The sequence below is a fragment of the Calypte anna genome, chromosome 4A (genome assembly GCF_003957555.1).
Source record: "Calypte anna isolate BGI_N300 chromosome 4A, bCalAnn1_v1.p, whole genome shotgun sequence".
NCBI lineage: Eukaryota > Metazoa > Chordata > Aves > Apodiformes > Trochilidae > Calypte > Calypte anna.
In genome coordinates, this window is record NC_044248.1 from 4,425,847 (window position 1) to 4,496,822 (window position 70,976).

The 70,976-nt window shown below is 40.3% G+C and overlaps 4 protein-coding genes across 5 annotated transcripts; 3 read left to right on the forward strand and 1 right to left on the reverse strand.

The window, feature by feature from the left end:
- Positions 1-1,791: 1,791 nt before the first annotated feature.
- Positions 1,792-18,448, reverse strand: ZBTB49 (zinc finger and BTB domain containing 49). Its single transcript, XM_030450091.1, has 8 exons — positions 18,312-18,448; positions 16,746-16,919; positions 15,297-16,402; positions 10,094-10,140; positions 6,204-6,277; positions 5,388-5,470; positions 5,141-5,302; positions 1,792-3,146 (listed from the first exon to the last, which is right to left on the reverse strand). The coding sequence occupies exons 2-8, from the start codon at positions 16,895-16,897 to the stop codon at positions 2,470-2,472; spliced, it is 2,301 nt and encodes a 766-aa protein (XP_030305951.1). The 5' UTR covers positions 16,898-16,919; positions 18,312-18,448; the 3' UTR covers positions 1,792-2,469.
- A 10-nt stretch (positions 18,449-18,458) lies between these two features.
- Positions 18,459-28,918, forward strand: LYAR (Ly1 antibody reactive). The gene is given in 10 exon segments (XM_030450092.1): positions 18,459-18,532; positions 19,524-19,710; positions 20,582-20,696; positions 23,267-23,374; positions 24,734-24,817; positions 25,612-25,933; positions 26,202-26,300; positions 27,220-27,276; positions 27,279-27,304; positions 27,609-28,918. Coding segments are annotated over 9 exon segments (1,068 nt in total). The 5' UTR covers positions 18,459-18,532; positions 19,524-19,588; the 3' UTR covers positions 27,744-28,918.
- Positions 28,919-37,930: 9,012 nt separating this feature from the next.
- On the forward strand, positions 37,931-44,012 carry TMEM128 (transmembrane protein 128). 2 transcript variants are annotated; one of them, XM_030450258.1, is made up of 5 exons: positions 37,931-38,068; positions 39,619-39,760; positions 40,089-40,250; positions 40,745-40,853; positions 41,291-44,012. In XM_030450258.1, exons 1-4 carry the CDS (start codon positions 37,963-37,965, stop codon positions 40,842-40,844), a joined length of 510 nt encoding a protein of 169 aa, XP_030306118.1. In that variant the 5' UTR covers positions 37,931-37,962; the 3' UTR covers positions 40,845-40,853; positions 41,291-44,012. The 2 variants fall into 2 exon arrangements, with proteins under 2 accessions (XP_030306118.1, XP_030306119.1); XM_030450259.1 differs by having other exon boundaries at positions 37,931-38,056; positions 41,291-42,023.
- Positions 44,013-46,767: 2,755 nt separating this feature from the next.
- OTOP1 (otopetrin 1) lies at positions 46,768-63,141 on the forward strand. The gene is made up of 6 exons (XM_030450062.1): positions 46,768-47,053; positions 53,616-53,752; positions 55,781-55,839; positions 58,010-58,140; positions 61,433-62,379; positions 62,971-63,141. The coding sequence occupies exons 1-6, from the start codon at positions 46,768-46,770 to the stop codon at positions 63,139-63,141; spliced, it is 1,731 nt and encodes a 576-aa protein (XP_030305922.1).
- The last annotated feature ends 7,835 nt before the right edge of the window (positions 63,142-70,976 follow it).

Below are 70,976 nucleotides of genomic sequence, written 5' to 3' on the forward strand. Positions count from 1 at the left end.
GTGCTTCTTAGTGAGTTATGCTTCTTATACAGCTTTTTGTTTTCAGTTTTAACTAAAGTAAGTCTCAAGAAGAGGATTTTTGGGTTTGGATGGGAAGGTATCTGAGCTTTTTCTTAATGCTAATTTATACAACTTTTTATTTTCAGTTTTGACTAAAGTAAGTCTCAAGAAGAGGATTTTTGGGTTTGGATGGGGAGGTATCTGAGCTTTTTCTCAATGAAAATTTTCCTATGAAGACACAGAAAACATACCCACATACCAGTGACAGGTTACATTTTGTATAGCTTTAGTGCACTTAAAATCACTCCCCAAACAAAGTTTAAACACTACTATTTACGTTTTTTCAAATCTCTGCACTGACCAAACCCAAACCAAGCCCTGAGCAGCCAAAGAAAACTGATCTAAGTTTGCAAGACAAACTGAACAGCAGCTCTGCAGTGCAGGATAGTTATTCTGATAAATAACAACAAGCAGCCCTTCAAATTTTACTATGCCAAGTTACCATCCTCTTTACAAAAAAACCCATTATTTTTTTCAATGGCACACCATTTACACCAATTTTAATGGCACTTCTGAAGTGCCTGCTATGAGCCCATTGAGTGATGCTCATTCACACCCCCTCAGCACGTGTGCTATGGATATTTATGAGGAGCAGCCAGGGCTGAGTGTCTGCTGCTTGTGAGGAAACCATTGCCTCAATAATTGTGTCACGGTTTCCACCTGTTCTCCAGAGTCACGGGGTAGCTGCTGTTTGTCAGCTGGGCCAGCAAACTGGGCTTGATTTTGGAAACACAAAAGGAAAATACCTCTTCCTCCAGCCTGGCAGCAATATTCTCACTGCAAAGGGGCTGCAAGGGATGGGGTTTCCTCCACCTGCAGGATTTTCTCTGCTTCCTTCTCAAAGATGCTACATTGCAATGTCTGCATCCAGCTCCCCAAACTCCAAACAGCATTCACGGTCTGATACAAGGGTTGAAAACCTCCAGTTTTGGTGTGAAACACACTCACAAGCCAGAGAAATACTCCTTTATGCAAGGTCCTGGCACAGAGCTCTTGATGTGAGCAATCTGTATGTTTACAAGCATCTCAGGGTGACATTTTCACCCCAAGACAGTGTTCAGAGATAACACATGCCTCCAAAACGAAGTGTAAGGACTCCAGTACACTGCCAGAAGAGGAAAAAGGTTGCCACACAGCCTGTTTTAAATCTCTCCTCTACTAACTCCACCAAAAAATAACACAGAAAGCAAAACCCCTGCAGAAGCAGAGGCAAAAAAAGAAATTAGAGGGTTCACAAACTGCAGGTTGTCCTTTCCAAGCAACAGAATCTTTGTGGGCACAGAATTAAATTTCTATTTTCTCTTGGCAGAAGTAAATCCAAAAATCCTTTCTGACCAGGGGAATGCTACAGTTAATAGCAGATACCCACATTTTGCCTCAGGCACTACTGGCAGGAGAACACTGAGTGGGAGCACACATGGTCAGAGGCAGAGCCAAAATATGTGGATTGCTGAGCATCATGTGGATGACTTCCACTCTGCTTCTGTTCACCAGGAAATAATGTAAAAGAAAATGAGTGAGAAAAGAGCTAAGGGTTCATATACACAAAGCAGTCTTTGCTTAATCCTAGGTGGGACTGTGCTCTGTTAGCCTACATGTTCTTTTTAAAATCAGGCACTGCAATCAAAACAAAATCTTTGCTTTGATTTGACTAGGTGGAAAAAAAAACACCCATGTTTTGGAGTTTCCTAGTATAGGTGCACTACAAGAAAAGCAAGGTGGGAAAAAAAATGTAAACCAACTTCCCTTTATTTCCATTTCCTGATCTTCGTCTTCAATGTACAAATAATCTGCTGTGCAAAATAGTTTATAAAAGACTAAAAAAAAAAAGCTTTTATTGTAAAAAAATAAAGTTTCTAGATATACAGTTACTTTGCACTATCACAAATATTGTCCAGTATTTAACATTTAAATTTAATATCACAATACTCAAGTTATGTAAACCAATGATCCTACTGGTAAGGAAAGCCACTACTGAGACTGAAGCTCACTAGGGATCTGTTTTTTTCCTAATTTCATATCTACACCTTTACACAACTCTGAATTGCTTGGAATACACAACTTGGAATTCCACCCTTGCCCTGAAATCAGGCGTTGGGCCATCCCTCCTTCCATGGTCAGAAACACCACGCGGAACAGTAAATCCAGTAAATGGCAAATTTTAGTCAGTCATGGCAACACATGAGCTACACAGGGCAGGCAGAACAACAAAAGTCCCCCAAAATTAGATCTGAACTCTGTTGAGGAGCAGTTTTGAGGCAGCCTACACTGGGGGCTCTGGGCACACACATCTTGATTTCTACCAGCACGCCAGCTAAATGGCTTAAAAACTCGTGGTGATCTCTCCACGCTGCTGTCACTTGAGCATGAAAAGCCCTGAAGAAGTTTTGCTACAGTTCCCCCAAGTCCTCACTGTTCCATTTCACTTTCATTCTGCAAGGTTTTCATGGCTAAACCCCAGAGGGTCATGCTGGAGAAGAAGGGTCCCTCATTACTCTTGTAGGTGGCAGCTGATGCGCGGTTGCCCAGCGGGTCGGTGCAGTGACTGTTGTCCAGGCTGACCAGTGAGGAACGAATCATGGGCATCTGGTCAGGTTGTAAGGGTTCTTCTGCAGCAGACACATCTACATCAGTGTAAGCATAGGGGGGTGGTGCTGGAGTTTGCTGGGGCTGAGCTTTTGGGAGTTTAGCAGAGCCCACGTTCAGTTTCTGTGGGTTGGCCGCCTCGTGGTGCGGTACCGCGGAGCGCAGCTTGCAGTAAGAATCCACAGAGCTGTCAAATTCACCTGGATTTCCAGTTGGACGAAGGGGGAACTTAACAGACACTGGTAACAACGTGACAGACATTTCTTGGCCAAAAGAGTCAGAACTTTGAGATTTTTCAAGGTCGGAAGTTTCAGGCCCTTGGGTGAATTCGTCAAGCGCGTTTGGAGCTTCGTCGGCGGCTTTGCAGTGCATCTTCTTGTGCCTCCTCAGGACAGCAGAACGTGTGAAACACTTGTTACAAGTCTCACACGTGTAGGGCTTTTCCCCTGTATGAGTCCTCACGTGCCTACGGAGGTCACCAGAGCCTGCAAAACACTTCCCTGCAAGACAAAAGTCACAGATGAACCAGAAGCGCGTAAAACTCTTTTAATGACAGAAAATACCAAGTGATAAGGTAGGGTTTGTCCCAATTGTGGTGCTTTGTTTGCCTAGAACAATTATTTATTCATTATTCCTGTATTTATTATTCATTTATTCATTATTAATTTTTTGTATTTTCTTTAGAACTCAACGACCTGCTTCTTCTGGAGCTGATTTTATGACTCGTTTCCCCGTGCTCTGGTTTTCCTCTCTAGAGATGGGAATATCCATCAGTGGATGAAAGCTGGGAGTGCTCTCAGGTTGCATCAATCCTCATGGAGGAAAAAATTTTAAAAAGAATCGATTTAAATGATCTGTCTGGAAAAACCAGAACTCTGGTAAGCTTCCAATTATAATTTTTCAGTGAGAAATGCATTATAGAAAGTAGTGGTTTGTTCATTACCAAGGAATATTTTTAAAGTGCTGACAGTTAGCTTTTTTGTCAACTTTGAGCTAAACTAATGCAGCAGTCCATTTTTTTGTTATTTTCTAGCCAAAGAATGTAGCAAAACTGTAATTTTTTCATTGCTGTAAATATGGGGAATCAGCAAAATACTCAACTGTTTGCTAATTTTCAGATAAAAGAAGCTCACTTACCACACTGCAAAGAAAAAAAAGGCAAAGTGTAGAACAAGCAGAACCAGAGAACTTTAAATTCCAGCACCTGCTACATGATTCAGGCACCTCATATTCTTTATGATAGTAGAAATAAGCTGGTAACCATTTGTAATTTTATCTCATTTTACCTAGGTTAAAGATGATTCTAATGGGTGAAGAGATGCTGAGTAAAATATGTTATCTCAAAGCTCACTAAGCCCCATTTTTGGCATCATATTTTTCATCCTACTGCCCACATTTCTCTTCAGAAAAGCTACTGAACAGCAAGATTAGAAATTACTAGACAGATAATACAAATGGGTTTTTTGTGTAATTTAAATGGCTTCTTAACACTTGATATGATCATTGTGCAATTTTTGCCTTCTCAGTACAAGATGATCTTGCAAAAATGAGAAATAATCAAAAGACCACTACAAGACAAGAAGAAAGTAAGTATTTTAATGACTGCAACACAACTTTTTGTTTGCATTTTCATATCCTCCATGTCCCTACTTCCTCCCTCTGCTGCAAGCACCTGTGATAATATCAGCTGCTTGGTGCCTCAGGGCATTACAACTAAATCACACTGCAGTTAGACATTATCAAATGGAGTTACCCCTCCTCCAAGGCTGATTCCTCAGAAGAGGAATGAAATTATACCAAAATAGCAGTTAAGGGTAGAAAAGTAAGCAGCAGAATGTTAAGTAATATATGAGATAAGGACAGACTATGTAATTTCTGAGAACTGGAATATAAAAGGATGAATTGATCAAAGAGCCATTTTCTGATTGCCTGGAAGTATGACCTGTCTTGCAGATTTTGAAAACAGGTTTTCTCTGGTATGAAAGCATTGATCAAGTTTTGATTTTATTCCAGAGGTAGAAACAAAGTAGCACAAGGTTGTTATCATCAATTCTATGGCTGAATGTAGCTAAAGCCAAGCAGCATTCAATTGGAAAAAAGAAAATAAATTATTTCATCAAGAGCCAAGTGATGCCAAAACTTGTTTCCTTCAGAAAGGACCAAGTGCTATACTGAAAATAAATCAATTTTTGAAGCAGCACTATCAGTACATCTCTAGCAAACACAAACACATCTCCTGTTGATTCCTCTTACTCCCTTTCTCTGTTCTTCAACTGAAATTCCATTTTGAACTTCTTTACAACAGCAAAAGGAGTTCAAGGCACCAAATGACAGACTAGAAAGTATGTGAGGCAGAGTATTTTGGGGAAAAAAACTTTCACAAGGTGGTATTACGACTTAAAAATTTAATTTTGGCTAATTGTTATTCTGGTGAAATGGGAGCTTATTATTTAAAAAGCAAAGACACAACCAAGCTGTACACAGCAGATCTTACCACATGCTGAGCAGCTGTATGGTCTCTCCCCAGTATGCCTAATTCTGTGCTTCACTAATTTTCTTTGCATGTTGAATGATTTCCCACATTCATCACAGGTGAATACTTTATCTGCTGTATGGGTCTTCTTGTGCTCCTTTAAATTACTGAAGTTACTGAATCCTAGAAAAATATGACACATACTGAGATTAAAATGCCACGTTTTAAGCAAAACACCTGAGAGGCAGAAACTTCAGTTCTTACATACCTCTGCCACAAATGTCACACAGATGAGGCTTTTCCCCAGAGTGAATAATAATGTGACGCTGAACATCACCAGAGGCAGCAAATCTGCAGCAGAACAGGAAAACCAAATTACTGCATTTATAAGCCCCTTCTTCTCCTAAACTGAGCACCGTGTGGAAATCAACTATAATGAATGCCTGATGTCCTGACAAAAGATTAAAAATCTAAAACACAGACACCTAAATTGCATTTAAGAAAATTATTTTGAAGCTGGCAATGTCCGATTAAATTTACACCAGAAACCACCCCAAGAAATGTTTTCATTATTACTATTACTCATTTGGATTTGACTTAAATATGAATGCTACTCCTAAATTAGTATATTTTCTGTCACCTGTTAGCAAAACCCAGAAATATTTAATGCTTTCCTTAATTTCACCAAGCTTCAGATACTTCATAACTTCCATAAAATGTTACTAAAATGATATGGTGAAATAATGAGAAAAAAATTAGGGGAAGATACAAAACTGCATGATTCATTGTGACTCACACTGATACAAAAAACACAAAACAGGGTATCCCTAACTAAAGATAGCAATATTAAAAAAATTAAGACCATATATGAGGTAGAATATTTGTCTTAATATTGAGATTTGCCAGAAGGCACCTGCAGACACTTACATATTTTAATCCCATCAGTACACATTTAAACCCAATATTTTTAAAATAAAACAGAGTCGTGTGCTGCCTCAGCTCTTGGCTGTTTATCCTGAAGATTAAAGAAAAGAGGAATGAGGTTTTTTGGGTTACCTTTACTAGGATGAACAATTCTACTCACCTTTTCCCACAGATTTCACAGATGTATGGCTTTTCCCCAGAATGTCGACGTAAATGTGTCTGGAGATTACCTGCCTGAAGGGACAGGAATGTGAACATTTAAATTCAGGTGGCCTGTTGTATACAGACAGAAAGACAATGATGGGAAATATAAGACTGACTTTTGATCCCTACTTCTAAGGCAAAGCATCTGTAAACTCAACAATTCTTATCCAGGAAGGGCAGACTACCAGGTACTTCAAGATTAAATTGCTCATGTGTGCAATTACACATTGACAAGAACAGGGAAAATAATTAAAAAAGCAGCCTGGAATCAAATGCTAAGCAAGAAGAAAGACATGTAGTTGAAAACATCCAATTATTAATGAAAAGTACATTATTTAGATTGCAGGGAAGACAACTTATTAGTAATATGCCTCATATTAGTCTCGTTTCCCCTCTTCTACAAATAAAATACTCTTAACATCAGGATGTCTGAATTCATCCTACCAGGAGGTTAAAAAGGGTCAACATTTCTTTAATCCATTAAATACTCAGAGCCAAGTGCTCCAAATCTCTGAATATTTACTCAGATCAAAAGAAAACAGAAGAGGAAGTACTGAAATTAACAAATGGAGTAACTGGTAATTAATATTTATAACAGATCTTTCCTCTCCCAGCTCTGTAAAAATCACACAATTCTAGCAGACTGACCAGATAATGATGGGACAAAGTCATCTTACTCATTCCAAATTGATGTTTTATTTTATTGTTTTAAAGCCACTGATGCTTCTGAATGACTGAATCCATTGAGAGTACCATTCTCAAAGCACAAGGCAGGCTGGAAACTGTGCATAATTCCATGGTCAGTTTTCAGCCTTTCCATTGTCTTTGATGGGTAAGTGCCTGGTTTAACCCAAGTAAACTAAAGGAATGTTAAATCATTTCAATCACAGAAGAAAACTGGGGATGCCAAATTATTGTATCCTCCTGTGTAAGACAACCAAAATCTGAGCAGTCAGTAATTTCTTCCAGTGCCTTTAGATCACCTCTGTAATCAGAGCTTTCAATATACCAGAAGTAAAGCACTGCAGACACACACAGAGGACAAGAGAAAATAAATCAACATTTGAACCCTGAGAGAGCTTTCTTAAACTCCTTTCAAATTTTTAAGGCACGAGTATGACTGCACCAATCAGTCTTCTCTCAGGCCAAACTCTGTACTACTGAAATCCATTCACAGAGGCATTAGGCTCCTGGTTTTGAGGAAGGAAAAGACTGACCTGACTTCTCCATGGAGCAGTCTGTGCTTTGCAAAGACAAAGGATTTTATGCAGAGGTGCATTTGAGAGAAATATACAAAAGGCAGAACCTTTACTTCTATCCATGCAACAAAACAAACCATATCCCAGGCATTTTAAAGTTACTCTGGATAAAGACAGAGGGTGATTTCAAAGTGCAGCAATTACACTGAAACAGTTCCCAGAGAGGCATTTTTAGTCCAGAGTAAGAGCATTTTACAGAGAGCAGCAAGTAGATGCATTTCTTTATTACAAGCCTATATTCCTTCCCCAGAAGGAGGGCAAAAGCTTGCTACTAACTCTGCTGAGACAAAAGAAAGGGTAAAAATCCCAGTAACTTGTATTCTTCCTAAGCCAGTAAGGTGGCATACAGCCTTGGTTAAGGCATAACATGCCAAAAAAAGAAAAAAAAAAAAAAAAAAAAAAAAAGAAGAAAAAAAAAAAGAAAAGAAAAAAAAAAGTAAGAGAACTTTAGCTGGCATTTCAGTGAAAGGAAACAAAAAATCCTCAGAAGAATCCTCTTACTGATATGGTTGTATACTACTCCTCACAGATTTAAAGACAAGAGAGAGAGATGCTTCTAACTGTCATGCTTTTAAGGTGAAGGAACTAATGTATAGGGTTCCCTAAAAGAAGGAGGTAAAATATGATACCCTGGATCCCCAGGCATCAAAGGACCACATCACAACAGGCTGTGCACTAGTAGTAAGGAAAGATGCAGCCTTGGAAGGACAAAAGGAACCTTTTTCTTCAAAAATTGAAGACATGTATGGTAATCTGTTCCAGAGCATGAGTTGCTCTGTCAGTTTTCCCTGCTTTCCACATCTTCTGTTTGCATCCCAACACATGGAGCATCAGTCAGATTCAGCAGGAGCAGACATCCCACCAGGCACTGCTTAAAAGCAGAGAACCTGAAGGCTTAAGAAAAGTGTTGCTGTCCCTCTGCCTGCAGCTGGCCAAGTTCAAGAGCCAGATCAGAGATGGTTTTTAAGCAAAAAGCAGACAGTAATCATCCTGGCATCTTACTTTCTGGAACCTTACTTATTTGCAGAATTCAAAAGCATCCCTGAGATGCATCCAAGTTCCCTTTTCTGGCCAGAGGAAGAACCACAGCAGAGCAGCTGAACACTCCAGCTCATATTGGGGATGTGTAAGTGTTGTCCATCAAGATGCAGCTACCTGCACCTTCAGGCAAGTGAGGGAATTGGAAAAGGAGGAGAGCTGTTTAGGAGTGTTTTAATTAAAGGGTAGAAATTTCCAGTTTTGCTGCGGTTTTTGTTTGGTGGTTTTTAATTAAAGTGGAGCAATGTCTGTCATACACTCTCTGTATATGACTACATGAAGCTTTTTATTCCCTCTTCCCCCACAGTAATGGAGAGTACCACTCCACTTGCTAACAGTAGTGGCATTTCTGCCCTAGCTCAAACCAGAACAGTACTTTTAATGGAATTTAGAGTTATTAGAAGAAAAAAAAGTGGATATTTCCAAGTTCAGCCATCAAAATGAATAAAAATGCACTTTATTTGCCTAATAAAGCAAACCCAGTTTTGCTCACTGGCTTGATAAGCATGATGATGCTTACTGCTGACTGATGATGAAGTACTGCTCACTGAATTTAGTGTTATATTCACATTTATTCCTATATTCATTTCTAACAGGGGAGGATGCAACTGCAGCAGATTCATGGCTCAATGAAATCTCATGGTTGGACTTCAAAACTGGAGCAAGAGAAGAGCAAGCACTGGGGGATGAGCAGACACAGACCATGTAAGTCTAATCCTTAAACCATAAGATCAAAGTTATTTAACAATAATTATTATTTAATCAAAGTATAAGACTGTGCATTGCCTTCTGTATTTAGACCCATTGCCTTCTGTATTTAGGTGCACATATTCCAGGCCAAGACAAGAAACAGATATTTTGGAAACATGAGACAACTGAGGCACCAAATGTGTAGAAATGCAAATGAATTGTTGTACCCAGAGCAGTAAGCAAGCACAGGAGAGGAAATTAAGACAGCTGAAGTTTAGACCCTGTATTTAAGTAAAAAAAAAAAAAAAAAATCCTCTTGTGAAATTCCCTAATCATAGCAGAGTTCTGTCACTCCAGACAGACTGTGGTGTTGTTCCTCATAAAAGGAAACTGGCTCAAAAAAATCTGCTTAATAATTGATGCCACACAGGAAGATGTAACTGTATTGTGAGTTCATCATCATAGAAAATTCTAATTCTAATTTTATAGAAAATTCTAACTTGTATCTTTTTTCAGACACTGTAGAAACGTTGTTCACAACTTAGCCCTAAGCATAAGGGAAAAGCACATCCAAAGTGAATGCTCTCTGTATTTCAGACTTGTGACTCTAAATAGCTGAACATTCATTTGAATGCAAGATACATAACACATCCACTGAGAACAGATCAAAGGTACAAAACATTTTAGATATAAAACATTTAACATGTTATTTTCAAATAAGACATTTTAGTATTTTATCCCTGAAGTCAGGACTGGTTTTGAACAAAGAAAATATCTAATCTACAGACTTCAAACCAAGTTTATTTTCAGTATCAATACACAGATGCATTTCAAGTACCATAATATAAAATATTCCCACCTGTGAGAAGTGTTTCCCACAAATGTTACATTCAAAAGGTTTCTCACCTAAAAGGAGAAGAAACAGATCATAGAACTTCTAATAGTTGCAATGAAATACAAATGTATTAAAAAGGTACACTTCCTTTTCAAACATGTAATGTGAGAGTAAAAATATAACCCAAAGGCCACTTACCCAGAGATTTAAGGGGAAAATTCAAAAGGGAAGCATTTACCATTAAGCTCCTAAACTTATTTACTTTTCCAAACAAGTAGATCAAAGAGTTTCAATATGAATGGGATTGCTTGGCTTTGTTTTCTTTTTAAATACTTTTTTTTTTTTCCAGCTGAAAGGGGTACCATACCTCCAGGAAGAACAGAACAGACCACAAGGTTGTAGAACAGCAGCAGCTATAGGAAGTGCACTGTTTTTTCCACTTCTACACACACTAAAAACCAATAAGGAATGCAGGGAAGCTGATTTGGAAGGGTTCTGTTTTCTCTGTGATCAGCACACAGGGATTCACCTCCAGCAAACAGATACCTGTATTCAAATTCACATCCTAGGTAAGAATATCTGATCATTAACCTGAATGTTTTGCTCCAAAATTTTCAATTTATACATATAAAACTGGTATTCCTGGATCTCCAAAAACAAATGTGCAGCTTTAGTAAATAATTAGTGCAGCCTGCTTAAGCTTTTCAAAATAATTTTATTCTCAATCTAGAATGTGACTGCACAACACTTCAGTCCTCTAGCTGTCAATTTGAGACAAATACCTTTTTCTTGTCACTTTCTCTCCACTACAGTATTTCATAAAGGTAATGTTTTTCTGCTGTGTAGTTGTTGGTTCCCTACCTTTTATACTGTTGATAAAAATGGTTGCATCTTCTATAATTCTAAACAATAATACTCAAATACCACTGAATTTAGTAACAGTCAAGAGTTGTAATGGTATTTTCATGAGTATGACTGTACTTTAAAAGGGCATCTGTAATCTGTCCCACATGTAAAGGGAAGCATAAGAATGTGTAAATCATTGTGATTTTGAATGTAGATCTTTCCAGAAGAAAAAAGGAAAAAAAAAAAGGGTTTATACTGTTTCATCTTTGTGCTGATTTAAGATCTGTCTAAAGGTTTCCATTTACTTTTTAATCATAATTTTCCTGACTTTACAGACACCTCTTGGCTACTGGTAGCCTTCTCTTTCAGCAGGTATTCTCTGCATTATTATTCTTTCTCCATTTGGTAGTGTTATAAGCAACATGTACAATATCCAGGTGCTGAGGCTCCAGTTTCCTTCCCTGCTGCCAAACAGAGGGGATGTTCTTTCAGCACACTTCAGGATCAAGGACAAAATGCAATCCTCTTAGATTTTCAAGCACAGAGTAAAGAGACAGTTCTGTGGCTTCCCAGCTAGCAATCTTGCAGTTATTTTGACAACTTGAGCCTAAATCTCCTTTTTCTGCTTAATGAAGAATGGAAAACTTAACAGCAGTTTGAAGAAAGCTTTTATTCAATTAAGATAAAAATTGAGAAACCAGTAACTCAACTATAAAGAGCACTGAGGCTTGATTTCATTATGGCTCTGAACGTGCAAAACACTAAAAATTCTGGTACTGACAATGCAAATATAAATGAAACCAACAGGGAGCCAGATCTGCAGCAACTGGGAAGCCTTCTGACAGCTGTAAAAGCACCAAGGTAATTTGAAATGGAAGATAAAAACCACTAGTAGCAATTTCTGCAGAAATTACCTAGGAAAAAAAAAAAAAAAAAAGATTAAAACAGTAACTTTCTGTTGACACCAAGACAATTACCTCAACAGAAATTCAGCCTGAAATAACCAGAAGGGGAGGGAGGGACACTGGAAGCTCCAACTTCTCAATACTTTTGCAGCCTCATTACAGATATACTGATGTGCAAAGAGGGTAATTTTTCCCCCTCATGATAAAGATAAAACAAAAAGGTTTCATTTGCAAAAAACCTTCAAATTAGGTTTTGGAGAACAATTCTACCCCTGTATAAAACTCCAAACCACTGGGTGTACCACACAGCCTAATCCAAGAATGGATTTTAGCAGAAATTACTCAAGGTGCTGTAACATCCTGCAGGTAAAATGATGCCAATTGCTTCCTAAAGCCTTTGAGCAGCCAGCAAGGTGAGGGTGATTCCTCATGCCCATATCTGGAGCCTCAGGAAGAAATTTTAACTGCTGGAAATCTAACTGCAAGGAAATTTTAACTGCTGCCTCCATGTAATGGGCAGACAGATGCAACCAGGTTGTCCTCAGAGGTACGAAGAGGGAACAAACCAACACAAGTTAGATCATAAAAAATTTCTTTTAGATCTAAGGAAAGAATCTTTTACCCCATAAGGGTGGTAAAACACTGGAGCTGGTTCCCTGAAGAGGTTGTGGAATCTCTGTCCTTGGAGATATCCAAAAAATTAACTATACAAAGTCAGGAGCAAACCAATTCAAACCAATCTGACCTGCCTTAAGCAGAGGACTGGACTAGATGATCATTCTGATCTACATTACTATTTGATTCTATGACTGCCCTTAAATTCCAAACAAAAAACTTTATCCAAGAATAACTTTATCCATCTTCTCAAAGTCATGGCTGGATCAAGAACAAGAGAGAAAATCTGAGGGAAAGTAGCAACTGAACTACCATTAAGACAATGCTTAACCAGACATCCAGGGGACTTTACTTTTGAGCCCTTGGACTGCCTTGTGTTTTCTATCTTTTGTTGCATTCTTCTTGTTCAACACTCTGCAAGATGAGGAAACACAGAAGTGGGATCAAAACAGAGGACTGTCAGCTGCAGAGGAGAACAGCATGAAGGCAGAGCTGCTCTTCTTGAAGAGATGACAAAGGTGAGGAGCAAGACCTACTAAAGCATGGAACATGGGCAGCTGGCTCAAGCACAGCCCAGATTGAGAAGGTTGAGGATCAAGAGTGTATGACATGCCAGTGGGACTCTGCTCCTCTTGTACTGCATCCTTTCCACAGGAAAATTCCACAGTTGCAATTTTCCAAGTGCTCTTTCTGCACTAGTTGGGTATCTAAAAACAGCTCAACATGACACAAAAATAACAGGCAAGCAAACAGACCTCTCCAGTCCCATTCTTGCCTCACTTTTTGCATCCTTCTTTGATGTGCTTATTATTAAACTATTACACTTTGTCCATTTAGCACACCTACAGAAAAATGTGAATGCCACATCAAGTAGCACTCAAGTCTGGATTTTATTTTAAAAAACTACTGTATAGTGTATGAAAACTACTGTGTAGTGTATGAAAAGCAGCATGAAGCTTCTGAATCCAACGTGTGGCCAGACTAGAAGAGATGGACAGCAACAACCACAAAACCCCAGCCTAGGATCACTTTTCTTACACTTTTCTTACATAAATCTTGTTCAGATCAGGCAGGGTTGTGGAATGTCAAACAAGATCTTAAGTGGATCACCAAAGCTTAAGTGCAATGGAAGCAAGTGTAAACACACAGATCTCAAATAAAAACAAATAAATTAATTGTAACAGACACAACTCTGCAGTGTTACTGCAGCCTTCTTCCTCTTTTCCCATGTCTTACACTTGTAAGCATAAGCTGACCACACTGTGCCTAAAGAAAAAATAATAATAATAATTTGTCTCTTTCTTCTATAAAGCTTAATACCTAGTATATTTTTGTATTACAATACATTAGAAGAGATAAACTAAACTTTGAACTTTTAGATGGTTTAGCAGACTCAGAAACATTCAGTAATTAAATCTACTACTCTCAAACACTCTCAAAAAAAGAACTTTAATGGGCACCAGAACTCATAAAATCCAGATTGAGATAGCTAAGAAGGGGCAAATTCTAACAGGTTTCTCATAGTTGAGGGCCTCTCTTTCATACAGATTCTCTAGCACAAATTCAAGTTATTGACATCTCTCCCTCAGCTGGGACTTCCCTAGATGTTCTGTCTTCTCCCAGATCACTTATTTTCCTGAAATTTGTAAGACATTAAAATGCACCTTGTGATGTCAGCTCAAATAGGTTAATAGATTAAAAAAAAACAAGGCAAAGAGATGATCTAAGTAACATACATGCAACTTTTCCACAAGACCAATTAAATAAAAATAAAATAGTAATATTAATACTGAAGTATTCGAAGACACCAAGTTAGTTCAGGAAACTAATGCAAAATTCATATTTTCAGGTTCTGGAAAAAATCTTTCTAATAAGATGGAATAATCAATTCTTAACACTAAGGATCACTTAACAATAAAATATTAGTGTCTGCTAAGAGGCATTCATATTTACTGTCATAGTACCAAAACATGTATAATTATTTGCAAATTGATGTTTATTTGACAAGGCTGAGAGAGATGCATTTGTGTATTTAATATAGGGGAAATGAAAGGCAAAAATTATTCAACACCTTAATGAGGAATAATGCCAATTCAAGAACTTGGAATCAATACTATTACTTGACTGGCTAAGATAATTCTTAAAAACATTTTTAAAAGGTATCTAAACTTGTAGAAATGTAAAAGAATATGCTGGTTAAATCGATCAGACAAATTAGTTAATTCAAAGTAAGACTAGGCCTTGGTTTTCACTGAAATAAAAAAAATGCTTAGAAATAAATCTATCCTATGTTGAAAGTAATATTAGTTGTGAGTTTTTAAATTAAATTAATTGAAAATCCCCATTAATTTTGCAGCCTACTTGTCTGCAAGAGCAGTAATCTCCAGGTAAATGCAAAGAAAGTTGCTCACACTGGAAAAGTAGAAGTCTCACTTAACTATGTAGTGTGCTTCTACAGGTTAAAAAGAAATGAGCACCAAGGCCTAATCACTTGTATCTTACAATGAGAGTACGATCAGGGAGAACTGAGGCCACCTAGAATACTTGTAGTATGGTCTTTTATCCATTTACACTTTTCTTTGTTATCTGACGAGTTAGAAATGTCTCTTGTAAAGAAAATATTCTTTGAAATATCACACAGTGTTCTTAGGAAAAGAACCCTAAATACAAATATGAAGGAGAAAGCTTTCCTCCAGCTCTCAGCTAAACTCAGTCTTTATTCCTGTGTGATTACTCATTTCTTAGAAAAACCCCACACCAAAACCACATCCTTTTGAAAGCAGACCCTTAACCACCATCTCTTAATCAATCCTCTTTAACTGGAATATTTGGTCTGCAGACCAAGTTATAAATAACTGTACCTGTATGAGACCTTTTGTGGAGCTCCAAATTGCTTGGATGTTTGAAAGCCTTCCCACATAATTCACAAGTATATTGCCTCTGTGACTGGAGAGTCTGTGATTGCCCTTCTTGTTCCAAAGGGCCTTGAGATCTTTCTATTTCAACAGTTTGTTCAAAATTCTCAGGATTCACTAAATCTTCAGCTTCTTTTTCTTCAGCAACTCGAACATGTGCCACATCCAAGGTACTTCCATTTGCAATGACCCCTGTTACCCTACTGTCATCTCCTTTAGGCTCAGGGGGCTGCTCTGCAGATTTCTGAGACCTTAGAAAATTTAATTTTTTTAGGTGTATTGCCTTTTTCAGCCTCATCTGTTTGCTGGGCTGGGTAAGTGTGCTCTCTGCATCTTGGTCTGGGGCAGCTTCGTTCACAGACTGAACCAGAAAATTTGATGGTAAATGCTCAGAAGTTTCCAGAATACACTCTGAGGGGTTGACAGCACAAGAATTACTATTCTCCACTGCGTTGATTTCTGTGGGTGTGTTGTAAGAAAAGGACTGTTCAGCCACTCTCTCGTGGTTGGAGCAAGCATTCTGCTTATAGAACTGCTTGCTGTAAAAGTTACGTAGCTTGTAGTAGTAATTTGGTTGTTTAAATGGAATCTCTGGGCAGCTGCCATCTAAGGAGTCTTGTGGGGGTTTCTGTCCATCACCTGAGGGTGCTTGAAGGTTGGAAGATGGTGATGGGTGGGAATGGTGCTCAACCAAGGCTTTGTTAGCTGGTGTGTCAGATGATGAGCACTCAGGCAACAGGTTTGCTCCATAGCTGTCACTGGCACAGCTAGCACCTGCAGGCAAAGTATTCTGCAGAGAGAACACACCATTACAGGGCATGCTGGCTGGCTGCTCTGCTGCTGTGGAAGATTTTAGAAAAGTGTGGCAAATGTTCAGCACGTTTTGCACTTGGAGACACTGCGCAATATCCAGCATGGCTTGGACGTTGTCCTGGCTAAGGTCCAGGTGAGAGGTGTACATGAAGTCCAAGATCTGGCCAATCCCACCTACATTTTTAATGTCCAAGTGAAAGACATCATTCTTCTGTCCTGAAGAATTCTGGAAAAGGGTCCTGATGATAAAATGAGGCAAATACTTAAATATGAACACAAATCATTCACGAATGCTTTTTGCAAAGAAAAACAAAACAAAATCAAAACCCTCAAAGATGCCTGGTATGAATTTAAAATTTCCACCATGGCTGGATTGCTGTGTTTTAGCAGATAAATGCCTCAAAACTGCTTAATTACTTGTTTTATCTACAGTACTACACGACTACATTTAAAAGAATAAACCAAAGCGAGTAATATTTCATTTAACTTCGTTACATTTCTTAATGCTTTGAAATCACACCCTGTACCTCACCCAACAGCATTTCCTTCAGCTCTTTCAAAGAAGAATTTTCTCTCACCTACCTGAAATATTGACTGAAAGCAGCTAATACATTTTTGTGTGCTTTGAAGCAGACACCTTTTACCACCAGCATGCAGTCACAGAGAAGACCCTGAATGCGCTGCTCATGAAGCTGCTGGAGAAGATGACAGCTGTGGCTAGCAACAGTGTCCATGCTAGGTAGTCACTCAAATTACCTACAATTAAATAAAATGATAGGATTAATTTTAAATATTTAACTTCCAAAGTAATTCAGAGTAAGAACAGTATTTTTTTTAAAGCTGCTTCAGCTCCCAAAGGAAACAGACTTCAATTTACACCTGCAGTGTGAGCCCTAATGACATTTTTGTGATTGAAGATGAGTTGCAGTGTTGTTTCCAGGAGATACACAGCAATACACATAAGAAATACAGATTTTAATGAAGTTTTGCTTGCAAAAATGTGCTAATGGCACTGCCAATAAACTGAAGTCTTTAATGATTAAAAAAAAGCAACTTATACAACTTTTAAGAATTAGGTACTAAGGCAAAACCGTATCACACCTACAAAATCAACAGCATTTCTCAAGGAGAACCTCTGCTTCTTCAACCTCTTTCTTCACCCTCTAAACTGGAAAGGGAACACACTGTAGCAGCATTCTATTAGCAGTATTTAGACATGGAACTAAATGAATTGCTGTCATTTTTAAATGTAATACAAAGCAAAGTCTCTGTTACTGAATCGTTTCTTTGAACAGGAGGAAGGGAAAGCAGGATACATTCTCACACGTGTTCATACTCAATTCTATACTTTTCTTTGGAAGAAAGATGAAACTCTTCCCTTGCACACCTGTAACTAAGAAAGCAAAATCCCAAATATTAGGTCAGTGAGAAGCTCTGGTCTCCTGGTGAACACACGAAGCACAAAACACACCTGGGGTTAAAGATGAGAAGGGGCCATCCCCATTCTCAGTTCTCATGAGCACCAAAGCTTCCACCTTTTAAATTTATTGCTACTTTAATTTATTGCTGTTTTAATTTATTCACCGCCTCCTGCTGCTACCACATTGCACCTTCCCCCTGTATATTATCACAGGTTGTTGTTTGACTGTTTCTTTGGTTTTTTTTACCAGGTTTTAAATAAAGAAACCACAGATAACATCACCTCCTACCACCAAGCACTTCACCCACCCGTGACCTCGGGCTCTTTTAGCCATCAGCTCCCCGTTTCCCAGCCCCAAAGGCCGGGAACATCCCCGCACCGCCGGGAACATCCCCGCACCGCCGGGATTTCTGCTTCCAGCCCATTTTGAGCCCAAATCAGCCTCGCCTGGCCCAGACTCCGGGACATGGGGACAGAGGAAGGGTTTGCCTCGGAAGATCAGACCCAGCACCGAGGGGACGACGGGTTCTGCCCCGAGCAAGCGACACGGCGGAGATAATCCCGGAGAGGCCGCAGGAGAGCGAAATGGGAAGGGGTTCGGTAGCGGGGTTCGGGACTCAGAGCGGGCCGAGCTCCGGCCGCCACACAGCCCTGAGTGGGGGGGGAAAGGCGGCCCGGGGAGAAGCGGGGAAAGCGGCCGAGAGGGAAGAAGCCATCCCAGCGCTTACCAGCTCCGGCCACCTCCCAGCTCCATCCTCGCACAGCCGCCAAGCGGCAACCCCGACCGGACTGGACCCGGACCGGACCAAACCCGACCCTACCATCCGCCGCTTCCGCTGCTTCTCCTTCCGCTTCCCCGGCGGGGCGGGGCGGAGGCTGGGCAGGCGTGGAGCGGCGGGAGAGGCAGCGTGGGGAAGGTTGGAGGTGGAGGGGCTCGTAGTGGTGCCCGGTGAGGATCGGGGAGTGCCCGGTAAGGAGCCAGGATGCTCGGTAACGAGCGGGGGGTGCCCGGTGAGGATCGGGGGGTGCCCGGTGAGGATCGGGGGGTGCCCGGTAAGAATTGGGTGGTGTCCGGTAAGGAGCGTGAGTGCCCGGTAAGGATTGGGGGGTGTCCGGGAAGGAGCGGGAGTGCCGGTAGGGAGCCGGGGATGCTCAGTAAGGAGCCGAAGAGTGCCCGATGAAGAGCCGGGAGTGTCCAGTAAGGATCGGGGGGTGCCCGGTAAGGAGCTGGGGGTGCCCGGTAAGGAGCTGGGCAGCCGGTGGCCTTCCCGCCTTTCGCGTCCCGGCGTCCCCTCCCCTCTGGCGGCTCCTGCGCAGCGGCGCTGGGAAGCGGGGGGATGGGGAGGGACCGTGGCATGGAGGGTGAGAATGGGGGTATCGGGGCTTCCTCTTGTGCTGAAGGCTCAAGGGGCGAAGTGAGTTTGTAACCTTCTGAAGGGGGGAGTCAAAAGTCTTTCTGTTGGTGGGAGGAGAGATGCGGTGCTTCTCGGCCATCCAGGTGTTGCTTTGAAGCTGTAAATGTTGAGATGGTTGAATGACAGAATGTCAGGGGCTGGAAGGGACCTCCAGAAATGGTGTTGTCCAGTCCCTCTGTCAGAGCAGGAGAACCGGTGGCAGCCCCACAGGAACACATCCAGGTGGGTCAGGAAAACATCCAGAGATGGAGACTCCACAACCTCTCTGGGCAGCCTGGGCCAGGGCTCCCTCACCCTCACAATACAGAAGTTTCTCCTCAGAAACTTGCAAATCGGTATTAAGAAAAAAAAAAAAAATTGCACTGAAATGTTTTTCAGGCTCTGGGACAGGCTGGAGTCACCATCCCTGTAGGTATCTAAAACCTGTGGTGCTGAGGGGATGTGGTTTGATGGGGGGGCTTGGCATCATTGATGGTTGGACTTGATGATCTTAAAGAGCTTTTCTGCCATCTCTTCTATTTCCAGGGCTGTGCTTGTGTGGGGAAGGTTGGAGCCAGTTTCAGAGAAGCTGCTGAAGTCACTCACCCACCATGGTGGTTTTCACCTGCAACGCGTGCGGGGAATCGGTGAAGAAAGCACAGGTTGAAAAACATGTGAACATCTGCAGGAACTGCCAGTGCCTTTCTTGCATGGATTGTGGCAAGGATTTCTGGTAGGTAAAGGATGGGAAGCAGCCTTGCTCAGGCTGAGACAAATACAAGATGTTTCCTATGGTGTATCAGAATGAAATTGGGCATTTTCTGATGTTTGTGTGTAAAAATATATATGTATTCTTGTGTAATTTCAAGCTTAATCACCCAGATTTGAGCCTCAAGGACTACAGTAAACAGAATTGCAATTTCCTCTTTTATAGTTGTAAGTGATAGTGTTTTCAGCCTCTGATCATCAGCTGTAACTTTTTCTGCTGCTGCAGAAAGAGTGAGATTGGCAGTAATGTAAATTCTGAATTGTCAATTGTCAGAACTCACAAGAAAGCAGTGCTTTTGAAATATTAATGTCTGAATTTGCATGAGAAAATGGTGTTGTCCTCAAATAAGGATGATATTTCTCAATGCATTACTGACAAAAAATTAAGATTTATGTTAGTTACTCCTTTTTGTGATCACTTACAGACTGGACAGAACTACACTACCACATTGGTGTATCTATATGTAGGAATTAGGTTTTTGCAAGCATTTCTCACCTACTTTTCTAACTTTAAAATGCATCAGTGTGAGCATGTTAGTAGCTGAGCATACAAGTACAAACATGCATAAGTTATAGAGTCATTACCAACAGTAAAGACTCAGATCTGACCTTGCAAGTCAGGAATGGTCACTGTAGGCTGTAGCATGACAGAAATGTCAGCAATTTTATAACCAGGCATATTAAACTTTACTCGTGTCAAGTTTGCATGTACACAATATTAAGGTGTACATAATAGGTCCTGTAATCTGTTAATTCATGTTGTTGAATGCTTAAGTCTTGTGTGGTGTGAAGGACTGAAACTCTCCAGTGAACTTAAGTTAAAAATCTGTGTTCAGGGGTGAAGATTACAAGGAACATGTGAAGTGTGTAAGTGAGGACCAGAAGTATGGGGGAAAAGATTTTGAAGCCAAAACCACCAAAGGAGATGCTAAACAACAGGAGTGGATTCAGGTAAGATTTGTGCTCTGTAAAAATGTGATTAATAACCATTATTTGTAAGTAATTTAATTACAGACCCCCTGCATGCTCTGTTTTTACCAGTGTCCACAGCTTTCTTTTGGTAGTTCCTTGGTAGGTCTTTTGCTTATCCTGGTAAGAAATACACCTGTTGTTTTGAGTCTGTTTCCTCCTGGTTTGGCTGAATGTTCTCTAGCTCTTGTATACGAAGAGGCATTGATATTGTCCACCTTCTTCATGCCACATAGATGCTTTTGTAGCCCTCTTTCAGATGTCCCTCCCTCATTGTCTCAGTCTTTTCCAGTCTGAAAAGTCCTATACTGCTCAGTTGTTCTGTAAATTCAGTCCTTCCTCCTCTGAAGTCTTTCCAATTCTGCTTTCTCTTGGAGAATTGAGGTTACAAGAACTTGACACACTCCTCAAGATACAGGTGAACCATAGATATATTCTGTGTTGTAATGATGCTCTGTCCTTCTTCATCCTTTTTATTGCTTTTGGTAGATAATTTGCTTGTTTTTTTGACTGCTGCTGATCATTGTGCTGGCATTTTTATAGAACTGGCTGTTTTAACCCCAAGACATTGTGTCTCAGTTCCATTGATCAACTTAAAGGCCACCTTTATAGATGTGAAGTTAGGATTGCTTCTCCTGTGCATGGTTTGGGTTGGAAGGGACCTTAAAGCTCATCCAGTCCCAACCCCCTGCATGGGCAGGGACACCTCCCACCAGCCCAGGTTGCTCCAAGCCCCATCCAACCTGGACTTGGACACTGCCACAGCTTCCTTGGGCAACCTGGGCCAGGGGCTCAGCACCCTCAAAGTAAAGAAATTATTCCTAATGTCTGACCTAAATCTTCCCTCTTCAAATTTGAAACCATTTCACCTTGTCCTCTCATACAAATTATGTACACTGTTAATTATGTCCATTATTAATGTCAAGCATGCTGCTTTACATTAATTTATTTTTGACTTAATTCACCTTATTACCTAGTCACTCATTCTCTTAAAAACTTGCTGGAATTCTGCACAATCCTCATCTTGAAGAGGTTCACATCATTAGGAGAAATTTCCTGCCCTCTTAATGTCTGCAGTTCCCTTTCAAGTTTTAGGAAGAAACCATCAAAACGCATTTTTAAAACCAATTAGGTGTATCACAGAATCACAGAATTGGCTGGGCTGGAAGGGACCTCAGAGATCATCAAGTCCAACCCTTGATCCACTCCCGCTGCAGTTCCCAGCCCATGGCACTGAGTGCCACATCCAGGCTCTTTTGAAATATCTCCAGACACGGAGAATCCACTACTTCCCTGGGCAGCCCATTCCAATGCTTCATCACTCTCTCCGTAAAGAAATTCTTTCTAATCTCCAACCTAAACCTCCTCTGGCACAACTTGAGACCCTGCCCTCTTGTCTTGCTGAGAGTTGCCTGGGAAAAGAGCCCAACCCCCCCCCTGGCTCCAACCTCCTTTCAGGGAGTTGTAGAGAGTGATGAGGTCTCCCCTGAGCCTCCTCTTCTCCAGCCTCAACACCCCCAGCTCCCTCAGCCTCTCCTCATAGGGTTTGTGCTCGAGTCCCTTCACCAGCCTGGTTGCCCTCCTTTGGACCTGCTCCAGCACCTCGATATCCTTCCTGAGCTGAGGGGCCCAGGTCATCTTTATCCACAGATTTGTTGATTTCTATCTTGAATAGAAGACAGCCCAATAAGCTACCTGCATACTCAAGGGATATGAACAATCCGATTCAGCAGATGAATCTCATTGTTGAGATTCAACACTGGTTGAATACCTTGTTCTGAGGCAGTGTGATGTGAGTGCTGTTGCTTAGGAAAATGGTTTTCAGCACACAGAAAGGTGAGGGATTATTACAGACTGTTCTTCTCTGGTACATGAACAAAACCTTTCAGTAAACAAATTTTCAGAAGTACAGGAAGGCTTTCCAGTGACTACCTCTTTAAATAATGGGAAGCTCAGGGCATTTTTTTCCCCACAAGCAGCAGTGCTGTTCAATTAACTGCCCCAAGGCTCTTGCCCAACCTCCTCTGTTCTCTTGTGCTGGCACCTGGAGCATAGGATTATGCCTGAGCTCTTTTATGGACATTAATGATTGTTGGAACAGAAAAGAGATGTGTGTCAAACTGTGGCCTCAAACTTAGCTTGATTTTTCAGTTAGTGAAAACTCCAGAAGTTTGGAAGCTTTTCTTGATGGGGGTCTTTTTCATGCTGCAACAATCCCCTCTGTGATTGCTTCACTTCACAGTTGCTTCACAGTTGCTTCACTTTAAAAAAAAATCTATTACAGGTTGTAACTTGTACATGAAGAAGCACTGGTGAGCAGCCCTGCTTGCCTTTGTAGGTATAAGTATTTATAGATAACTTATCTCATGATCTACAATAAAACCAAAAATCAGTGTTTTGCCCACACATCCTGAGCCTTTTTTTTGAGCAGACTTTGCAGTTTATGGGTGCCAGGTGATTCTTGTCCATTGTGTTTCTGGTTTGCATACCTTGCTGCTGTTATTTGATGATTATGCTTCTCTGCTGAATTAATTCTGATTTTCTTCATTCAGAAAATTCATGAAGTGATGAAGAAGCCAAACATCAGCCCTAAAGTGCAGAACATTCTGGAGCAAATGCGTGTCTTTGATAACATTCCCAGAAAAAAAGTAAAGTTTCAGGTATGTTTTAACAGGGATTTGTACTCATCCATCCAGGCACTGAGCCTGAAAATAACCTTCCTTAGCTAGTGCCACTCTCTTTTAACCAAGCTGGCACAAATTGCTTATTTGGGCATTGGTAAAGGGATGGTGTGGCTGCTGAGTTTCTAACAGGCAATGGCTGCTTGCTTAAAAGAACTGTGTGCCATTTTCATTACCTCTTAAGTGATTCACTATGTTCTCTTTTAATACCTTTTTTAAAATTCTATTTGTAATTTCTATTGAATATCTAAATTCTTAGACATTTAAAGGGTTCTCACATCTGTGGCTTTGATGGTGAGATGGTGTTTTGAGAACTTGCCTGTTGCTCAGTGTTCTGACAGAATCTCCCTCACTGCATCCTTCACTACACATCATAGCCAAAGCCAATTCCAAATGTTTTATATGGGATCATTAACAGAGTTACTGACAGGCTGGACATCTTCTTCTTTTAAGTCTTTCTGTGCCTCCGATTGCAAGGCTGAGAGAAGATCATGATTGCTTCCAAAGCATTGTGATGGAATCTCATGGAGTGGCAGTCAAACTGGTGCTATCAAGTTGAGGATTAGAACACTTTTCCACAGCACTGATATTCTAAGCAGGGAAAGTGATATTGCCAAGAAGCCTCTTTCTTTCTTTTTGGTAGAATATGTTGCAGTAGGAGATAAAAAGTTTTAGCAGCTCATTCTTCCAGTTACTTTCCTGGGATTTTTGTTACAATGCAAGAATCTTCATGTCAGGTTTTACTTAGAATTCCACATTTTTGAAGGTTGATCTGTTGCTGATAGTTTGAGCATCTTACAAGTAGAAGGTTACTGCTTTGGTTTTTATTTAGAGCAGGAACTCCTGGAATAGCCCCAACAGCTTTCAAATGTTTCCATTGAGATACTTTGCTGAAATTTCACTTTTTTTTCTAATAAACCAAAGTATCCAACTAGGAGTGTGACCATCTATCTGTCCAGTGCAAACATAATACCAGGTGCTTATTTTTTTAACTCATGGGATCAGTCAGGAGGTTTGGTAGGACATGAACATAACCAGCTGCTTTTAAAAGGTTGAAAATTATATTTTCTATATATTTACCTCTTTTGGGTTGCTGTTGGTGAGGTGACTGAGGGGCAGGGCATAGCCCTGTGAGAGCACACAGGCAACTGTATGCAAAACAACTGAGCCTGGAGGCTGAAGAGATTCAGGCAGTGTGAAGTGCTCACCAATTCTTAACCAGAAGAACTTAATAGATTCTTAAATGACAAATTAAAAGAGAACCAAATATGTAGCAATCAAGAAAAAAAATCAGAGATGTGCTGTTTCAGTTACTGCTGGTTTTTTTTTCCTGCACAGAACTGGATGAAGAACAGTTTGAGAATTACTGACAGCACCTTGCAAGACCAGGTGTGGGATATTTTCTCTGAAGCAACCAGAAATGTAAGTTAAATTGGAGTTAAATTACAACATTGTACAACTGGAATGAAGCACAAAGGAAGTTCTGAAGCAGTGACATTACTCTTTACAAAAACACATTGGTATAAAGTTGCTTCTATAAACATGTTTTGTCTTTTTAAATAGCCACATCCCAAATTATTTTGTAATTTATGATTTAAATTTCAGTACTTGTATTTACCTTATAATTATTAAAACTAAAGTGTAATTTAAATATAAAAATGTTAATTGATACATTGTTTTTTCTGCCAGAAAATTACTGTAAGCCCAAGAACATTAAAAGAAAACCAGAAATGGTGAGAAAAGTACAATTAAAGGAACCAGCAGTGCCTCTGTTGGCACCATGCAGGAATAGTTTGTTGACCTGTATCCCAAGACAGGGAACTGAGGTTGTTACTCAAGGGCTGTAGGTTTTGTATCTTCCTGTAACGTGCTGTATTTTTGTCTGCAGAAATTGGACTTCTCTCTCCCTTAATTACATTTAGCAAACGTGTTAAAAAAAAAAGACATAGACAATTCAGAAATTCAAAGAGAAATTATATATGTGATGAGACAACATTTCTTCTGTGATAAGGAAAATAGCATTTAGGCTGTTGAGTTAAAAGAAAAAATAATTCACAGTATTTAGTGCTGTTTCTCAGGTAACTGATGGCACCACATGTGAACAATTTAATTGGATTCAGGGTATTAGTGTTGTTCATAAGTGGTGCAGCAGAGAATAGCTGCAATGTCAAAAAAGACATGTAAAAAAATATTAATAATCTGTCCTTCAACAGAAGGTTTCAAGTGAAAAAGAACAAAGCAAACCTCAGCAGCAGCAGCAAGAGGAGCAGTCAGCAGAAACTGGGGAGAATGGAATCACAGATGATAAAATTGAGAAGAAAAAGAATAAGAGGGAACGAAAAGAAGAGAGACAAAAGAATAAAAAGAAGGAGAAAAAAGACCTGAAACTGGAAGACCAGTCAGAAGTAAAAAAGGGTAAAAAGTCAAAAAAAGAAAAGGAGAGCTTGGAGAATGAATTTGAAGTAAATGGCAATGGCTACCAGAGTGAAAGAGAAGAGGAAGCAAAAGTGAAGAAACGCAAACAGAAACATGCAGAAGGTATCCACCCTACACCTGATATTCCTGTTTTCAAGATGCTTTTTCTCAGTGCTTTACAGGTCAATAATCTAAGTAGAATGTTTTAAATAGTAAGTTATCCATACAACTTAAATTATTTTTAACACTGTGGTTGCACAGTCCTCTTATAAAATCTTAACCTCTTAGCAGATACAAACTTGTGTTACAAGAAGAGGAATTTTCAGCCACATCAGAACTTTTCTTCTACTTTTAAACTTTTTTGTGTCTGTTTATCCAATTCCATCTCTAGAAGAACCTCATATCACAACGAAGAGAAGGAAAACTGAGAACATTTCAGAAGACATGGAAACAGAAAATACCAGTGGCAATGAAGAAAATGTGGGAGCAGGTAAAGGGATCCTTAAAATGGGGAATTTATTAGTTAATTAGAGGTCTCTCCCCTGCTGCTGGGCATGTGTCAGCACAGAGGAAAAAAAATAATAGTTCTCTTACATCTCTTTTTATCTTTAAATCCCCGTTTTTGCTTATTGAATCATATATTGGACTTTAGCTGTGTTTGGCCTAAGTTTATGCTTAGATAAACCTAATTGCTCCTATCATCCAACACTGTTACTGTTGGGGAATGTCTGTTTATCTACCTGGAATTGTCACTAACCAGTTAATAACCTCTGAATTGGTAATGTGAGAAATTCACTACCTGTGCTCTGAGGGTGAGGGTTAGGGGATCTTCCCAACAATTCCTGCTACCTAGATGAGTTGCTACTTCACAGCTGATGCCAAGTGAGTTACCTAAAAGCAATCCTGACCCTGGCACTTCAAGCAGGAAGTTGTTTCTTTCATCTCTACCCTGGCACAACCTTCACCAACAGCCTACCTGACCTTAGGCTGGAGACACTGTGCTCTTGTGGGGTCAGTGGGATAACCATGAGGTGTAGCTGAGCTGGTTCCAAAATTTGGAGGTGGAAGGCTGGTTCTTACTGGAGAGGACCACCTGGAAATACCAATTTTTTCAAATATTGTACAATTATTGTGTGATTATAATAAAATGTGTATAAAATAATATAATAAAATTTATTTAATAATAGAATAAAATGTATGTAATGATATAATAAAATGTATGTAATGATATAATGAAATTTATATAATAATATAATAAAATTTACATAATAATATAATAAAATTTATATAATAATATAATAAAATTTACATAACATAATAAAATTAATTATATATAGTAGATATAATGATTAGAATAAAATCTTACACAATAAAATTTATACAATAATGTACACCCGATTATTTTCTAGGTAAATTCAACTGGAAGGGAACCATCAAAGCAGTTCTGAAACAGGCTCCAGACAATGAAATTCAATTAAAAAATTAAGAAAAAAGGTACTGTACAACATGGGGTTTTTTTTTTCAGTCTCCTTTGATCTTGTGATTTTCTGGGTGTGATGTTAAAGGTCGTAAAATCCCAGCTCACATTAGCAAAAAGAGTTTGACATTTAGCAGAGTATGAATTGACAGAATGTCACCTCAAGGCCATGTTCTTTATTGCTTACTGGACTACAAAAGAAATCCAGAATAATTGCAGGATTGATTGCCTGCTGCTTTTAACAAGAGTTACATGAAGGGATTATTGCCCAAAGTGGAATCCTCTTTCCTAACTCAAAATTGTTCTCTTGTCTTTCTGTAGGTTATAGCCCAGTATTATGCAGTAGCTGGTGAAAATCACAGATCAGAAGAGGATATTAGAGTCATATTTAACAAGAAAGTGAATAACAACCCCAAATTTAAAGTTTTGAAGGACAAAGTTAAACTCCTGAAGTAAGAGTTTCTATGCTTTTCATAACCTGTGCATTTTAACCTTGCAGACTGAGTCAAATGCTTCATCAGCTGCATAAATATACATTGCTCTCCATTTAAATTGAGTATGGGAGAGCAGAATTTAACTTTTAAGAGTAGATTCCTCCTCCTTTTCTAGATTTATCAGAGGAAAAATTTCAGATATTTTATTTTTTTTGTTTTATGGAAAATTTATATTTTTTTGTACAAGCCTCCTGTAATAAAATTCTTGACTAAAGTTATGGGATAATTTTATTGTATATATTGTTTATATATAATTATATATCCTGCTATATATAATTATATATAATTTAAAGGCATGAATGTTTATCAGGACCTGGGTTGTGTGGCTTTTTGCAGAAGCTATTTTAAGAGCAAAATAGGATTTTAGTATTAAAAAACAACCATGGAATAAGTCTTTTATGCTAAAATTCAGAGTGGTGTGAGTGATACACCCTTTATGCAATATCCTTAGTGTGTGCATGCTTGAATAACCTGTTAATTTTGTGTTGTGAAATGCATAATTATCTGTCAGATTTATCTATGTAGTAATGCACATGCAGTGAAAATTCATGAAGATTACTGAGTTACTGATTTTTATTGAATGTTTTCATCAGTAATGCAACTGGCTTCTCTATCAGTGCTCACACGGGCTAAAAATAGATTAAATAAATTTCTTTAAAACACCACCTTAAAATTCTGTCCACTTGGATTGTGTAATAAAATCCACACAAATTATATAAAAATGGAGAGGCTGCTGCATTGCAGTCACCAAAACAGTTCAGGCAGGGCAGAAATCTTGCATGTAAGAGACAGAGTTGCCAGGGGAAAGTTGCTTGAAGTTTATAGGGTTTTAATAAAATGCAAACACTTTGAGACAGGAAGCTTCCTACCATGAAGTAATTTGTTAAAAACAATACTAGAAAGCCAGTGAAATTTTCTTGTAGTAGATAGAACAGTATTTTGGAAAACTGCATCATGATTTGGAGTAAACACACTTTTCTAGAACTGAATAATTAAAAAACCTGAATTCATAGAAATATTGAATGTATTAAAAGTATAAATGTGAAACAATTTGCTGTCTGATACACCAAGTCAAGTCTTTCTGAGTACATACTTGTTTATTATAAAAGTTGTTATAAAAATACTTAATAAATTTAAGATCTCTTCAGTAAGTGTTGTTAATATATGAAAATGGATTTGGAGACAGAAAAAAAATTATTTACAGACACGGACAAACAAAGAGAAGTTCTTTGAACATGTTTCAAAAGCTTGGATTTCTTTGGTTTTTAATTTAGGAAAGGACATAAAGAGTACATCCTTTCCACTGAAATTATTGTAATCTTTAGTTTCATTTATAGTGTTACAGTAAGATCCTAAATCATTTTCTTACACTTCACAGAAGTGTTGCAAGTTGCCTTTCACAGCTTGGAAGAAGTTTCTGCTCATGAAAACATCTGATCTGTAGAGAAAGAAGCTGATTTATATCAGGTGGATAGAATTTAAAAAAAAAAACACTTTGATATTACACAACATTTCCCTTTTTTTCAGGATGATAACCAGCTATTTAATTGGTTCATGTCACTGAAAAGTTTGAAGGGCTGATACTCAGAGTTTACTTCAGTGATTGCTGAGGATTAAAGCTGAAAATAAGGAATAGCAGTTGACCCTTTTTTTTTTTTTTTCCTTCACTGACTTGTGATTTTTAACAGTTCAAAACCACAACTTCCCCTGTGCAGTGCCATGGCTGCACTTACACATCTTATTCTTCCCCTCTCTATGTAGAGGGCAAAGCAGCACCAACTGCCATTCAATTTTTCCTAATAATTTGGCATAGAGTAAATAATAATTACTGAAAAATTAGTGCAAGAGAATGCTTGCAGACAGCTTTATTTAGCTTTAATACAAATTGACAAATAAATGCAGATTTTTTTATTTTCCACAAATGCTCTATTTAGCAGTCATTATTAATGTCACTGTGAGCTGCTGAGAAACCTTCAGATGTTTTCTTGATTTTTCTCAACAGCATAACAAATCTCCAATAATAATAATTATGCCTTATTGCTAAAATGAGAATTTCCCTTTCTAAAATAAGTGTCTTGGGAATCCAGTGTCTTGGTGGCACGGAGGGAGAGGGGGGCAGGAAGGAGTATTGTAAATTAGGAAGTTTTTCAGAGTTGGTGGCTTTCTTGAGAAGTACAGCACAAGCATTTAAGCATGGGGTTTAATTACTGAAAGAAAGAAAGCTTCAAAGGGCAGCTGCTGACTTGTTGTGCCCAGGCCTCCCCTGTACTGGTGCATGAGAGGAGTTTACTCTTTCTGCCAGTGAAAACCAATCCTCCCACTGATTGCATCAGAACAAGGGAGTCAGGCCCTGACATGAGGAAGGGGCTCAGTGCTGATGACCACAAGATACAGAGACCCAATGCATGGATTCATTCAGAAATTTTAAAGGAAATGAGAGGAAATTCATAGAATCCTAGAATTGGCTGGGTTGGAAGGGACCTCAGAGATCATCAAGTCCAACCCTTGATCCACTCCCGCTGCAGTTCCCAGCCCATGGCACTCAGTGCCACATCCAGGCTCTTTGGAAATATCTCCAGACACGGAGAATCCACTACTTCCCTGGGCAGCCCATTCCAATGCCTGATCACCCTCTCCAGAAAGAAATTCTTTCTCATCTCCAACCTAAACCTCCCCTGGCACAACTTGAGACCCTGCCCTCTTGTCTTGCTGAGAGTTGCCTGGGAAAAGAGCCCAACCCCCCCCTGGCTCCAACCTCCTTTCAGGGAGTTGTAGAGAGTGATGCGGTCTCCCCTGAGCCTCCTCTTCTCCAGCCTCAACACCCCCAGCTCCCTCAGCCCTTCCTCACAGGAATTCTGCTGAATCCCTTCACAGCCTCCTTGCTCTTCTCTGGACCTGCTCCAGCACCTCAATCTCCTGCCTGAGCTGAGGGGCCCAGAACTGGACACAGGACTCAAGCTGTGGCCTCACCAGGGCTGAGCACAGGGGCAGAATCCCTTCCCTGGACCTGCTGGCCACGCTGTTCCTGATCCAGCCCAGGATGCCATTGGCCTTCTTGGCCACCTGGGCACACTGCTGGCTCCTGTTCAGCTTCCTGTCAATCCAGACTCCCAGGTCCCTTTCTGCCTGGCTGCTCTCAAGCCACTCTGTCCCCAGCCTGTAGCGCTGCATGGGGTTGCTGTGGCCAAATTAATTTTTTTTCTGCAAGATAAGAAAAAAAAAAAAAAAAAAAGGCATTTTATTCTGTGCATTGAGCTGTGTTCACAGGATAGAAGATAGCCAATATATTCAGCGTTTATCCCCTTCTTCTTCAGTTTAGCTTTTATGAAAAAACCAAAAGGAAGTCCTCAAAGTTGTTTTTCTGCTCTGTCAGCTTAAAAGGCAGCAAATCAAGTTCTCATCAGTACTTTTATCAGAAGTGCTCTCTTATATTGGATTCTAAATCTCTCTTGGACTAGAGGGAAGTTTAGTAACAGCTGTTCTCTGCACTGGTTAAGACAAAACTCTCACACCTGTAACCTCCTGCTTTTCTTTGCACCTCCTAAGATCCAATTCCCTCGGGGTTGTGTCCTCATGTTTTCACCCTCTCACAGGTAAAGGGAGGAAAAACCTCCAACCTTTTTGCTTTGACTGGGCTTTTGTCCTGTAGGAGTACAATTACAGGCCTTAGTCTGTTCTCAAACACATCTTCATCTGATTTTTAACTTACCCTTCCTGCTTACATTTATTCTAGAAGACTTAAAATCATCCAGTCTCAACCAGACTGTGCTTTGTTCTCATTAGAACTTTTGGATAGAAACAGCCCTTGCTACTCTATATATATTGCAGCAGCATTAAATAACTTCCTACAGAAGCAGTTTTTCAGGTCCTGAAATGAACAGAAAAACAGAAATTGTGTCTCTGTGCCTACCCATCAAATTAATATTCTCAAGCTTTTAGGTGGAATGCATTACTACCAAATTAGTATCAAAATTCTAATTGGGGTTTAATCACAGAGTCAAGCTCAACCCTCACATCTATTTGTTTTATTAGAAAGTGCAACATATTGAGCTCTTTCACTCAGGCAGCATGAAATCTTTCTCAAAGTATTCAGGTCACTACATCTCATTTAAGTGACAAACAATGAAAAATAGCACCAGAATTTTGCCTGCATTGCTCAAAACATGAGTGTTCCACTCTTGTTCTGCTCTCTGCTGTAGCCTTGTAATGAACTCTTGTGATCCAGCCATTAATGTATAAATACAAAGTATACTTCCATACATTTGCTTTTCTGCCCTTCTGATGGCCTTTGATTTCCAGGAGTACACAGCTACTGACACTGGACAGTATCCCCCTGCATGACAAAACTTCATGGGTTTTTGTGGATGATACAGAACCAGCATTTTCTCCCAGACTTGTGTTTCTGACCCATAAAACAAGTGCTTCACTCACTTTATGCCTGCATCTCTGCCCTGCTCTTCTAAATCAATGGCCACTATAAAAACTTTTACTGAATTCTAGACATGAAGGATGCTGAGAGGGCTTTATTGATTTTTTTTTTCCATCTCTTCTTTCTACCATTTACTATAAGACATTTTATGGGCTGTTTGTTCCTACAATTTCCTTGTCTTACACCATAAATGTGTTTCCTCTTCTTGCTGCTACAGTTCTGTCTCACCTACTTTGGAAAGTTCAGCTTTTTTGGTCAGCTTTCAGAACTTAAGTTGTTTCTGAAGTTAGCACTGGACAAGTTTTCTATGAGAAGAAAAAAGATGATCTCAGACTGTGCTCTTAAAGGCTTGTTCATGTTAAGCAGATTAGCCAAAAGAGTAACAGGAACTGAACAATCATCCTACAGCTGAAATTTCAAATACAGGTATTCAGATTCCACACCAGCAAACACTTTTCCTCCCTCACTCTGAAAGTACAGCACTCTGACAGTGTTCCCTCTAACTCTGTCCAGTTACAAAACCAGATCAATATATATGAAAAATTGACCCTACAGGATACGTAAGTGGTAATGGACTGTGAAGAGTTATGGTAAAGAAAACCTGCTTATAAATGAAGAGCTGAATGAAGTCTTTAAGAAGTTTATTTTTTTCAAGAATCTACAGAAAAGTTATCCAGGCAAACAGCATGAGCTGAGTTCCACACTATACATATATAAATATATATATATATACATACATCAGGGAGATGTTGTGTGCTGAACACAATGAAAATTCCCTTTATTTTCCAATCCTGTAACAGTGAGGTCTCTGTGCCCAAGAAGCTTTGTCCCTGCAGTTAAATCACAGGCAGTAAGGACACCAGACCACTGCAATACTCCTGTAGAGCAAATGTTGGTGAACAATAAACTTGAGTGCCCATTCCCACAGTTGGTGCAGTTCCTGTGTGAATCATAGAATCATAGAATTGGCTGGGTTGGAAGGGACCTCAGAGATCATCAAGTCCAACCCTTGATCCACTCCCGCTGCAGTTCCCAGCCCATGGCACTCAGTGCCACATCCAGGCTCTTTGGAAATATCTCCAGACACGGAGAATCCACTACTTCCCTGGGCAGCCCATTCCAATGCCTGATCACCCTCTCCAGAAAGAAATTCTTTCTCATCTCCAACCTAAACCTCCCCTGGCACAACTTGAGACCCTGCCCTCTTGTCTTGCTGAGAGTTGCCTGGGAAAAGAGCCCAACCCCCCCCTGGCTCCAACCTCCTTTCAGGGAGTTGGAGAGAGTGATGAGGTCTCCCCTGAGCCTCCTCTTCTCCAGCCTCAACACCCCCAGCTCCCTCAGCCCTTCCTCACAGGAATTCTGCTGGATCCCTTCACAGCCTCCTTGCTCTTCTCTGGACCTGCTCCAGCACCTCAATCTCCTGCCTGAGCTGAGGGGCCCAGAACTGGACACAGGACTCAAGCTGTGGCCTCACCAGGGGCCAGATTTGTCATCAGATTTGTCATCTTCATTATTTGAAAAAAACCAAACAAAATAACAACCTTTAGGATGTTTCTTTCAAGATGAAATTCTTGTCATATTGTCACAGGTTGCATGGACTGTTTCCTCAGGGAGGAAATCAGTAATCCCCATGTTCCCCTGCTCCCCCTCTCACATCTGGACATTTGTTTTTGCCTTTCCTCCACCCGCCCCAGATTTTTGCAGGCTTTTAAAACCAGATCAAATCCACCAACTGAGAGGTATTATATACCACTGCTAAGGACTGAGTAGGTAAGAACAATTATAGCTGGAGTATTGCTGCCAAGTGCTTTGTGTCATTAAACTGTAGTCCTAGGAAAACATTTTGAGAGCCATTGTACTCCCTAAGAAAGTCTGCATAGTTAAGTGAAACCAAACTCAGTAAATTCTTTAGTGCAGGGAGTAGGAAGACTTACTTACCAACTTCAGGGAGAATGGTTTATCCAGATTTATTTCAAGGGGTTTCTTTTCATGTTTGAAGATCTAAGCTGGAATTAAGAATCTTCTCATTCTATATTCTTGATGCTGATTACAGCAAAAGACAAGAGGCAAAAATCAAAGCTACCTAACATTTTTTTATCAGGACAACTGAAATAATCTCCCATCAAATAGAAACTTCAGATTAAAGTTGTGTTCTGGACCAAGCTACCTTTTTTTGTTTTTTTTTTTTTTTTTAATTTGCAGACAACTTTCAAGGTGAAAAATAACATTCCTACATAAATCAGATGACAATACATGGTGCATACTTCTTTTATTCTTTTAGAAGCCTTCTTCACCTTTTTAACTGCCTTTATCTTACCTGCTTTCTTTTCCTTCATGAAGTTAAACCACTTGAATGCTTACATATAGTGCATTCTTGGTATCAAACACACTATTATATGTTTTGTCTCCTTCCCCAAGGGTCACCCCAGGGCTGCACTGCAATTTAATACTCACGTGAGAATTCACCTGGAGTTCAGTTGTTTGTATATGAATCCCATTCAGAGTTGATTCAGTTTTAACCTTCAGTTGTTTTTCAGATCTGCATTAAGTTATTCATAGCCAGTGCTTTTAAGTTCTTTGCTGATTCTGTCCATTGTACTGAATTTAAAGCAATTAAAAGAATGCCAGATGAAAGCAAGAGAACTGTAGTGTTATTGAAAGGCTTTGTTCTTACCTGGATGAGTTAGGCAATGTATTTATTTCTACATGTGGTGTACAGGAGGAGAGACAATGCTTTATTCCAAGAAAAACATTTAGAAAGGATTGGGAATCACTACCCCTCCAACCCCTTTACTCCTGATAGTAGAAGATAAGCAGCACATTACTACTCACTTTATTACTAGTTCAAGCACAGAGTATATTGCACAAAAATTCCTCAAGTTGAAGATAATGCCTATACCTTATCCAACTTAATTCAGCTAAAAGTGAACATATGGAGAGAGGAGCTGGCTCTACTTAGATAAGAAATGAAGAAAATTCCAATCAGATTTCTGTGAACAGATAACATTTGGGCTAATATAGATATTGACTTCTGTAATGGGGAAAAAAAGTTACAAGTGTTTGCTAGAATGCTAAAAAACTAGTTTTATTTCCTAAAAGTGAGAATTTAACTGGGAAGTCTAATTCTTGCAGTTCTATGTACCCAGTCAAGGAACATAAAAAGCTAGTACTTGCACATGTCATAAAGAATTACCTGCAAATAAACACAAAACCAACTAATCAGTAAACAGTAAATATTCAGCAAGCAACAAGAACATGTATTCCAAAATATCCAACTAGATTGCAAAACCTGAGTATTAAAAACATTCAAGTAACTTAAAAGGTGCTCAAGTCAGATTCTGAAAATGTGGGAAAATTCACATTACGTGAGAACCCAGGCATACAGTTAACAAAAAAAACACCCCAAAACATTGCAAACTCTACCTTTTCCTTCACAGAATCTTCAAGTTCACAAATTCCTTTCACAGACTGTTAGCTAAATTTATCAGATGAAACACCATATTTTAAAATACTTCTTAACATTTCTGCAGGAGTCTTAACATTAACTTGCAAGAATTACTTATCAGTAACAGGCCCCTTGTTCAGAGGCTTTGTTAATGATGTTGTTTTTGTTGTAACAGCCTCAGTTCAGCTCCTGATCCCTGTCTCCTCTTTAACAGATTAATAACTTCTGAATCAGAGAATTTCTGTAAAAAGATCCCAGCAAACATCTCAGCTCTACAAACACAGAACATGAGTGGACTCAGTTAAGGTCAATACAGAATCAGGGAAGGGAAGCTCTGGTTTCAGCTCTTAGCACAAGTTTACCCCTGTGAGTAAACAGAAGCATTCAGTTTAACAACACTAACAGATCTCAACCTTTTCAAGCATACATATTATTTATATTTCATTCAAAGGTATTTCCTGTCAATAGGTTTTGCAAAGAAAGCACACGGAGATTTCCTTTGTTTCTTATTTGAATCACTAGCATGAAAGTGAAGGCTGAGGTAATCATTTAACTGAAAGAAAATAAAACAAAGAAACCTCTATTTCATTGCTAAGAAAGCAGAGCTCAGAAGCTCCCATGAGCTGTTAACTTCAAAATATTCAACAGAAATAAATAAAAAATAGTCCCTGTAGCCACTAAATACTATCATGTGGTTGACCCTTATGTGAGACACGTTCTAAGGCTGGGAACACAATTTATTTTTTTTGCTTAAAAACAGTGGAGGTCAGAGCAAGTCTAGCTGGTACCCTAATGAGTTCCTACCAATTGGTTTCTCCCTATTATTTTTAAAGGTTTACTGATAAAATGCATAATTATTTATCCACACCCCACATTATCCACACCATACATTTTTGATTTTCCTCTTTTCTCAGCATGAGAGAACTCAGAGAAAATATCTGGAATCTTAGACATTGGAATAAGCTGTTTACGGTGTGTTTAAGGGTCACTTAGATGTGGTGTTTGGGTGTATGGTTTAGGGGAGAACTTCATAGAGTAGGGATGATGGTTGGACTCGATGATCCCAAGGATCTTATTCCAACTTGAAATATTTTATGATTCTATCTTCAAGGCTTTTATGTTGATGCTGCACAACATGAAAGCAATGCACATGTAAAGTTAGAATTTGACACATACACACAGCTTTCATGCAAAATAATTTGTCCTTTAAGAGGAAAAGTATAAGCAGGTTACTAAACATTGTTTTTAAATGTTCATGTATATACAGCTCAAAGGACTATAAATTTGTCTTTGGTAAGTAAAACCCACACACTGATTTTTAATTTTTTTTTTCCTCAAGCCACCTTAATAATGATCTGAGGTTTTATTGAATAATTCTGCATTTAATTACCTGCCTACAGACAGGTACTTCCATTCTGCACTCAGTGGGACTTTTCTCTTAAGGAATGTTATGCCACACAGGAGTTTGTCTAAGAAAGGATTTGCAAGTGCCACACGTATCATCTAAGTAGCCTAAAAAAAAAAAGTTAGAAAAAAAGATTCAATTTTAATAGCACTGTTATTTAAAGAACACACCCCAAAAGATTACAGGATTTGATTTCGATCAGACCCATGATAAACCTCACAATATCATTTAGTGGTTGAGTTTGCCCACATGAAGCGTTATAACCTATGACATTTCAGAAGAATTCAGCTATTGAACTTAGCCCATTTTACCATTTTATCACTTTATTTAACACCTAGTTTGTCTTGTAAATACGGTTTTTTTGTTATGAGCCGCAGTACCCAGTGTTACAGGACGTTTCTCCTCAGAGCTTTTATTTGACTCCTGTCCAAACCATTGCTCCGTGTCACAACAACTGAGCCTTTCCTCACAGCTCTCCTCAGGAGCATCCCACCTGCAAACCGTGAAGAGCAAAGCATCGAGATGGACGCCGTTTCCCTGTTTTTCTTCAACTATTATAACAAAACCGTCCACACTCCGCCATCTGGTTTTACATCACACTGGTCACTGTTTTAGGTGGGGGGGTCGGTACCGTTCACAGCCTCACCACTTGCTGCTGCGGAACCGCTTCGCCACCCGGGCACCGCGGCGGGAGACGAGCCGCTCAGACTCCCTTTTCCGACCCTCGGCAACTCGCTGGACATTGCTTAAAGCCGTCCCCATGCTCGTTCCCCTTTCCTTCCCCTCACACATGGCCGCCTCCCCTCACGGCAACCCCTGTAACAGCCATAGCTGCCGCCGCGCTGCCGCCCTCCCCGGTCCTTCCCGCCCCCGCCTCGGCGTCACTGCCGGAGCGGCCCAAGATGGAGGCGGGCGGTATCGGCAAGGAGGCGCTCCCCAGGCTCCGGCGACCTTTGCGGCGAGAAGCTGAGCCCCGCAACCTGCCTTCGGGGGACGGTGGGGCAGCGGGTGGGTGGTGGCGGAGCCGCCGGTGGGAGGGGAGCGGAGAGAAGGCTGGGTGAGGCGGGGGAGGGAGGGACAGAAATGCACGGGTTTGGGGAGGGGGACGGGTGCTGCTCAAGGAGGGAGTGAGAAGGGACCTGGGAGTGGGGGTAAAGGGGAATTGTGCAGCCGATGGGATACGGATTGCATGCAGCCCGCTGTGTGGGGCACAGGATGGGCACAGAGTGGCTGAAAGGGAGCTGGGAGCTGGGATTGACGGGAAGCTGAACATGAGCCAGCAGTGTGCCCAGGTGGCCAAGAAGGCCAATGGCATCCTGGGCTGGCTCAGGAACAGCGTGGCCAGCAGGTCCAGGGAAGGGATTCTGCCCCTGTGCTCAGCCCTGGGGAGGCCACAGCTTGAGTCCTGTGTCCAGTTCTGGGCCCCTCAGCTCAGGCAGGAGATTGAGGTGCTGGAGCAGGTCCAGAGAAGAGCAAGGAGGCTGTGAAGGGATCCAGCAGAATTCCTGTGAGGAAGGGCTGAGGGAGCTGGGGGTGTTGAGGCTGGAGAAGAGGAGGCTCAGGGGAGACCTCATCACTCTCTGCAACTCCCTGAAAGGAGGTTGGAGCCAGGGGGGGGTCGGGCTCTTCTCCACCAGTCAGACAAGAGGTCATGGGCTTAAGCTCTGCCGGGGGGGGTTAGGTTGGATATGAGGAAGAAATTCCTTACAGAGAGGGTGATCAGGCATTGGAATGGGCTGCCCAGGGAAGTAGTGGATTCTCCGTGTCTGGAGATATTTCAGAAGAGCCTGGATGTGGCACTGAGTGCCATGGGCTGGGAACTGCAGTGGGAGTGGATCAAGGGTTGGACTTGGTGATCTCAGAGGCCCTTTCCAACCCATCTGATTCTGTTATTCTATTGAGCAACCTGGTTACCATGTACTTGGTTACACACACAAAAAAGCTTTCTAATCTGCTCTGTCTGTTGTCTTGCTTTCTCATATGGTGGTGAGGAAAAAAAAAAATTTTCTGCATAATGAAAGTTTTAGTTTACCTGCTGAAGGTGTGCAGTGTGAATCAAGCTAGCTCCTGAAACTGCAGTTGCAAATCTCCTGCAGTTTGGTGAAAGACAACTATTTATGCCTGAAATCAGTTTGCAAATATCAACATTAACATAAAAGGATACAAAGAAATCAGTAGGTGGAAAAGGATACAAAGAAATTAGTAACTGGAAATACCAAGCTGATTTTCTGTATGCTAGGTTAATGAAAGTGCTTTGATGACAGCAGGAGGTTTTAATCAGTAAAATAACCCTTAAAAATCTACTCAGTTCTTAATTTCCTAGAAGTGTACACAGTCACATTATGTGCTGATTGTTACTGCTTTATTTTTTTATCAAAGGGTACCTTGCTCAGTCTGTTTTATCTCAGGAACTGTGTAGTGCTTTTTAGAATACTCCCTCTGTGATATTGTGTATCTCCAAAGGTAAATAATTAAAAGAATAAAGCATCATGCTATACATAGAATCATACTCCATGTATTGTTTGGATTTAGTGCTAGAATTATTTTCTTATTTGCAGAAGAGTCTACAGCTGTAGAGAAGAAGAAAAAGCCTCTTAACAGACTCAATGTGCACTCAGCCTTCTGGATTTTGTCATCAATTGCTGTGACATACTACTTTGATTTTTTCAAAACTGTTAAAGAAACTATTCAAGCAGATAGGTAAGGTACCTGTTCTTACAAATGAAGCTGTATTTCCATCTTGCAATGCTATTCAGTTTGTTACATCTGAACACTGTATTTTAAATCTTGGATAAACGAGATCTGCAGTAGGAACAGAGTAAGCATTGCAACATTAAACTTAAGTAATTATGCTTATTAGACAGCTTTAGAAGGGCAAAAGCGTTTTTAAAAGTAATTTAAGCAAAAAGCTTCAGGATCTCTAGGCTGATACAGATAATTTTTTTGGAAATACTGTTTGCTTTGTCTGTAGACTAGAATAATGTTCAAAATGCAGTATGATTTGGCTTAACATGATTTCTCCCCACAGCTGGTGGTTTGCCTCTGGCAGTTGTTTATTTGCTGCATGTTTATCTGTGGCCTTTTACTGCATTCTGTATCTTGAGTGGTATTGTGGAATTGAGGACTATGATGCCCAGTATCCAGCTCTGATTCCTATCACAACAGCTACATTTATTGCAGCAGCAATCTGGTAAGTCTGAACACCTTACACAAACTTCTGCCAAACCTCTGCAAGTCTAGCTGTGTTGTTTGGCTCATTTTATAATTTCTGTAATACTTCTAATTATATTTATTGGTAACAGTATCAGATTTTTACTTTGTATGCCCCTGGTAAAATCAAGAGTAGTTAATTTTCAGCTGCTTCATAAACAGAGATTCTGAAAGTAAGAAGTACCTTTATCCCTGATGGGACATGAGTGGCCTTGCTCAGTGTAAAATCTGCAGCAGCTACTTAAGTTCTGGGATGAGTTATCAGTAAAGAGTGGAGTAAATTAGCAATTTACTAAGTATGTGCTGGGGTCTTTTCATTTTATTTTCTCTCAAGTTGCAAAGAAACAGGTATTTTTCCAGGCTGAATCATATAAATCTCATTTCCTCTTGTGCCATCTTTTCTTTGTGTGACTGACTGCTGTTTCCATGGACTAACAATTGAATTTACAGAAAACTTCCTACTTTTATTCCCAGTTTCAACGTTGCCTTGTGGCCTGTCTGGTCCTTTATGACACCTTTGTTGCTCTTCATTCAGTTTATGGGTGTTGTGATGCTGGTGTCACTGCTGGGATAAGTCCTTCAGGTAAATCATTGAATTGTTAAAGCCTATAAAATGATTTATCTTGTTGCATGAACTGCTTTGTTAGACATTTAAGGATTGTAAGGCCACGTAAGGATTCCTCTCTATGTTCTAGAATACTGACATTTTGTGGCATATAGAGTAACAGAACATGCAAGTATCCTAAGGAAAAAGATGTTCTATTTCTCTTTAATATTCCATTCTAAACAGTGACAAGAAGCAACTGGGGAGAATGGATGGGTTTCAGGAGTACAGGACAGATACCTGCAGCTTTTACCCAGACTGGGAGGACTTCTTAGTGAAGTTGCTTGACATGATAGTAAAGGGGAGAAGATATTAACATCCATATGCAACTGTCTTCTCTATTTATTTTTTTTTTAAATTCTAACTCTTTGTTTTATTTTTGTCTTTATGCTGTTTCCATTTCCTGTGATGAACAGTCCATCTGCTATCTGGAAAACTGCAGGATATCAGAAGTTCTTTGTTCTTCTTAAAACACCACCTTTGAAAAGCAGAACCAGATATTTGCTTGGTGTGAAAAATTCATTCTCAGAACCTGCCATGTTCTGGGGTTCTCACATCCTACAGAAATGAATCCTGTGAAACAGAAAACCCTTAAGAAAGACATGAGAGAGCTCTCAGGAAGTGATGTCCCCTGTATCACAGGGGTCAACATCAGCCACTGAAGTGACTCCTTCTTTACCTCTTGTCTACTTCTCAAGGGAATGTGGAGAAGCCTGGTTGGTTTTGCTTCCCATCACAAATCTTTTCCAGTGAGGGAGTCCCCCAGCATTTTTATGAGTGTGGGAACAAGAATGAGACAGTGCTGGATTTTGAGTGAAGCCTCTGCAGTGCCAAACTAGTAGGCAAAAAAATATCTAATGTCTGGAACAGTGAAACACAGCTTTTGTTTGCATATACAAACTGAAACTTGTGTTGCAACTTCTTCACTGCTTTCTAGATACCAAGAAACCTGATTTTTTTTTTAGGAGGTCATAAGTTTAGGAGGTCATACTCTGACAACTCCCATGGACTTCTGAAAAATACAACTCTTACTTCAGAATCTCTTTATTATGGGAGCTGCAGTCACACTGGTTAATGCCAGCTTCAAATAATGTTTATTTTTCTTGTCATTAGCTAAATTCTGTGTGAGCACAGGGAGGATGTGAGGAACAAACATGGCATTAGCAGAATTAACCAACCATTCTGGATTAATTTGTAGGAAGTAAGAATTACAAGTGAATTACAGATATCCTGAATCTTATGAAACCATTTTGGTTTTCTACATGAACAGCCAAGGAAATTCTGTTATAGAGAATTTATTAATTGTGTATCAGGCCAAATAGTTAATGAATGCATAATTAGAGCCATAATTTTATTTGGTGATGCCAAATCATTAAGTAATCAATATCAAATTAGTACAAGATATAGCTTGTAAAATATGTACAACCACACAGCATTTTTGTTAAAGTTGGATTTGTTTTTTTAGCTTCATGTGAAGGACTCAAGTGCTCTGCTGCAAAGCAGGTGTCAGTTTTCTTACATTCCAATGCTTTTATTTCCAATAATGAAGTTTGTTCTGATACTGTAATTCTTAGACTACCTGATTTATAAATCAAATGGAAATAACCACAGGTCAGCCAGTGTCTGGGGAAAGGTAACTGGTTTGTGAATAATTAAAAGGGAGATAGTTTTTGTAAAGCTTTTATTAATATTTCAATATAAAGCAGATAGATAATAAGGCAGTTATGTAATCCTAAATCTTACCTGGGGACTCATGGTCCTGCTCAAACAGGTTGCTTGGTTTGAAAGTAATTGATTCAAGTGTTGTGGGGTTTTAATACTATATTCTTTCCATTTGAACTGACACCTGGAATCTGTTTGCACTTAGAGATCATAGAATAGAACCATACAATAGTTTTGGTTGGAAAAGACCTATGAGATCACCAGTCCAACCATTAACCTGAGGTACTGCCAAATCCACCACTAAACCATGTTCCCAAGCACCACATCTACATCTCTTTTAAATACCTCCAAGGATGGTGACTCAGCCACTTCTCTGGGCCACCTGTGGACACAAGAGACATTTCTTGAGCTGTGAAGTTTCTAATGTTGTTACCATGTAGGAAATAGTGCCTGATCTCTTGACTTCAGATCTGCTAGTGTTTGAAAACAAAAAGATAAGGATCAGGGTTATCAGGATACATCACTGTTAGTTTGGCAGTGCCATCAGTGAAATAAATAGGTTTTATTTGTGCTGGTACAGTTTGTCTACAGCCAAACGTGGATGATCAAGCTCTGAATAACCAGCAGTGTAATGAAAAATATTAATATCAAACAAGACATTAAGAGCACAAAGTAAATTCCTTTGATATTTCAGTATTCAGGATGTTTTTCTTTTGTAAATTAACTTTTCATTCTTAGCAGTGCCTGTTAATGAAGCTGCCATTTTTCTTCCTCCACAAAGCAGAGATTGATACTAATTTAAATGCCATTATTTATACACAGTTGGGAAAATAAAATAAAACTGTTCATCTTGCTGAGATACTGATATATCTGGGAATCTGGACACTAATGAATTGCTAGAGCATTTTGTATGGATCCTTGTGTAGAAACTGGGTGCTGAAACTTGTTAAAATTTGCTCCTTGTGACTATTGCTTGAAGTCTGGATATTTGAGGAGTCTGTTCTTCATTTGACTTTCAAATTGACACCACTGCTGAATCCACAGCACATTAAATGTCAAGTAATGAAAAAGACATTGTCTTGAGCTGCTGCTGTTTCATTAAGGAAAAGAAGTTTGTGTTGGTACACAATGCAAAGGATCAGTCTAACCAAAATAAAGTACATATAGCTCTGAGGTTAAGCAGCTTGTAGAGGAAGTTATCAGCTTGATTTGTTTAAATGTACTATTAACATTTTCCAAAACCATTTGTACTTCATATCTTTAGAGGATAAGTTGATTATCTTCTGGTTTAACAAGTTTTAACAATTTTATGTCTGCATACACTGGTACATATGAGTAACTTTGTTTATTATGATGTTTAAAATGCATTGCTGCTCAGGGATGGTGATTATTACTGTATTTTTATTTGTCAACTATATTAATGCTCCAGGTGTTTTAAGTTGCCTTGTAGTCTTGAATTAAAGCTACTACTTGCTACATATTTTTTTCCCAGACGTGTTCTTCTGGTTATCTAATGAACTTTTTATACAAAGTGTTCTATTATTGTTCAGTACTAATTGTTTAACAGTCTTGGAGACTGTCAGCCCATTATTTTGCCTAGAAAATAGATATGTATGTAGATTTAAAAACTGTTTTGACTTGGAGAATGTTTCTCTTTCATGCCCCCTCAGCTGGGTTTATTGAAGGTGTAAAACCATTTGGAGAGCTATTTGCTCTCTCACTACTTTGATGTCTTTTTCTGAAAATCCCAGGTAAATATCCTCATTGTCCAAAAATCCTGCAGTCTTTCAGCAACAATTCTGAGTTACATGTTCAAAAGGAAGTAGTGGTGGTAAGAAATTAAAGCAATATTTGCTGTAATTAGCAAGCTGGCAAAATGCTGCTGCTCCTTCCAGTTCTGTAAACTCTTTGGTTTTGTTATTTTGCTTACCACCTTAAGACAAGAGCTTGGAAAGAGGTTTCTTAACAGTTTCCTGAGGTCAAAACCCCTCCCTCTACCAAAGCTCAAATGGATTACCTTGCTACAAACCACCACAGCTATTTTCTGTATCCATTCACGTTAAATTCACCTGAGGAAAATGTGTACAAGCACCAAAGAGCTTTTCTTTACAGGTGACAAGAGATTCTCTGGAATAATCTTGAAATAAAGTAGTGCAGACAGGGAAGATTATTTATCACAGTTACCCATAGAAGCTGTAGAAAAGGAAAGCATCTTCCTTAGATATTTTTAAAGGTTATGTTACATAAGATAAAATTAAGATTTCACATTTCCATGAACTTGAGGTTCTGATGGATGTAGGTGTGGCTAGAGGTGGTTGAAGCCTTAATTCTTTGACTTAATTCTGCTTTTCTTTGTCCTGCTGCTATGGGCCAGATGATCACAGAGTGAGCTTTCAGTTAATTACCTTTTTCAGATGGCTTGAAATACTTGTTTCTTGAGAAGAGGCCAAAATTAGTAAGACAAGCTACTGCTTCCTTATGCATACCTAAATTGGGGATCATATAGAATTCACTCATTCTACTCCTCTGCCATTTTGTTCTCATTCCCTGTTCTTTGAGAAGCCTCAGAAATCTACACACAAGTTCAGAAATGTCCTTTGGTCCTTACAAAAAAATAATAAATCCAACCCTCTTTAGTCATTTCTGGCATCAGAAGCAAAACCAAAAAAAAACCTTGAAACCTCTGTAAGTTTTGCCAGTAAAAGTGGAGTAAAATAGAGGCTTTTAATGTCTTCCATTGTTTCTTTTTAATGTAGGTAAATTAGTGGCTCCATTTCATGTGAGCCATCCGTCAGTCACTAAAACCAATGCTTTGGATCCTTGATATGGTACAACAGATGGAAGGTAAAACTTTAAGACCTTATCTTGGTGTTTGGCCTCCAAGGTGTGGCAAGGTACCTGAATACCTAGAAGTGAGGGAATTAATATTGTATGCAAACAAAACACCATTTAAAATATTTTTATGCTGGGCTAAATTTTTCTCAGCCCCTATAGGCAACTGACTGGTGCTCCAGATCTTGAGCTTTGAGTCAGGTTTGTCTTATGGCCATAGGTCACAGTTCCAAATAAGCAGTTTAAATAAAAAAGTCAACACTAAAAATTGTGTAAAAATTGAGGAAGTGAATAAATAAGAAGGGGACAAAATCCTGCAGAAGTCTTTGCTTTGTTGAGCCTCAGGAGCTGCTACTTCAGCTGGCAGCCACAAAAAAAGTTCTGGTGCCAGAATGGGACTTGCTAAAGAAAAGGTGGTCTTGAAAATAGAAAAGGTGGTCTTGAAAGTTCCTGTAAAGAAGAGTTTTTTACAACCAATGGCAGTGCCAATTGCCAAAAAGAAGGTGGGCTGTGGGGGCCAGACCTGGAACCCGGGGCAGGTGCTCCCCATTGCCACTGGGATCATTGATTCTCCATGGATTGTCTCAACCTCTCTTCCTCTGAACATCCAAAGGAGGCAACTGAGCTGGGGAAGGGATCCAGCACGGATCCTATGAGGAGAGGCTGAGGGAGCTGGGGGTGTTGAGGCTGGAGAAGAGGAGGCTCAGGGGAGACCTCATCACTCTCTACAACTCCCTGAAAGGAGGTTGGAGCCAGGGGGGGGTTGGGCTCTTCTCCATCAGTCAGACAAGAGACCATGGGCTTAAGCTCTGCCAGGGGAAGGTTAGGTTGGATATGAGGAAGAAATTCCTTACAGAGAGGGTGATCAGGCATTGGAATGGGCTGCCCAGGGAAGTAGTGGATTCTCCGTGTCTGGAGATATTTCCAAAGAGACTGGATGTGGCACTGAGTGCCATGGGCTGGGAACTGCAGCGGGAGTGGATCAAGGGTTGGACTTGATGATCTCTGAGGTCCCTTCCAACCCAGCCAATTCTAGGATTCTATGATCTCCCTGGGGTTGGCATCTCCTCGGCTTTTCATCCAGCCCCGAGCGCTCAGGGGAGCTTTGCTCACCCCTGCAACCTGGGCAGAGAGCATCAACCCCTTGTGCCCACCGCAGCAGGGACACGGCCACCCCGAGGAATAAATTCATCCCCTTATCCCAGTCTCCACCTCAGCAGTTTTCTGAGTATAAGGCAAGAGCCCCCTCCCTGCCCCTCCAAGCCCCGGGCAGCCCGGGGAGGAGGTTCGGGTGAGAAGCGGGCGGCCCCGCTCCGCCCCTGGGGGGCCGGGCCAGCCCAGGGCTCCCCCGGGGAAAGCGGGACCGTGGGTTCGCAGCACCCGGTTGTCAGCCTGGGAGATGGAGAAAGCCGCCGGTTCCCCCTCTGTGGGAAGCAGCTACCCGCAAAAAAACGCCGAGATCCTCAGCAGCCAGTACGGCATCAACCTTTTCCTAGCCGGCTTGCTTCTCACCTTCGCCTGGGCTGTGCATGCTGTGGGCATCAGCAAGAGCCACCTGCTCTCCTACCTCATCACGCTGATGCTCATCCAGGTGCTGTGGATGCTCTGGTACCTCTGCAGGAGCTGCACGCAGAGGAGGCTGATTCAGGAGAAGGACACCCACGCCGGAGCCCGCTGGCTGAAATGTAAGTGCTGGCTGGAGGCACACGGTGTGGAAGTGTGTGGGGTACACCTGTGCATCCCCCCCATCTCTGCTGCTACTTTATTACCCTCGCCATCCCTCCCGGGAGGCATCCTGCTATTACCTCACATGCAGAGCAGTCTAAAGTAAATATATGCATAAGCTGAACATACTAGGAGGTTGTATGGGAAAGCTGTTTGCCAAACAGCCTCACTTCCCAACCTACCATTTACAGGTGCTGAAAGACCCAGCACCTTTTCTTCTTTTACCAGGCTGGTTTGGCAACACTTGAAAACTGCTATATACTAATGAAAGTTTTGTTCATTTTGTGTAACTCTCTTGGAAGAGCTCTCACTCTTTTCCAGGCAGTACCATTAGCCTACTACCAGGCAGAAGGGCCATAATGTGCATTCTGTACTCACTTATATCAGAGATTTCAATGTATATGTGTGCAGTGATGCCTTAAAAATATCTGGAGTTTGAAGAGGACGAAATCCCTGGCCAGGTCAGTTTGTAGATGTGTGCATTAAGTGTCTAAGCATCCTTTAGGGACCTAAAGGTAGTGTTAGATTGTAGGAAAAATACTTTGCCAAGCTAGTGGTAGGATGTGATGGCCCATGTCTGCAGAGCTCAGTGCTTCCTGGAGTGAGGTTATGAAGGTTTATTGAGAAAAAGTGGTTGGAAAGCACATCACAGAATCCTTAGGACAGGAATGCTGTTTCTGGATCCCAAGAAAAGCAACAACCCACAGGAGCACTGAGTGAGAGGCAAGCCCAGTTTTACTGACCTCCAGTCTCAGCTCTGTAAAGGAGAGATATGGAAGTAAGTATGCTAAGTAGAGGGCTGTAAGACAACTTTTCCATAAAATAAAATAAAAAACTTTTCTATCCTGTTAGCACTTAGTTAATTAACACAACAGCTAATGAAAGACAATTTTGAGAAGTTGTGTTGCAGAAGTTTATTTTGTTCTCAGTCTCAGTGCTTGGGAGTCTTTTCTTTGCAAGTCTTAACAGTTGTGCTGCTTGCTCAGGGAAAGCCTTTCTATTTTATTTTTTAATGTCTAACACAAAGTCATGGTTTTTAGACTCTTTCCTGAAATGGATGGTGCTCAGGTGCTAACTTTTCAATTGTTCTCCTTGATTATTTGCTGCTTTCCAAAAAGAATATTGAGCTCTCAGGCTGTCCTGCTTTGGGCCAGGATAAAGGTGATTTTCTGTCTTGGAATTTTGCTTTCAGCTGAGTCTTTTGCAAGTATCTGCATGTGCTGAAATTAACAGCAAGTTTCTCAGGCAGTGTGTGCTTCTAGGACTGATAACACGATGTTTATAGTTATGTCTGGAGAATGTTATGCAGAACCAAGGCCACTGCTGGGTTCTGAGGAACATCTTGTGCTCTGGGAAGAGACAGGGAGTAAAGGAGTCACACCTGCAACCCTCCTTTAGGGAGGAGTGGACAAGATAAATGACCAAAATTGACCAAATAGAGTATTCCATCCCATGTGCATCATATTCAGTATAAACGTGAGGGTCAAACCTCTTCTGCCCTCCTCCTTCCACCTTTGTCTGTCCCTGTTTGCTTCAGCATCCTGGAAGGATTCCATCCCTTCCTCTGCCTGTGGTTCTGATCCATCCCAGCCCATATCTGTGTGTTCCTGCCTCCAGCTCCCAACTGCTGCTGACTCCAGGATTCCAGCCTGGACTTTCCCAGGGCTGCCCTGCAGCCTCGGTGGTGACGTGAGAGTTATTGGGGGAAAGGGGGGAGGAATGTGGTTTCCATTTTCCTGTATATTTGTATATATTTAGTAATTTTTCCTTTTTATCATTACTGTTTCATTAAAGTTGTGTAGTTCAGTTTCCAACCCATCAGTGTCTCTCCTTTATTCTCTCTCCTTTCTTTATCAGGGATGGGGATTAACACAGAGCATCAGGCATTCAGTTAATTGCCAGCCCAGTGTTAAACCATGTCACAGGCATTTTTCATTTAATAAACTTAAAATTCCATGTTTTTTTCATTTATTAGCTTATGTGGCTCACAACCTCCTGAAATTCATTAGTGCAAGGCTGAATCTGAGCCTATTTTGGGCCAAGCTATGCTTTTGTTACTTAGAGGGCAGCTTTCTCCTCCTAAGTATGGAATAAATACTGCTTAACATGGGTGAGTACAACAGGACCCCCTGCCCTTTTTCTTTTGGCACAGCATTCACTGCATTTCATTTGTCCTGCAGGATGTAAGGAGTCACAGAAACTCAGAAATAAGAAACCAGAATGAACTACTAGGTTACCTTATCCATTTCTTTCCCCAGCACAGGATGGTTCTTTGTCCTGGCTTCTCAAGTGGTGTGGCTTCCCCTGCTTCTCTTGGATGTCTAAGCTGCAATTCAACAAATTCATCCCTAGGGAAAGACCTACACTTTCCTCCTATTCTTAAGAGTTTCTTGTGGTTAAAACAAGCCTGTGTGAGTCCTTTATCCCCTGGTGGTGAAAAAACCAACCTTATTTGAGCTAAGGAAAAACACAGCTGGCAGCCCCTCTGCCAACATCCCCCTTGCCCTCCTCTGCATCAGTGATTTTGTCAGAGAAATCTTTTATCTGACAGACTGGAAGTCCAAAAAAGAAGAAGGGATAAGAAATTTTCATCAAAATTCCCACAGAAAGCTCTCAGCAATTTTTGCCTAGCTCTATCAGCTGCTTTTGAAGAATGCCTTCTTGCTGTAATCATTACAGAAAATGTCTGTGTACTAACCAGTATCACATGAGTAGATTTCCATTATATATATTATTATATATATTATTATTACATTATATATGTTATTCATTATATATATGAGTATATGATTATATATGAGTATATAATATATAATATATAAAGTAATAATATATGATAGTAATATATAATACAATATATACATAATATATGAGTATATAATTATATGAGTATATATCTATATATCTATATATGAGTATATTTTCATTCCCATTATTCTCCCAGCTGTAAATATTATTTTAGTGAAAGTGGTGGTAGCTGCCTACTTAGAGCATTCTATTATGGCAGATGTCAGAAGAGAATGACTTAAAAACTTCCTTTACCTGAGTCCTTGCTCCCAGTTCACAGCACTAGAAGGACGTCTGGTTGGCAAGATTTGCTCACAGAAAAGTTTCCTTGAGCATTTTTCCAACTCTGTAAACCCCAGAGCTCTGCTGTCTGCTCACTGTATGCTAAACCAAGAACCCTTTTTGTGGTCTGAATGTGGGAAAAGTTTGAGGGAAAGCTTTTCTTTAATAGGGTTCAATTATCTCAAGCCAAACAATCACAGGGAAGTTGAGGAAGTCCTTTCCTTGACTTATGGTGTACAGGGAGACTGGAGCTGCACAGAAGTTAGCCCAGTAGAGTTGGCCATGGTGGACTACCCAGCCCCTTCCAGGCTCTGTGCTCAGCCACAGCAGACCCCAGCTGCTTGTGTTTCTTGCCTCCTCAGGATTTTTTCTGTGAATAGCAAGAAAATAGTATAATAGTAATATAATAACCTGTTTACTGCATCCTGGTTTTAATGTTCTTTGCTCACCTTTGCCTCGGGCTTGGAAACTTCTGGGCTTTAGCTTTCTGCAGCAGTTTTGCTTTCTGTCACTGAATCTTTGAGAATGATCCCTGAAAATTACTCCTGGCTGTGGCTTTATGGGGCTGCTTTATGTATGCCTCACCTGATTTTAAAAATAACTGTATTTGAAAAAATGCCTCATCCTTCAAGGCAGGTTAGTTTGTTGCTGTTGGGGAAGTACATCCCCTGCAACATCTCTGTTGGGGGAGGTTTAGGTTAGATTTTAGAAAGAAATTCTTTACAGAGAAGGTGGTGAGGCATTGGAAAGGGCTGCCTAGGGAGGTGGTGGATTCTCCATCCCCAAAGGTTTTTTTGAGAAGAAACTGGATGTGGCACTCAGTGCCATGGTCTGGGAACCACAGTGGTAGTGGATCAAGGGTTGGACTTGATGATCTCAGAGGTCCCTTCCAACCTGGATGATTCTGTGATTCTGTGATTATTCCCCTGGGTACACTCTCTTGTCTCTGAGCATTATTTGGAAGCTCAGCCTGAGACAAAGAACTCAGAACAAAATCAATTGGCTCACAAATGGTTTTATTTTATTGCTTTGTCCAGCAGCACAGCTTCTGCTTGAGGCACAGACAACAAGTCAACTTCCAGAGCCCTTGGTAGGCTTCAATGTTTGTATTTTCCCTACTTGTAGTAAACTGTCTCTTATTTAAAACCAAACAATACCTACATTTAGAGTGGAATTTTCACCATTGTATCTCTATAACTTTCTTCTTCTTTATGGTTAAACCAGCACTGACCAATACCAACCCCCCTGTTCTTGATTTCCCAAGATACTCAAGTTTCAATGACCAGTTTAAAAAAATGCTGATTAAAAAAAAAATAAATTCAATGCCCAACAGCAATCATTTCTGATTTCTTTAAAACAGAGATGCCTTGCCCTTCCCTCTTCACATTTCTTCTAGTTAAGTCCCATGTGATCCTATTCTGCTGAGACACTCTCATGAGTAATGGAAGGATATAGAACATTATTTTACATTATAAGACACATTCCCAGCCATTTTACTCTGACTTTACTCCTTCACTGAAGCAGTTGCTCAGGGCTTGATCCTGCACCATGAATTGATTGGGAAATTACCTTTTAGTGTCACAAGTGGGGAATGAAACCTTTCTAAAATGCTCTGCAAAGTCAACATAGGTGTAAGAATTCACTGTAGAGTTATTGTGGAAGATTTTAATAATTTTTTCTTCCAGATTTTAGCATTTTCTTAGTGGGACACAATACACAACAAGTCATCTTTAACACCTTTCATAGAGTGAAGCAGTCTGGGTTTCCTGCTTGGTTTCTAAATAAACTGTGAATCACAGAATCAATCCTAGAATAGTTTAGGTAGGAAAGGACCTCTGGAAACCACCTAGTCCAGCCCCTTGCTCAGAGCAGGTCCAGTTCCCTCAAGTAAAGTGATTTCAGAAGAATTAATTATCCTAATTTATTATAGAATAATTCAAGTTCTTTAAATAAGGAAGGAAATTTATCACTCAGTCTCAAGACTAGCCTAGAATTTTGCATTTTGTGGTGCCACTTAAGTCTTACACCTAATGAAAATGGCACATCCAGTTAGATGTGGGCTGCAGTCCTCTCACACATGTTAAAAAGAATACAAATTAGCTGACGTAATAAGCATAAATTAAAAAATGTAGGTTTATACACATGCATGAAGTACTGAGTGGAGGTTTTAGATTTTTAAATATAAGGTTGTGGGGAGCCTGGGGAGAAATTACACTCCATCAGTAATGTGACATTGATTTAATTATGTATATGTGTGTGTATATATACACATATAAAGTAATATACTGTATTATGTTATATATATTCTATATATTATGTTTTCATAGTTATATTTATTCTATTCTTGTTGAATTTTAAAGCATCAATGAAATAATAAAATTACATAATTTTACTTAATGCAAGTTTTGTAAGGAATTTATTAGTAACTAAACCACTAAATTAGCATTATAATTTATTAACACAAGTCAAGCAGAACAGGTGGTGTTTATTAAAAATTAGGTTGTGGGCCTTTAGAAAAGATAAACATTCATCAAAGCCTTCTCTAGTGATGCTGTTTCCTCCCTGGGGAATTGCAAAGAGAGTTTCAGGTACTGCTGCTGATCTCTTAAAGTCCTGCAGAGATTTTTATTTAGTCTTAATTCAAATAAACCCACACTCCAGTCAGTGAAAACCTGTTTGATAGAAGCCTAGTGAGGGGAAAAGAAAGTCAAAAAAACAGGCAAATGAAGATTTTAACTTTTAGTTCAGTAATTTTATTGCCAATAAATAACCCAATGATTAATGATACACATTGTGCTACCCTGTGGATTTCCAGAATAAGTTTGCAACAAACTTTTATGTTCCTGAAAGGGAAAAAAAACCCCAAAACAAGTGGAAAGTACTTCAGGATATGAAGCATATTTTTAGAGAAACGTATCAGGGTTTTGTGGCTGTGTGAAAATAATGGGATATTGAGGGGAAACCTTTGGTTGTAGCTTTGGTCCAAGCGTAACCTCCTGAGGCTGGGGCAGGGCATACCAAGGATTGTGTTACTTCCCACTGTCAGGCTCTTGGGCCAGGAGACTGTAAGATGATTGTTCAGCTCCCTGGAACTCTATAGTTTGCTGTGGGGCTCTATAGAGCCTTAATTCATGCACTGTATGGCTGCTTCAGTGCCCTCGTTACTTGAGAGGCTGCCCTTCCACAGACCTGGGAGCCATCTGCAAGGTGCTGAGGGTCCCAAGCTCTGGGCTGGTTCCTCTGCCCTCCCCCTGGGCAGAGGCTTTCACAAATTATTACACTGAACCAACCATCTCCATCAACATCCCTCTAATTCTGTTTCCCTAAAAAAGAACACAGGTATCAGTAGATTTTTATTTCCCTAAACAGGTTTTAGCATATTGGTCCAGATTGTCTCTAGTACCTGTGCACTGATATTTTCCAATATCTTTTATTTTTTTTTTTTTTTTGTAGGTGGGATTACATTATTTGCAGTGATCACTTTGATTCTGGACTCCTTTAAAATCGGATATTATATTGACTTTGCAAAGTGCTTATCACCCACAGAAGGCATTTTTCCTGTTACACATGCTGTGCACACCATCCTACAGGTAAAAAAATCACTATTTATGCTATAACTGTATTTCTTACCCCCCAAAAAAACCCCTTTTATTTCCTCATCAGCAGAGAATTTCACACTAATTTAATTCCCAAGCATTTCACAGGATACTTTTGAGCAAAAATAGTCAGAAACTTGGGTCAAATGTTCCAGCTGCTTGTTTATTGTAAAGTTTTGGGTTTACACTCTCTGATGGTTTTCCATAGCTGATTGTTTATCATGTGAATTCAGCTGAGCCCCTGTCAGCAGTTTTGTAGGAAAAAAGGAAAGAAAAACCCACTCAGCTTAGAAACTCAGCTATAACCAGGTTATTTAATGCACTTTCCAATATTAAGTTATTCAGAAAGAAAAGAAAGATTTTCCTAGCAGTTGTGGTTGCATGTCAGCAAGCATTTGAACAGCCTAAATTTTCTGTAACAAAAAACCCCACAATAAAACAAACAGAAAAAAAAAACCCCAAACCACTGAAATGTAAGCAGTAACTCTGACTTCTCCAGTCCTTTTCTCTGAGAGTGAAATTCTCATTTTGTTGTAGTAATCTTATTTTCACATTCTTGTGAAGCTCTCCACTCTCCATGTCTCACAACTTCTTTGCTTTACACCTGAAAAACAAAGGAAATTAAGCCTTTTTTTTTCCCCCAGCTGATCTTCTTGTAGCATATTTCATTGCATCCACTGACCCTGAGCTGAAAAGGTTTCCCACTATTCACTTCAGAGTGTGGAAGAAAGTGTGTAACAACACTGAACAAAGGGTACAGGAATTCTAATTTAAATTTCACATAACTCAGTGTCACCCAATCTGTCACCTACTTAGCTTAAAAGAATGAAATCTAGAATGTGAGCCTGAGCAATCAAAGAAATTAAAAAGTAATTTACCAGATGCCTGAGACAACTCTTCCTCCAATCACAGGATGAAACTGCAGCAGACAGCATCCCTAATTATGTGCTATCTCAAAACTGAAAGATTTATTTTCTACAGCATCTTTGTCAGATTCTATTGTTTTTTACTCTAACAAGGCATCATAGAATCATAGAATCCTAGAATTGGCTGGGTTGGAAGGGACCTCAGAGATCATCAAGTCCAACCCTTGATCCACTCCCGCTGCAGTTCCCAGCCCATGGCACTGAGTGCCACATCCAGGCTCTTTGGAAATATCTCCAGACACGGAGAATCCACTACTTCCCTGGGCAGCCCATTCCAATGCCTGATCACCCTCTCCAGAAAGAAATTCTTTCTAATCTCCAACCTAAACCTCCCCTGGCACAACTTGAGACCCTGCCCTCTTGTCTTGCTGAGAGTTGTCTGGGAAAAGAGCCCAACCCCCCCCTGGCTCCAACCTCCTTTCAGGGAGTTGTAAAGAGTGATGAGGTCTCCCCTGAGCCTCCTCTTCTCCAGCCTCAACACCCCCAGCTCCCTCAGCCCTTCCTCACAGGAATTCTGCTGGATCCCTTCACAGCCTCCTTGCTCTTCTCTGGACCTGCTCCAGCACCTCAATCTCCTTCCTGAGCTGAGGGGCCCAGAACTGGACACAGGACTCAAGCTGTGGCTTGACTCAAGTGGCCTCACCAGCACTGAGTACAAGGGCAGAATCATCCTGCTATGTTCCATTAAATTAACAAATATATACAAATATAACAAATATAACCATGCTGCAGACACACAAGCAATGAACTAAGACATCTCTGCCCTTTGGGAGTCCCTCTCCAGCCTTCCTGCAGCCCCTTCAGACACTGGAAGGTCACTGTTAGGTCTCCCTGGAGCCTTCTCTTCCCCAGCCTGAACACCCCCAGCTCCCTCAGCCTTTTTTCACAGGAAAGGTGTCCCAGCTCCCTGATAATTTTCATATTCCTCCTCTGGACCTGCTCCATCAGGTCCATGTCCTTCCTTGGAGCTGGATGCAGGACTCCAGGTGAGGTTTTAGCAGAGCACAGCAAAGTGGAGATGGAGTTGGATGACCTTTCCTTTTCTGAGTGTCACACATGCTCATTAATGACATTTCTCTGTATTCTTTTCATTCAGGTTTACTTTCTTTGGTGTCATGCAAAGGATATTATCCAGTCTTTCAAAACACTTGAAAGGTAAGGTAGATCTGATCCCCACCTGGAATGCTACCAGGTGTAGGACTGCACAGTGCTTTAACACCTCCAGTTTTACTGGATGAGGGACACTGAAAGCTTAGTTTGGTTCTCCTCTTAATTGTGCTAATACAAAAAAGAAGTAACTTCATTTACTCAAGTGAGGGGATAATCAGCTAGTCTGGACTGATTATGTTTTTAATATAATTATATATTTTATTCTTCAATTATATTTGAAGTTTATATTATAAATGTAAATGATTTAATAGATATTATTTGTATTACATATGTATATTCATATTATATATTATTATATGTATTTATATATTATTTATATTTATATTATAAATGAAAACTGTGCTTCTATTTTATACTATACAACAGTCACAGAATAAGTATATTATTTATTATCATGAGGGAGGGAAATGGGTAACATATGACACCACGGGGTCACCTGCTTTTCTTTTCAGAGGAAGGAAACATCATGTATGTGTCTTAGGGCTATGCAGTATATTGTGTTTTCTCTATTTAGCTACTGAAAGGGAATCTGCATCAGCAACCTGCAGTCAGTGCAGCACACCTGGGGTATTTATTATTGATTTTTATGGAAGGCAGATGCAGATAACTGGGAAATCCAACCTCCCTGGTGGTACTCCATATACCCAGATCAGTAAAATCTATGGATACCTCTGACAGTTCTCACAGTGTAAGTCATGTGTCCTCTGAGCAGCTGAATAGAGGCATTTCTTACAGAACTGGAGTAGCTTTTGAGGCAGCAGAGCCAGTTCTGATGTATTTTTGGTTCTGGGAGAAGGTGAATTACTGTAGGACATCTGTATGCAGAATGCAAATAAACAAACGTGGTAACTTTTAAAATCCTTGTCTGAAATTATCAGTCAGCTGGCTGGTTTCTATAGGAATTAAAAACAATCTACTCAGAAATGTAATTTATATTTATATTTTGCTTTGCCCTCTTGGGTAAGAGTTCAGGCCTCATGCCAGCGAGGAGGGAGATCACAGCAGGCTTTACAGTGTCAGCTGCTGAAATCAGCTCTGTTGATAAAGGGAAGTTTCAAAATCCCTAACTGCAAGTCTGTCAGTGAGAAGAGTGCAGTAATGAACTCTTTCTTGGTGAAGGAACATTCTAGACTTAGTTGCAAGAGAAAAAACACCAGGCTTGGCAGAAACCAGAGTCTCAGTAACCCTTGGGGACTTCCCCTCACTGTGCCAGCAATCTGAGTGGGATAAAGCCCCTCTGTTGGCTTCAGCTCTGTCCAGAAGACAAAAATTCATGGTTGAGAAGTTAGGGAAGGTGGTGGCATCTCTCTGAAGAAAGATCAGCACAGTGAGCAAGCAGGAGCACCTCACTGTTTCACACAAACCAATGATCCAGAGGGCAACCAGGCTGGTGAAGGGACTTGAGCACAGACCCTATGAGGAGAGGCTGAGAGAGCTGGGGGTGTTCAGGCTGGAGAAGAGGAGGCTCAGGGGAGACCTCATCACTCTCTACAACTCCCTGAAAGGAGGTTGGAGCCAGGGGGGGGTTGGGCTCTTTTCCCAGGCAACTCTCAGCAAGACAAGAGGGCAGGGTCTCAAGTTGTGCCAGGGGAGGTTTAGGTTGGAGATGAGAAAGAATTTCTTTCTGGAGAGGGTGATCAGGCTGCCCCTGGGCTGCCCAGGGAAGTAGTGGATTCTCCGTGTCTGGAGATATTTCAAAAGAGCCTGGATGTGGCACTGAGTGCCATGGTCTAGCAACCACAATGGTGGATCAAGAGTTGGACTCGATGATGTCTGAGGTCCCTTCCAACCCAGCCAATTCTATGATTCTATGATGATTCTATGATCCCTATTCAGGCTGTTCAGTTGTTGTCATTAACATGGAGCTTGTCCAACCCAAAGAGTAACAACCATCAATATAAGAAAGTATATCAAATGCTTACAGCATGTTATTAATGGTTTAATATTATATTAAGTCACTGTGAATCTATAAAATTTTGAAGTCAAACATTCATTGTGCTTCACTGAGGAACATCTGGAAAGAGATTGGTTTGATTTCCTTTTCTTACACTGACAACTAAATATTGCCAAGTAACATGCCTACAGAAAGTAAATCCACTTTATTTAACATATATTGAGGTGTGCAGATTCCTGCAATAATTACTTTATTTTCTAGGTTTGGGGTTATCCATTCTGTGTTCACAAATTTACTCCTGTGGACAAATGGGGTATTAACTGAGTCAAAGCATCAACTGAATGAGCATAAGGAAAGACTTATCACCCTGGGGTTTGGGAACATAACAATAGGTAAGTGGAAAGGTTTGGTTTCATTTTGGAATTCCTGCTCTAACATGCTCATACAAAATACAAACTCATTGTAGGATGGAGCTGGGTTGTCCATGACTATGTCAGTATGATGATCCCTGGCGTAAGAAGCTGATAGATAATTCAGGTTTTTAATTAAAAAGTTATATGATCATTATCATATATGTGATTCAGGCAGTAATTTTATTTTACTAATCTCCCCTTTGGATGAGGTCCAGAAGAAAAATAATTCCCAGAAGTTCCAAACAAGCAGATTTACAAAAAAACTTCAACAATTTATTTGAGGAATAAAATCACCGAGGAAGCCCTTTATTAGTAAATCATAGAAATAAATTGAACATAGTGCTAAAAGCTGAGTTTTCTGCTTTGTGAGTTATTCATAGCAAATCAAGCATGGATAATCCTGCAGATCTTCCCAGGAAAGTGGCTCCACCTGCCACGTGGCCCTGTGGGATCCAGTGGAATGGCTCAGATTTATAGGGGTTATCCATTAGTGCTGCTTTATGGAGCAAGGAGTTTGCTCTGGGTGGTTTTTCTTTTGTAATGAATCCTTTTCTCCATCACTAAGATGCTGCAAGTTGCAGTGAGCAAATCTTCAGTCTAACTGCTGGGGGTGCCTCCTGCTTTCAGATGCCACTGAAGCTCAGCAAAATTAGAAATGCTTCTTTTTGCAGAGAAAATGAAAGTTCTCAGCAGCTGGAAGTTTCTTCCCACAGAAATTTACTGTTGCAGCTGATAGTTTCTGATTGTGCTCACAATATCTATAAACTGAAAAATGGTAGGCATTTTTTTATCAATCCTGCCAAAGTTCACATGTAAATGAAGACAAGTTTAAAATCTGTAAAACAGTATTTTCAGTATAACTGTGTCTAAAATTATGCCCACATCTATGTGCAAGTGTTGCTTTTTAGATGTAGCAAAGGAAACTCTCCAGTTCCCATTAATATTTAGGTTGCTGAATTCATAGGTCAAAGAGTTTGTAATCATGGTGCATTAGTTGAGAGCAGGCAAATCACAAGTTAGTGGCTCTTTTTGGTAGGTCCACTTGTCAAAAAGAAGCACTTTCCTTACACTATTTCTTATTATTATGCTACCAGAATTGTTACAGAATTAGGAATCGTCAGAAAATAACATTTGAAACAAAGGGGAGTGAAGTAGTGATCAGAGAATCCACAGGACAAGTTTATCAGTAACATTCAGTCTGCTCCAAAAGAAATTATTTTTAATCTCTTAGAAGTGTGTGCTTGAAACAAAACAATCCCAACTTTTCTCTTCTCTTCTCTTCTCTTCTCTTCTCTTCTCTTCTCTTCTCTTCTCTTCTCTTCTCTTCTCTTCTCTTCTCTTCTCTTCTCTTCTCTTCTCTTCTCTTCTCTTCTCTTCTCTTCTCTTCTCTTCTCTTCTCTTCTCTTCTCTTCTCTTCTCTTCTCTTCTCTTCTCTTCTCTTCTCTTCTCTTCTCTTCTCTTCTCTTCTCTTCTCTTCTCTTCTCTTCTCTCCTCTCTCTCTTCTCTTCTCTTCTCTTCTCTTCTCTTCTCTTCTCTTCTCTTCTCTTCTCTTCTCTTCTCTTCTCTTCTCTTCTCTTCTCTTCTCTTCTCTTCTCTTCTCTCTCTTCTCTTCTCTTCTCTTCTCTTCTCTTCTCTTCTCTTCTCTTCTCTTCTCTTCTCTTCTCTTCTCTTCTCTTCTCTTCTCTTCTCTTCTCTTCTCTTCTCTTCTCCTCTCCTCTCCTCTCCTCTCCTCCTCTCCTCTCCTCTCCTCTCCTCTCCTCTCCAATTATAGAAAAAAAAGAAAAAGTCAGGCACAAACCTAAGACCTGAAAATGTTATCTTCAGCACATATGTTTATATATTTACAAACAAACACATTGTGAAAATAAGGTTTGGGGTTTTTTTATTGTTTTATATTTTATTGGTTGCATGTTTTGTTGTTTGGTTGTTTCTGCCACTGTGGAAATTTATGGTTTCTGAAGTTAATCTCTAAGGCTATAAATCCACAATACCTATATTTATTTTACAATTATGAGCAATCATTTGTTGAGATGCCTGAGGGATTTCCAGGCAATTGCACAGCAGAGAGAGAATGTTTTCATAGGTTCCTCTCAGAAGGAAAAAAAAGATTTTTAGGTTTTTTTTTTCAACCTTAATGCTATCCTGGGACATGTATCAGAAACAGCGTCACCAGCAGGTCCAGGGAGGTGATTCTTCCCCTGTACTCAGCGCTGGTTAGGCCACACCTCGAGTACTGTGTCCAGTTCTGGGCCCCTCAGTTTAAGAAGGATGTAGAGGTCCTGGAACAGGTCCAAAGGAGGGCAACCAGGCTGGTGAAGGGACTCGAGCACAGGCCCTATGAGGAGAGGCTGAGAGAGCTGGGGGTGTTCAGCCTGAAGAAGAGGAGGCTCAGGGGAGACCTCATTGCTGTCTACAACTCCCTGAAAGGAGGCTGTAGCGAGGTGGGAACTGGACTCTTTTCACAGACGACCTTCAACAAGACAAGAGGACACAGTCTTAAGTTGTGCCAGGGGAGGTTTAGGTTAGATATTAGAAAGAATTTCTTCACGGAGAGGGTGATTAGGCTATGGAATGGACTGCCCGGTGAGGTGGTAGATTCTCCGTCCCTGGAGACATTTAAAAAAAGACTGGATGTGGCACTCAGTGCCATGGTCTAGCAACTGCTCCGGTGGGTCAAGGGTTGGACTAGATGATCTCTGAGGTCCCTTCCAACCCGGCTAATTCTGTGATTCTATGATTTAGTGAAAATATCTATGGTTTACTTCACATCTTTCTGAGACAAACAAATTTTTAATAAATTAGTTCTGATATTAAAAAATGCATGAGTGTAAAGGGTAGAACTGAGTCTTTTCCTTGGTAAGCTTCTTCTTGATCTGACCCACAGATCCCTGGGATTCTCTAAGAGCCCTCTAAGCTGAAGGGTGAGGACTCAAAGGGTCTGGATTTTATTTTTTTTTTTTTTCCAGACCCCAAAGGGCCTGGATTTTTCATGTATTTCTACCAAGACCCTGCTGAAGTTTGGTGTGTTTTAGTGCAGCCTTTGATCATGATGTTGATTATCACTCAGTGTCTAATTAGTGGTCAGAGGTCACACTGTGTGTGCAAAAGCTTTGTTAGGTTAACGACTGCAGTTTGTTAGGTTAATGACCTTTCCTTAGGTGTCTGAGTGGCACAATGTGTCATTTGATGGAAACTATTTAAAAGAAAATATTTTATTTATTACGTTTAATTGAGAAAATATTATAATGCACATAACTCATTTCTCCTTCAGTTTTAGATGACCATGCTCCTCAATGCAACTGCACAACAACAACTCTCTGCTCAGTATTCTCCCAAGGGATATATTACCTCTACCCCTTTAACATTGAGTACCACATCCTAGCATCCACCATGCTCTACGTCCTGTGGAAGAATATTGGCCGCCAAGTCGAGCACCATCAACAACACAAAACTCCATTCAAGTTCCAGGGCATAACTGTTGGGATGATTTTGGGGCTGATTGTGTTAACCAGCACCATAGCCATAGTTGTTGTCTATTTAATCCAGATTGGACGTTCCAAAATCAAAAGCGAGTCGGCGCTGACCATGTTCTACCTGCACGCTATCTTTGTGTTGGCTCTCATGTGTACAGCTGGAATCGTGGGGCTCCTGATCTATAGGCTGGAAGACAGATCTTTGGATAATTCAAAAAATCCTGCTCGAAAACTTGATGGAGAGCTGCTGGTAGGCACGGCTGCAGGGTCCTGGATCCTCTCCTGGGGCTCGATCCTTGCCATTATCTGCGCGCAGGCTCATCCAGCGTACACGTGGTATAACCTGCCCTACTCTGTCCTGGTGATCATTGAGAAATATATTCAGAACCTCTTTATCATTGAATCCATCCACCGTGAGCAGGAGAAGGGGAATGATGATATTAAAACCCTTCGAATTGTGAGCATATCTCGGGGGAGCACTTTATCCCTCAGCCCCTTGTACAAAGAGATTTACAACGGCAGAGCCGCTTGTGACAACGGGGAAGTCCCCTGCCTGGTGAGGGGCAGTGTCTGTGGGAGAGAAAATGATGCTGGTGGTGGGGGCAAAAAAGAAACGAGTCAGGAGAAGAGTTCAGTCATGCATTCAGGCTCAGATTTTTCATTTTACAGCAGAAACTCAGCTACTAACAGCAAGAGGAGGATTCTGAAGAACATCGCTGCGTTTTTATTCCTCTGCAACCTTTCGGTAAGACATTTGGAACATAATTCACAAGTTAATACCCAAAAGCTTCCCAACCTTTCAAGCCTGATAAATGTATTCAAATTACATGGTTCTGTAGTTTGTAGCAAGTCAATTTTACTTCTTCTGGAAGAATAAGTGAATGTGCCTTCAGGCAACAGAGTTTATTTGAAGATGGAGCCTGGGAGCTGAGGCTTTGTATTAGGCACAGCACCAAAACTCACAGAAGTGGGAGCTGAGGTTTAGATTTTAGGAAAAATTTCTTTTACTGAAAGAGTGGTGAGGCACTGGAATGGTCCAGGGAGGTGGTGGAGTCACCATCCCTGGAGTTGTTGAAGATGTGGCTCTTCAGGAGATGGTTTAGTGGGTGTGGGAGTTGGACTACAGTTGGATTTGATGATCCTTTCCAAGGAGGTTCCAAGAAGCTCTTGAAGGTCTTCTCCAACCTTAATGATTCTGTGACATCCTCTTCCACCAGTATGCCCCAGCAATAACAGGAAGGGTTTTCTGAAACCAGTTTGCAGTTTCGTGGGGTCCCAGTCATTAAGGGCTCACCTGGGTGATGATTAATCTTGGCTTTGTGTTCTTTCCTTGCAGCTGTGGATCCCACCAGCATTTGGGTGCCGCCCGGAATATGACAATGGGCTGGAAGAAATAGTTTTTGGCTTTGAACCCTGGATAATTGTTGTGAACCTTGCAATGCCCTTTTCTATTTTCTATCGGATGCATTCAGCTGCCTCACTCTTTGAGGTCAATTATAAAACATAGATCCTGGGCCTTCCCTTGGTGAACAATTGATTGAATAATTAATTAAATAACAGTTGAATGAAGGGATGAACAAATGAGTGAACATAGCAACAGCTGCTCAATAAGTAGAAGATTTGATTTCTGTTTTCTTTGAAGGGACCATAGCACGAAATATTTTTTTTTTTATTATTATTTTTTCTTCCACATATTTTGTTACATATGTGGTGTTACTGTGTAGGTACACTTTACAGAATGATATTAGTGCTAAGATGATTAACACCACATAGTACAGCTAATTCAACCTCTTTAGAGGTTGTTTTATTCATCTGGGATTTGTCCACTGTCTAGAAGAGGGAAAAATCCCAGGAACAGCTAAACTGAGTAATTTCTCCTGAGTCACAGAGATATTATGAACACTCCAGCTACATTTTTGTAGTAAAACCTGAAAACATTTGCTGTTTAGTTGGGTTGTGGGAATCATTTTAAACTTCCTGAATACTGATAGAAAAATCAACTTAGAATTACTTTTTAAATTAAATGTATAGCAGGAAACCCAGGTAAATAACATTTATGGTTTGGTATCATGGTGTATATAATAACTTCATCTGATAAAATAGATTTCTGTTAGTGCATTCCCCTTCTCTTGTATTTACTGTATGGCAGAACTGAGAAATAAAGTTAATCCTTTCACTTAATTCTTTATTCAAACATCCTTGAAATGTTTTAAGAGAGAAAACTAGACTTACAGCTCTTATATATATGTTCTGTTGGTGTATATGGTATATATATGGTATGTATTCCCTGTACAGTTATTTATGAGCTGATAATTTCTTTGTAATTCAGTCTCCTGGCTGGGTGATAATCATTATCTCTTCATACAGAGATGCTGCAAAGTGTAGCTGATCCCTGGGAATCTGGAGGGCTCTTGGCTGAGAATTTTACAAGCATGGTTTCCAAGCTGCTAGAACTCAAACTCAAATCCCTGGATATTTAGTTGCCTGGATTCTCACAGAAAGCAGCAAACTGCCTGCATATTCTTAGAATTTGGACCTTTATCATTGAAAGACTGGAGCAAGGAGCAAAATACTAACAGGGAGCAGCAGCCCAATTCTTGGACAAGCCTTGCTAAGTCACCAGTCACCTAACCCTGAGCTTGGTGGCTCAAGGGCTGCAAAAATTCTGGCCCTAGAAACCACAGCTGCTACCACCAGCTGCCTGTCCTGTTTCTTCAGAGGAGAGATTTGCTGATGGGACAGGTGATTTTCAGCTGTTTTGGTGGCTGTCTCGCATCAGAACAAAAATTGTGACTTTGCACCACTAGGTGGCAAGCACAGACCATCAGATACAGCACCTGATGCCTTCTAGGAGCTGCTGCTCACAGCATCCTTGACTATTTCAAACCCCAGATGGGGTAAAGCAGGTTCCATCTCAAGTCTCAGGCTGGAGAAGATGACCCATCGCTGAGGCTGAGCAGGAGAGCATCAGTTCCTGCAAAGGAAGCTCAGATTTGGAGTGGTTTTGAAGAGTCAGCACCCAGTCACAGTGCTGGAATCCCTGCCTTTCTCTAGGGCCACTTGCCATGATCTTCTGTCAGCCATCTAGTGTTTCTTACACAGGAACATTTTCTGTCTTTCCTCCTGAACAGAGGAGCTTTGTCTTCCCTTCCTCCAGGCAGGCATCAGCTCTAACTACTTGGTAGCCTCTCCAACTTGTTTCATGTTAAGTGAGTAGAACCATTCAGATAAGCACAGAAAGCTTTAACCTTCCTCCCAAAGAACCTCTTGGGCCAACTCTTCAGCTAACTCAGGTATCAGAAAGAATTCATTTCATTTAGGTAAGCCCACAAATTCCACTTCATCTTTTCAGCCCTTATGAAGATGCCCAGAGGAAGCCTGGGTTTTTATTTTATTTCCCCCACCTTCTGTGGAATGGCTCCCACATTATTCTTCAGCTGGAACATTTTCTGTCTTTCCTCTTGAACAGAGGAGCTTTGTCTTCCCTTCCTCCAGGCAGGTATCAGCTCTAACCACTTGGTTGCCTCTCCAACTTGTTTCATGTTAAGTGAGTAGAACCATTCAGATAAGCACAGAAAGCTCTAATCTCCCAAAGAACTTTTTTGGCCAACTCTTCAGCTAATTCAGGTATCAGAAAAAATTCATTTCATTTAGGTAAGCCCACAAATTCCTCTTCATCTTTTCAGCCCTTATGAAGATGCCCAGAGGAAGCCTGGGTTTTTATTTTATTTCCCCTCCTTCTGTGGAATGGCTCCCACATTATTCTTCAGCTGGAACTGGGGCCCTTTAGCTGAGCCCCAGCATTTTTTTTAGCCAAAGCAGAGCCAGCTCATCCCTAAACCCAAGAAGGGGCCACATGCTCTGTCACAAACATTTTGAAGAGTCAAAAAGAAATAACATCCTTATTTAGTTAGGTTTCATCTGCAATTATTTAGCCCGTTCTCTTTCTTGATGTTGCTGTTGGGAAAATTTCATTTGTCTGAATTATCAAATTGATTCTGAGTGCTGAAATTCAAGTTTATTCAGGAAAGTGAATTAAGGCAGCACTTTGGCAGGGAGGCAAATGCTTCAGACATGCCCTGAGTTGCATGGGTAAAACCCCACTGACTTAAATGGTTCTATTTTAGGAAACCAGGGACCAGGTTTGGGTCTGAGAGGCTTAAGAGGTTTTCACAACAGGACTTATCTCAGAAAATATTGTTCATCCAGGTGCAGAGTGTTTTATGGAAGCAGGGTAGTTTAACTTCTCTTGAAGTCCATGATAAGTCATGAGGTTCTGATCATTTTAGAAACACAGATGTTTAAGAAACATAGATTTTTGGACAAGGAACAATAATCAGGTTATCTAATGCAGTGTGACCTCTAACTCTCTGCTCAGTGCTGAGCTTTCTCAAGCATCTGCTTTCAAACTTTTCTTTTTTCTTTCTATTTTTTTTTCCTCCAGCATATATCAACAATTCCAATTTATCACAGGTTTTAAACCATAAGAACTAGCATGCAGTTGCCCTATTTCTTCCTGCCTATCTACTCAAGCATGTGAGAGGAGGCAGGAGAGCTGGATTACCCAGGAGAGAGGTCTGACAGCTGCTCCTTGTTCCTGACGTGCCTCTACAGGACAGTTTGACAACTTTGAGATCTTTAGGGGATGTCCTTGTGACCAATTTAATATTGCTTAAAAAAGATATTATTTTGCAAAATGGGATTTCCTTGGGCAGCTCCAAAATGCCCTTTATATGTAAAGGATTCTGAGTTTTACCTGGATAATCTTAAACAGAAAGCTCTTCTCTGATGTACATCATACCCTTTCCTCCCTTTGTCCCTAGATAATTTGATGTATGCAATCATTATTCCTGGGTATTATTTACACTCATGCAGGAATAAAAGCTGCAAAAAGATTCCTACAGTACTCAGACTTTTTGCTGAAGATTCAAACTTGCATGACCATAGATTTTTCCAAGTGTTTTATCAATTTCAAGTGACACTAAGATGGAAGAATGTGGAGGTGTCACACTTAAGTCTTTTTAAAGGAATATCATAATATTCCCTCAGATTTCTTTTAAATAATATTTCCCTCATATTTAATTTACTTTGCATTTCCTCTTAATCCCTTTAAAAAGGACCCACAAGGGGTCTGCAGACTTTATCAGTGCAGAGAAGTAGATGTCTCCAAAGCACAGCAGATTGCCTAAGTAATTTAAGTAATGCTTCTTCCCACAGGTGAGGGAATTTAAGGTTCTTATGAGGATAAATAGTTCATTTTCTGGTTGTTAACACCAATCCTTCCCTTGTAGGGCTGGGATGGCCCTGGTGGAGTTTCAGCAAGGCAGTCAGGAAGCAGCCTGGCAAACCCAAGGATGCTGCTTGGATGGTGTTTTTGTGACCTGACAGTATGGAAACTTCAGGTTGAATGGAGGTAGGAGTAGCTACACATGGTGATGTACAAATAATCTTGAATTATTCATTTCTGGGTGCTGAAAAATGAGTCTGACCTTATTTTCTCTGAAGTATTATCCAAAACCAAGCGCTGGCTAAATTGCACCTAAAATCCCTGAAATAAGAACCATCCCTAAATGTCAAGATTTTGAGATACACATTAATATTTTCAATTTTCCTTTCTGCCTCTGATTAGAGATGCTGTATGTACAGCTGGCTCATTGGATCACTTATTCCCTGGCAACTCTTGCTCCCAAGTATTTGGCCTCATTCTCTGCATGCATGAATAAAATGAGATCTGGATTCAAACAGAACTGAAGCAGCTGCAATTGGTACTTGGAACCTTAAAAAACAAGGTCAGCTCTGTTAGTTTTAAAGGATTAATTTGGTCTTGAAGCTGATAGGGAGATAACTCACTGTAATGTGCACAGTCAATGGTCAGGGTTTGTTCTTGTTATATTAGGAGGTGTGTTATGTCCCATAATATTCTTTTGACTGAGATTTACAGCAAAGCTTTCACTCTTCCTCTGCCACTGTGCTAACCCTGAGAATCAGCTGAGTTTCAGTCCTATAAATGTGTCCTTTGGGAAAATCTATAGCAACACATTTTCAAATTCTTGCCAGAAGCAAAGGGGCCACAATTCAGGCCAAAGAATCCAAGTATCAAAGACAGATGCAAGGGGTGAAAGTTTGTGAAAGAAGAGGGATAGCAGAAAAACCATTGACTCTCTCTCTCTTCACTTCCAACAAACACAATTTATTATCTTTACACAACATTTTCTCTTAAAACATGAAAAAGCAGTTTGTGAAAAGCACACACAGCACCATTAATTCCAGGTAAATACATCAATGTTTCAATCAAAGCAGAATGAAGAACAGGTCCTGTCCACACGACCAGGATTATGAATGATGCTGTAACTTCTTTATTCTAATTTTTCTGCAATGAAATATTTACCAGGTGTAACTGAAGACCAGAATGCTTAAAAAAAAACACCCAGACACAATTCATAACATATCGGGGGCTGAATCCACACATGGTGGTTGATTCAGACTTGAGTCCATCATCTTCTCAGTGCAGTGATTCTGCCTCTAATAGCCCTTTTGTCTTCCTGAATCTTCTTTTTCTAACAGACCTAAAAGTCTACACACTAGTGCCTGTTTTATTATGAAAATCACTGTTTGATTCCCCCAAGGATTTGGTTTTCCTGTTGATTTTGTGGAAGACAATCTCATGCTAAGCTAATGGACAAGGGAAAATCCTAAGATAAATGATGCTGATTGCAATTGTTTCAATTAATAGTATTAACTGGAAAAGCCTGTAATTTAAACATTTAATATAAAATTCATATATATATATCCCACTGGGGATAGGCAGTGGGTTAGAGAAACAGAGAAATCAGAACACTGAAAAGAAATCTGCTTTCAAATTACCCCATAGGGCAAACTGTTATCCTATTGAAGCCAGAGGCAGAATTACAGAGGCTTCTTTGGGAATTAAGCCCACCTGATTTATAGTCCCAGTTTGGTACTATAGTTGACAATAGACAAAATAAATATCTTCCAAATGTTCAGCCTTAGAAAGCTGCAATGGCTTTTTTCATCTTGATAGTTTTCTCAGGACAGATGTTCACCTAGGATGTGGCCATGCACACCCAGAGAGTAGGAATAATGTACCCAAGTTGTACCATTCCCTAAATCAGAGGATTTGTCCTTTATTTTCTTTATCTTGCTTCAAATGTCACTGGTATTTAGTAGTTTTTAATCACATGATTATATTAAAAATATATTAAAAATAACAATGCTAAATTTTCAGCCTGAAGAAGAGGAGGCTCAGGGGAGACCTCATTGCTCTCTACAACTCCCTGAAAGGAGGTTGGAGCCAGGCGGGGGGTTGGTCTCTTTTCACAGGCAACTCTCAGTAAGACAAGAGGGCACGGTCTTAAATTGTGCCAGGGGAAGTTCAGATTGGATATTAGAAAGAATTTTTTCATGGAAAGGGTGATCAGACATTGGAAGGGGCTGCCTGGGGAGGTGGTGGACTCTTCGTCCCTGGAGACATTTAAAAAGCGACTCGATATGGCACTCAGTGCCATAGTCTAGTGACTGTGGCGGTAGTTGATCAAGGGTTGGACTCGATGATCTCTGAGGTCCCTTCCAACCCAGCCTATTCTATGATTCTATGATTCTTTGAAATACTATTGTGTGGTGCTTAGGGACATAGTTTAGTGGTGGGTTTGGCAGTGTTAGGCTACCAGTTGGACCTGATGACCTGAAAGGTCTTTTCCAACCAAATGATCCTATGAATATCCAAAGAAATCATTCTATGAACATCCCCAAATAAAAGATACTATTTTTTAAGAGAAAAGCTACAAAATGAAGTGAATCCACCAGAAAATCACATCTACAAAGATCCTGTTGCCTTTGTACCCATCTTTTATCACTGGCTTAGCTGAAGTCAGGCTCAGTATGAATAACAAAACAAAAAAAAAAAATAACAATCAAAAAGAGTTAAATTTGTGGAAATCTTTTCTGGTCCCATCAATTACTTCATGATTTCACCCAGAGAGTGATAAACAACTGATGTAGGAGCCTTATCACACTCATTACAGAACAAAAAGCAACTGAGATACTGGGAGGACTGTTCATTCTAGTACAGATGGATAATTAATACTATTCATCACAGCCCCAAGCTGACATGAACTTTAATAGAATTTAAGGCCAGCAGGGATAACTGTAACCATGTAGGATGCCTTTTCCCACAGAATGCTGGTTAGTACCATCTGAGACAGGACAGGGAATTCTCTAAGAAATGGATTCAGCCCTGGCTTTCAGCCTGCAAAGGATGACAAATCTCTTACAACCCAAAACCAATTGCCTCAGCCATTTATCATCCTCGTGGTTAAAAATGGGCACCTTGGCTCTACCCCCATTTATCCCAAATTCAGTTCCTAGCAGTTTTTAGAAAACCTCCAGTCTCACCTGGGAGATTAAAAGCAATCTTTTCTCAGATAACTCTTCCCTCCCTAAGACCTTGCCAAGGGTTTCTCACCCTCCCAGTGCCTTCTGTCTTTCCCAGACTTTTCCTGCACTTCTTTTCTGGATCATTTTCCAGTTGCTCATATTTATTTTCATTTGAACCATGAACAACAGGACCTGACATAATCTACAAGGTTGTTTTTTTTTCTTTTTCTGCTGAATAAGGTGATGATACCAGTTCTCTCCCTGCCTTCCTCAATATTTTTGCCTGGGTACACACTCCTGCCTCTGCCCATCCCCATGTACTCAAGCATTTCAGCTCCAGGGAGTAAAACTGATGGACCTTAAGCATACATTCAACCATGCTGCTAAATATAGCTCCACTTGAGCATATTTCAGTAGTTAAGCACATGTTCAGCTGCTTCACTAAACTGGCCTCATGTACAGTGACTTCCATCTTCCTCCACCTCGACCTCCCCTTGCCTGTTTTGGGATCTTAACCACATTGGGAAATTTTTGTTGGGATGCTTTTCCAGCTTAAACCTCAATGGTACATCTGTGTCTATATATCTTAGCTTCCTTTTGGTGTTAATTTGAAGCATCTCTTTGATGAGAGAATCTGTGCTTTCTTCTGAGCATGGCCTGCTTTTAAGTAAATATCATTTGGCAGAAGAGTGAGTCTGTATTTTGAAATGGAAATAGAATATGCAGCAATGAAGAGAAAGAGCTAGTAAAAAAATACATTTCTAAATTCGGGAACTGCAAAGGTTTTTATTTTTCTCCCCCCCTCAGAACCATTGCAATAGCAGTTAAATTCCATTACTTCCAATCTGCCAGCTGTGAGAGAGAAGAGCAATTTTAACAGGTGAATACTGAAAAGAAAAATGAGACAAAGCTCTGAAGGAAAAGCACAAAAGCCATTACAAAGATGAT

Coding starts and splice junctions, on each gene's coding strand:
- TMEM128 (XM_030450258.1), top strand. CDS start 37,963: ATGGAGGCGGGCGGTATCGGCAAGGAGGCGCTCCCCAGGCTCCGGCGA. Junction 39,761..40,088: donor GAAACTATTCAAGCAGATAG/GTAAGGTACCTG, acceptor TTCTCCCCACAG/CTGGTGGTTTGCCTCTGGCA. Junction 40,251..40,744: donor TTTATTGCAGCAGCAATCTG/GTAAGTCTGAAC, acceptor TTTTATTCCCAG/TTTCAACGTTGCCTTGTGGC.
- ZBTB49 (XM_030450091.1), bottom strand. CDS start 16,897: ATGGACACTGTTGCTAGCCACAGCTGTCATCTTCTCCAGCAGCTTCAT. Junction 6,278..10,093: donor GTGGGAAACACTTCTCACAG/GTGGGAATATTT, acceptor CTGTCCCTTCAG/GCAGGTAATCTCCAGACACA. Junction 5,471..6,203: donor TGTGAAATCTGTGGGAAAAG/GTGAGTAGAATT, acceptor GTTCTGCTGCAG/ATTTGCTGCCTCTGGTGATG.
- OTOP1 (XM_030450062.1), top strand. CDS start 46,768: ATGGAGAAAGCCGCCGGTTCCCCCTCTGTGGGAAGCAGCTACCCGCAA. Junction 47,054..53,615: donor CGGAGCCCGCTGGCTGAAAT/GTAAGTGCTGGC, acceptor TTTTTTTTGTAG/GTGGGATTACATTATTTGCA. Junction 55,840..58,009: donor TCTTTCAAAACACTTGAAAG/GTAAGGTAGATC, acceptor TTTATTTTCTAG/GTTTGGGGTTATCCATTCTG.